We start from the raw sequence: 65485 nt of genomic DNA on the forward strand, positions 1-65485 counted from the left end.
GCTGCTGAACTTGCTGACGGAAAGGTTGGTGGTTCGAATCCGGGGAGCTAGGTGAGCTTCTGCTGTTAGGACCAGCTTCTGCCAACCTAGCAGTTTGAAAACATGCAAATGTGAGTAGATCAATAGGTGCCACATCTGCGAGAAGTTAATGTGTAGTCATGCTGGCCACATGACCTTGGAAGTGTCTGTGGACAATGTCAGCTCTTCGGCTTAGAAATGGAGATGAGCACCACTTCCCAGAGTCAGATATGACTAGACTTAATGTCAAGGGTAAACCTTTACCTTTGACTGTTATAAATATACAAAGACAAAAAATACTGTAATGTAGTGCCAAGAATAAAAATGAAATTCAACACTAATTACTAATTTATGTTACTACCCCTTGACAAAAAAAAATACATAAAAGTCAATTTTCCAACCACAAGAACTAAATTTATAAAATTCTTAAACTTCTCCTTCATATCAAACTAAAACATCTTGTCTTTTAAGACAAAAAATCTTTCCATGTAAATCAATTTTCAAAATTCTTCTTGAGAGTTCATGAGATAACTCACCACTAAAACTCATGCCAAAGTCTTTGGATGGCAGTGTCTTCTTGGCTAGTCATGAGTGCATCAGTGTCACCCAGGGTTCAGAATAACATGCAAAGAGTTTAGATGTGGGCTGGAGTTCAGCCAGGAAAAAAACATTTAGATAAAGGAGAAAAGAAAGAAAGAAAGAAAGAAAGAAAGAACATTTGAAAAGCATGGGGAGGGGAGATGCCATAGATTTTAATTCAGTTGAACCTGATACTAAAGTTGTGGCTGTTCGTTCTGCCATCAGTAAGGCAGTGGATCTGCTTGACTTTTGAGTCTGAGCATTACAGGAGCTATCTAAGGTGCTGAGTCTATCTAGGACCACCTTATTCAACCTTCCCAAACCCAGATATTTAATGCCGATGCTTTTCTCAAAATGCCACCATCAACATCAGGGACCATACAGGTGGGAGTAAAAGGAGAAGGCTTCTTTTCTTGCATGATGAAGAAAATTGGCTTACATGGAGGACCATCTGTGTGGGTTTTTTGAAGGCATTAGTTGAAGACATTTTTATTCTCTCAGGCATTTTGATGGCTTGAGTTTTAAATGCTAGCATGCTGCTGTGTTTAGAGCTCCGCTGTTTTTAATGGATATTTAATTGATGTTTGCTTATTAGTTTTAATTGCACTGTTAGTCATTCCCTGATTGTATAGGATTTCTGTTTGTTTCTTTTGGAAAACTCCTCTGGGACAGATATTGTGAAGGGAGGTAGATGAATGCCTTAAATGACATGAAATAAAAATATTTTTGATTGAAAAGAAAATAAACTTTGTACCAAAAGAATGTTATAAAGGGAAGTAAACCTCTCTCTGAGTGTTTTTAGAAAAGCTTTTCATTATACAAAAATGGCCTAATCCCTGGGAAAATTCAGGACCAGGTTCCAGAAGTCATTTTTGGCACCTCCAGCTTTGATCAGGCTTGTTCCACAAACACTGTTTTCTTGCTGGGTAAATGAATTATGCAACTGCATGCTTCAAATTAATGTAATTCTAACCTTTCAGAGGAAGAGATCAGACACTCCCTCGTGATGGGCAAATGTTGATCTTAAATGAGGGACCTGTTGAAATAATTACTCCACTTTTGTATTTGAGAGTAGTACTAGTGTTTCACTCACACATTGTTGAAAGATGTTTCTCTCATAGGCACCTCCTGAGCTTAATTATAAAAATCACAATGGACATATGAAGGAAATTTCCAGTACAGATACTAAAGCCAAAATAAAGAGCATATTTCATATGGCTAACATGCCTACCAAAAAGCAAGAAAGCAAGCAACAGTGTGATGGTTTGTAAGTTATGTTGTTGTTAGGCGATCCCTCATAGCCCAAGGATGATGGTCCTCCAAGTGTAATGTCTTGGCAGTGGGTCCGTAGGTGGCTGTGGAGCTCTATTCTTAATCCGCATGTTCTCTGGCAGTGAGGACATTGGTTTCCAGATGGAAGGCAGTCCTGGTCAGGGTTGGCTTGACACGCCTTCCTCTTGGCTCGTTTCTCCCTTTTGCCCTCCATTCATGCCTCTTTGAATTCTGCAGCACTGCTGTCACAGCTGACCACCAGGTAGAGTGCTCAAGGGCCAGGGCTTCCCAGTTCTCAGTGTCTATGCCACAGTTTTTAAGGTTAGCTTTAAGCCCATCTTTAAATCTCTTTTCCTGTCCACCAACATTATGTTTCCTGTTCTTGAGTTGGTGGGTATAAAAGAATAAGGATGATCTGGGACTAATATTTCTATCCTGCTGCCACCAATTTGATAAGAATATGCCCACACACGGTCACTATAAATCTTAAGAGGATCCTGAAATAATATTTCTCTAACAGATCCCCTCAGACATACACACATCCACACACGTTCCTTCAGCTGTTATACATCTCACAGCTGACCACCACTTTGAAAGATCAGGGTACAGGATTTTACTTATTTAGGTTCTGGCTGAACACTAACACAATCCTGTCACGAAGCACTTCATTGTGTGTTGCGGAAATGTGAGTGTGCAATGGTAGGGTTGCTGCCACCACTCAAACTTTAATTTGAGAAATTGTTTTGATGTTATTCTTGAGGTAAATCTTCTTATACACCAGCTCCTTCTATCTGGCTCCTTTCAAGTGACTGAATTGTAAAGATGTTGGGAGATTACTGGAACTTATATGATGACTTAGGGCTGAGGCAGTTTAACAGTGAATTAGAGAATAAGTTTATTAAGATCTTTGAAACATACAACTGACTTCTATGAGGTACACAAGCGTATTTTGTTACTGAGTTTCCTTTCTTTAACATGAGCTATTTCCCTCACTCTACTCTATACCTTGTAGCAGTGAGTCTCTTTGACAAGCCTCTCTTGGCTGTCTCCCAAAGTATCTAAGTTTCCCTAGACTACTCTGTTCCTAAGAGAATAAAACAACTTGTGTCCTAACTCAACACAAGAACACAGGTCTTCACTTTGACTCTCCTAGTCAAACTCTGTAGAAGCACCTGCCTTAAACTATTCTCTAACAGGCAAACTATTAGCTCACTAAGAAAATCTACCCTCTTCTCCCTGTCAGAAATCCTTCTTCTTCTCTGTCTGAACTTCTCTGTCTCTTCTCTGTCAGAAACCCTTCTTCCTCTGTGTCAAAACTCTTCTCTCTTCTCTGTCACAAACCCTTCTCTCTCTGTCAGAAACCCTTCTTCCTTTGTGTCAGAACTGACAGCCTTTTTACACTCTCTGCTCCAGCTCCTCCCACCAGGTTTTAACCAATCAGGAGATAGCTGGGCTCCTCCCCTCTGCTTAGCTGCCCTCCTAAGATGTCTGCTACACTGAGCTGCCTTATCAACATAAAGGCCGGCTTACTGACTTCTAGGCTGCGGCCTACCAAAGGTATGAATCATTACAGAGGGTATAGTGACTGCTTTGGGAAACGGTGATCGGGCATTTGGACAATGTGGCCAGTCTAGTGGAATTGATGGCATAGGCGCATTGCTTCAAGGCTGGTGGTTTTTGCTTCTTCCAGCACGCTGACGTTTGTCCGCCTGTCTTCCCAAGCAATATTGTAAGCTATATTGACTCTTGAGACTGCAAACACCAAGCAATGCATGGCTGATAGGGCAGGGCCTGCATACTTTCACCAGTAAACATCCTGGTGAAAATGAAATCTGCATCTAATAGGAATATATGTGCCCCCTAAATTTGATGCACATGGAGTGGTCTTAGATGTAACTTGATTGTGCGGTGCCAATGAATTGTTTCCCAACTATATTAAAAGCAGCTCTCCTAGAGGCCATTTGTATCATGGAGAATACATTCAGAACTAGATCTACAACATACGCTATGATCCAAAATGCTTCTATATTTCAACCACTTGTTGTAATATTTTTTTCTAAAAAACTAAAACAAAATTATAAACAAAACAACTGAGACAAAAATGCACTGGCAAGTCTATTAAATATTGTTATCCCAATCATTTAATTTTCTTTATTTTGCTTTCCCCCTCTTACTGTCAAAGCACGATACTGTAAAAGAATAGCAATGTAAAATGGTTGTCCCCATTTGAGCAAAACAGAAATTACATCCATTGGGAAGACACTAGCATACGTCATATATAATTCAAATCAAGTCATTTTTCACAATATGAAAAACTTTTATATGACTTGAATTTTATTCTGTGTTATGTTTCCTATCTCAGGGCGTTTGACTGGAATACAGGTAATTAATAATAATAATAATAATAATAATAATAATACTTTATTTGTACCCCGCTACCATCTCCCCAAGGGACTTGGTGCGGCTTACATGAGGCCAAGCCCACAATACATCAATAGACAAAAGCAATAACAATAATTAATACAAAAACAATATCAAACATACAGCATTTAAAAACCTATGGCCGGGCCAAATGTAATAATTCAAATTTAAAATAAAAAAGTGCTGGGCATGAACAAGGTAATTCTGCATACTTAAACACTCCTCTGAATATTTTTTTTATACTCTATAACACTTTGGAATAGTCCTTGAGAGTTTTATTTGCTTGAACCTGGCATAATATGTCTTTTCCAGTCATTTCCTAGATCCTCTATGGTATGCTTCCATCAGAAGTTATTTGTTCAATAAGATTCATTATTGTTTGTGATTTTTGCTATCAAAAGTAAGTCCAGGAATATGGGGCTATATTGAACTGAAATAAATATATAATGCAATGCATTTATGTGGGAAAGAAGGAAAGAAGAAATAGATATCTGAGGACAAGATTGGGATCAAGGTACAAAGAGTTTGGGGAAATGACTGGCACGAAGATCATCGTTAACATTAATAGAAATCTGGGAGTGGGTATTACTTAGACTTTCCCTTCCATCTGGCAAATGAAATGGCTGAAATGTATCTCCTCCAAACATGCAGATTTTCATAACCTTCTAAAAGCCAGACTTGATACATGATAAACAGAACTTGAGCTGACAAGCCATCCTAGCCACCTGGGAGTCCCAAAGGCAGCCCCCAAGCCAACAACATGATTGCCAGTGGAAGTGCCAATGAATCCAGATGGTTGTGTTGAAAAGAAGAGCTCAGTGTTGACAAGCTTCAAAACAAAAGAGTTATTTGGGGCCAGCTCTGACAATTCTGCCTGAGACAAAGCTATAGAAATGAAGATGAACAATGCAGAGTTTCTTACTCATGGCAGACTTTATTCATTCCACTGTGTAAATGCCATACACAGGCTTGATTTGTGTGTATATGCAAGAAGCTTTGAGCACTCCTGAGGAATTGCTCAGGAAAGTTACTTTTTAAACTACAACCCACAGAATTCTCTTATTGTTCTGGGGGTTAGACTAAAAAAAAAAGAGTATGCTTCTCAGATTGTCCCGTTTATCAAGTCAGATAGCTGGCTTTAATACCCAAAAGGCACCAGATCTCATCTGATCATGGTTCAGCTCTGATTATTTATTTATATTTATTTACTATGCTTCTATACCGCCATTCTCAGCCCGAGGGCGACTCATGGCGGTTTACAAAAGGGCACAATTCGATGCTGTAACGTCTTAGGAGAGAGGAGGGACGATTTATTATTTATTACTCTTAATGGTGCCACCAATGTGTGATGTGAGGTATTATTGGGAGATATGGCACACTGGACGCAGAATTAATGGAGGTGAGGCAGTCTTCAAACAAAAGTTAACAAGTTTATTGAGCACAAAGCGTGTGGTTGCAAGTGGTAACTTTTCTTATGGAACTCAGAATAATGCTTGGTTAGATGAATGTTACACTCTTTCAGGTTATACAGTATCTTCTTGACATAGAGCACTTGCTTCGGACAAAGTATCAATACAGGGATATTTCCCTTATTTGATCCTTCCTAGATCAAATTCTAAATAAGCTATTCTTTAGCCTCTCCTTGGACTAAAGAATTCCGGCTATGTTTCCCCCTTTCGGCTACCCTAGCCAGAGAAACTTTCAATAGCCAGACCCGGCTTTCCAAAGCCTCGAAACTTTGCTTCAGAAGTCACTCAGCCACCTTTTCCTCTCCTTCTCTCTCAACTCCTCACTCTAACTCCTCACTGCTAAACCCTAACTCCTCACTCCTCGGAACCTAAAACCTAACTGAACATAAACTGTCGTTTTTCAAACTCTGCCCTCTAAGCTCCTCCCACTTCTCTACAGCATCGTCTCCATGGCAACGCACTCCTCTCAGTTAGGCCGCTCCAGCATTAGTGCAGCCAATCTAAACACAAATACAGTTAAAGTCATACAATTTATAATCAACTTCTTTACAAATGCCCACAGCAGTACAAAAATAATTTAAACATTAAAAATATTTAACACACGTAAAATTAGCACTTGGATGGATGGCCAGCAATGAATATGAGGTACTGTAGACTGTTTTTCGGTATGCCATTGGAAGATGGGACTCCCAGGTCGGAAGATGGCCAAAATGCTACTGGGGAGGAGCAGAGGATAAGTTCAACTAGCCCCAGATGTGATGACGCAGCTAGCTCAAAGCCGAAAGGAAGGCTAGCGGCCGAAGGTACTGGAGGTGAACGACGAATCCGATGCTCTAAAGATCAACACACCATAGGAACCTGGAATGTAAGATCTATGAGCCAGGGCAAATTGGATGTTGTTATTGGTGAGATGTCAAGACTAAAGATAGACATTCTGGGGGTCAGCGAACTGAAATGGACTGGAATGGGCCACTTCACATCAGATGACCACCAGATCTACTACTGCGGACAAGAGGAACATCGAAGAAATGGAGTAGCCTTCATAATTAATAAGAAATTCGCTAAAGCGGTGCTTGGATACAACCCAAAAATGACAGAATGATCTCAATTCGAGTGCAAGGAAAGCCTTTCAACATTACAGTGATCCAAATATATGCCCCAACCACAGCTGCTGAAGAAGCAGAAGTAGATCAGTTCTATGAGGATCTGCAGGAACTACTGGATAATACACCAAAAAGAGACATTATTTTCATTACAGGAGACTGGAATGCCAAGGTGGGAAGTCAAATGACAACAGGGATCACAGGCAAGCATGGTCTGGGAGAACAAAATGAAGCGGGACGCAGGCTGATAGAATTTTGCCAGGAAAACTCGCTGTGTATAACGAATACTCTCTTCCAACAACCTAAAAGACGGCTTTACACATGGACCTCTCCAGACGGTCAACACCGAAATCAGATTGACTACATCCTTTGCAGCCAAAGGTGGCGGACATCCATCCAGTCGGTGAAAACAAGACCTGGGGCTGACTGTAGCTCAGATCACGAACTTCTTATTGCCCAATTTAGAATAAAACTAAAGAGATCAGGGAAAATACACAGACCAGTTAGATATGATCTCACTAACATTCCTAGCGAATATACAGTGGAAGTGAAGAACAGATTTGAAGGACTAGATTTAGTAAACAGAGTCCCAGAAGAACTATGGACAGAAGTCCGAGACATTGTTCAAGAGGCAGCAACAAAGTACGTCCCAAAGAAAAAGAAAACCAAGAAGGCAAAATGGTTGTCTGCTGAGACACTGGAAGTAGCCCAAGAAAGGAGGAAAGCAAAAGGAAACAGGGATAAGGGGAGATATGCCCAGTTAAATGCGCAATTCCAGAGGTTAGCCAGAAGAGATAAGGAACTATTTTTAAATAAGCAATGCATGGAAGTGGAAGAAGACAACAGAATAGGAAGGACAAGAGACCTATTCCAGAAAATTAGAAACATTGGAGGTAAATTTCAGGCAAAAATTGGCATGATAAGAAACAAAGATCGCAGGGACCTAACAGAAGCTGAAGAGATCAAGAGAAGGTGGCGAGACTATACAGAAGATCTGTATAGGAAGGATAATAATATTGAGGATAGTTTTGACGGTGTGGTGAATGAATTAGAACCAGACATCCTGAGGAGTGAGGTTGAATGGGCCTTAAGAAGCATTGCTAACAACAAGGCAGCAGGAGACGACGGGATCCCAGCTGAACTGTTTAAAATCTTAAAAGATGATGCTGTCAAGGTGATGCATTCCATTTGCCAGCAAATATGGAAAACACAAGAATGGCCATCAGACTGGAAAAAATCAACTTATATCCCCATACCAAAAAAGGGAAATGCGAAAGATTGCTCAAACTTCCGTACAGTGGCCCTTATTTCTCATGCCAGTAAGGTAATGCTCAAGATCCTGCAAGGAAGACTCCAGCAATACATGGAGCGAGAGTTGCCAGATGTTCAAGCTGGGTTTAGAAAAGGTAGAGGAACGAGAGACCAAATTGCCAATATCCGCTGGATAATGGAGAAAGGCAGGGAGTTTCAGAAAAACATCTACTTCTGCTTCATTGACTATTCTAAAGCCTTTGACTGTGTGGATCATAATAAATTGTGGCAAGTTCTTAGTGGGATGGGCATACCAAGCCACCTTGTCTCTCTCCTGAGGAATCTGTACAAGGACCAAGTAGCAACAGTCAGAACTGACCACGGAACAACAGACTGGTTCAAGATTGGGGAAGGCGTCCGGCAAGGCTGCATCCTCTCACCCAACCTTTTTAACTTGTATGCAGAACACATCATGCGATGTGCGGGGCTTGATGAATGCAAAGCTGGGGTGAAAATTGCTGGAAGAAACATTAACAACCTCAGATATGCAGATGACACCACTCTGATGGCCGAAAGCGAGGAGGAGCTGAGGAGCCTTCTAATCAAGGTGAAAGAAGAAAGCGCAAAAGCTGGGTTGCAGCTAAACGTCAAAAAAACCAAGATTATGGCAACAAGAATGATTGACAACTGGAAAATAGAGGGAGAAACCGTGGAGGCCGTGACAGACTTTGTATTTCTAGGTGCAAAGATTACTGCAGATGCAGACTGTGGCCAGGAAATCAGAAGATGCTTACTTCTTGGGAGGAGAGCAATGTCCAGTCTCGATAAAATAGTGAAGAGTAGAGACATCAGACTTGCAACAAAGATCCGCCTAGTCAAAGCCATGGTATTCCCTGTAGTCACCTACGGATGTGAGAGCTGGACCTTAGGGAAGGCTGAGCGAAGGAAGATCGATGCTTTTGAGCTGTGGTGCTGGAGGAAAGTGCTGAGAGTGCCTTGGACTGCGAGAAGATCCAACCAGTCCATCCTCCAGGGAATAAAGCCCGACTGCTCACTGGAGGGAAAGATACTAGAGACAAAGTTGAAGTACTTTGGCCACATCATGAGGAGACAGGAAAGCCTAGAGAAGACAATTATGCTGGGGAAAGTGGAAGGCAAAAGGAAGAGGGGCCGACCAAGGGCAAGATGGATGGATGGCATCCTTGAAGTGACTGGACTGACCTTGAAGGAGCTGGGGGTGGTGACGGCCGACAGGGAGCTCTGGCGTGGGCTGGTCCATGAGGTCACGAAGAGTCGGAGACGACTGAACGAATGAACAACAAAAGACTGTTTTTCAAAAGAAGGAGCTGGAAAGACCATTTCAGAATATTTCTTATCTAAGGAAACCCCATGAAAGGCAACTTGAAGGCAGAACCACATATACACTGGGTCAGATGTATCAGATTGATTTTGACTTGCAAGACCTGCCTCACACCTGACTGGGCAAAATCTTAGCTTGATCTCCCTCACTACTTCTAACAAATATATTGTGGCAAGTGCTTTTAGAAGTCAGAAGCTATTTCATCAGTTACAAGGATTGCCTGTAATTTAGAGGTATAATGCACACCCTGTATGCAAGCAGTTCTCTGTGATTGCTCCCAATATTTTCTTTAAGGAGGATGCCATTAGAGCTGGAAAGACCCCACCTGAATCTTCACAGAGATGCTGTAGAACCAGAGAGAAAAAAACTAGATGGACCACTGAGTTGACTAAGCACAAGGCAGCTTCATGTCATTCTATAAAACATTTATTAAACTTTGCAGTCCCATAAAAGTCTTTCCCCCTGGTTATGGAGAAATGTTTTTGTCCTGTGCCTTTATCTCATTTCCAACTAATGGGGTTTTCTAGACAAAAATTGTACTGTAAGTGTTTTTCTTTGCCCAAGGTTACCTAATGTGTTCCTATGGATAAGCATGGATAGAACTATGGATAAGCATGGATAGTGCCTTGGACTGCGAGAAGATCCAAACAGTCCATCCTCCAAGAAATAAAGTCCGGCTGCTCACTGGAGGGAAGGATACTAGAGACAAAGTTGAAGTACTTCGGCCACATCATGAGGAGACAGCAAAGCCTGGAGAAGACAATTATGCTGGGGAAAGTAGAAGGTAAAAGGAAGAGGGGCCGACCAAGGGCAAGATGGATGGATGGCATCCTTGAAGTGATTGGACTGACCTTGAAGGAGCTGGGGGTGGTGACAGCCGACAGGGAGCTCTGGCATGGGCTGGTCCATGAGGTCACGAAGAGTCGGAGATGACTGAACGAATGAACAACAACAAAGCATGGATAGATATTAATGAAATATCTTGCATTTTAGATAACTTCCATGAAAAGTTAACATAGTGTTTTCAGAAGAGGTTCAAATACAAAGAAATAAACATATTAAGAAAATTTCTCACTCTTTATGTATCTATAAATCTATTTATCAATTATCTATAAATTTCATGTCCTGTCTTTTTCCTTGCCCAGGACTCAATATTTCCAAGCCAAGAAAGGGAATTTTTTTTTTTTTTTTGCAAAATGTAATGTTTCCTCTTCTCTCATGTTTTCTACATGGAAACCACTGTGTATTACTGCAAAAATAAATTGTTCAAGAAATGTCTTGAAGTACAAATACACATAGAAATGTTGCAAGAATTAAATGAGCAAAGATGTACACCCCCTAGAGCTTTTCTCCACATCTGAGTTAAGCAATTGATGGGTGATAGGGTGAAGAGGCATCACATTACAGAATACATAAAGTCCAGTACTTGCTTGCATATCAGTATGGAAAGGTGTTTTACTGTCTGACTTCTCAGACAGAGTACAGCTGTGAAAAAAGAGGAAACAGCAACAGAAGACATTACCTCATTTCCCTTTCTCAGCTATAGACTACCAGGAGCTATTTCAGCAAGCTTTTTCAATCATATCAATCTAATATAAGCAATGAATTTAATTTTCTTCTCCTCAACTTCCTTTCCCCCTTATATGCCATGTGTTGTTTTAAAATGGAAGTCTGGAGCAGCAACTGTTGAATTACTGATTTGTAACTCACTCTGGGAGTCTTTTTGATTTTGGGGGGTGGGGGGTGGGGAGGCATAAGCATTTCAAGGAAGGAAGGGCATTGTAAAAAGAAAAGAAAGAAAAGAAAGAAAAGAAGGAAGGGCATTGTAAAAGGTTTTGAATCAGCCAGTTCAATGTGGAATTGGTTGTGAGGGTGATGATCTGTAATACTGGTGCTCCATTATGTTTTACTCTAAATGACACAATGAGTCCAAGCACAGGTACCCACTGTTGCTCTCCTTAGCCCCCTCCCCTTACTCCTGTCTTTTTGATGCACGGATGTTTCATATGAGTAGCACTCATACAAGTAGCTAGAAATGGGTGGGAGACAGCTGTCTAGCCTTAAAGGTCACCTCACACTGGAAATGCAGACATGCTTCTCCTGTTCTGCACATCTTGAGATCCATCTTCCCACCTAGACATCTGGTGAAATCCAGTAATGCCTGGCAACCCTAGATATATACTAAATGATAATAAACATGTCTGTGTCTGATAGCCCTTGGCTATCTGAATTTAGCAGGTAGGGCTTTCAGCCTTGGAAAATATTTAGTGGAATTGATTCATACTTTTTGTTATCTACCTGAGTAAACAATTGTATTAAAGTACAAATGTCAAACTGAAAGTAATGTCTGACAACTCACAACTTTCTTATTATCAACCTGAGATCTATACAGATACATATATGTACAAAGTAACTCTTTGTCTACAGTGTGGTACTATTCAAAATGGTCTCCACCAATGCATTAATGGTGATGCATTTATACCAACTTTGAACCCACTCATCTAATCCACTTTGGAAAACTTCTTTCAGGCACTCCCTTATCCAGTGTCTGCTAACATCTTCTATTTCACCTACATCATTAGAGCATTGTGTTTATGGGTTTTTCTTTGTCTAATTGAACAAATGTAAGTATGAGGGTGCCAAATTGAGCTGTAAGTTGGATGTAGCACCAGTGACCATGCCATTAGTGATGTTGTCAAAAAAGTGTGAGGTTGTGCATTGTCTTGGGGAGACTAGATTATATTCAGCTATATTCTGTGATCTTTAAAAAAATGGCTTCTTGAAATTTCTGGTCATGCAAGCTGCACTTGCAAGAAGTCCACAATTGTGTTTGGAAATAGTACTTTTTGGACTAAATTTGAGAGAATTAAGCATGCCGACAAGGGAAGTCTAGAAGCTGCTGTCCAGAAAACAACTTTCCCAAGCTCTGAGGCCTAAAACTCCTTCATATGCAGCCATAAATCTATTTGAAACAATCCTCTACTGCAAGGTGATTTCCCTAACCTTAAAGAATTTAATACACTTGTATATGTGGCCATTCTAGTTGAATTTTTAATGGCCTACTTAGTCACTACCCACAGGCTTCACATCAAACGATCAATCCTGTTTGAATCTAGGAACATAACAGAGAATCAGGAGACCTTAGCCTAAGCCTCAAGGACTGGCACACACACAGTGTATTTCAAGACATAATGCAAATAGCAGTGTTAAAATAAACATGAATCTGAAATCTCATTAAATAACACTGACACTGTGTTGCATCAGAAAAGGTTAAGACCACTCAACTATAAATATTTTTAAGGGAAGAAAAAAATAGCAAAAATGTTAAGATACGATATTTTCTGAATTCTGAACCACGCTCTAGCCCAAAGTTTGATAGGTAAGGTTTAAAAAAATTCTAAAGATATTGGGAAAGTAATTTTCACTTATTCCAGTGAGACTGGACATCTTCACATGGGCTTCTTGTGGTGACAGGGTTTTTAAAGTTTGGCCATGGAACCTGATGGCTCTCATCACACCCAGTACAACTACTTCCATGGTGGCTCCATGGCTGAACTGGAAAAACACCCTCTGCTGCCGCCAAAAATAAGCCAGCAGTGGATGTCGGGAGGCTCCCCATCTTTCCATTAGGAAAGATGGGTCAAGTCAGATTTAGGAACCTCCCCCCCCCCCCCCCATGTGATGAGGCAGTAGAGAAGCTGTGACAGTGCTGGGCATGAGGTGACAGGTCCCCATGCTCCCTGTGTGGGTGCTGCTGGGATGCAGCAAGACTAGCTGATTCTGGTGGTATGTGAGAAAGGGTGGTATCTCACAGTAAGTATACATAGGGTTGCAGTCATAGTTGAATAAGACATATGGCCTATAATTTCCTCTCAAAATTGTAAGGGTTTGGGAATTGAGGCTATATAATTTGAAATGGATTGAATAAAAAAGTAAGTTATTTCAATATCTTTTAGCATTGAGTACTGCAGTCGGTTTATTAGAGAGACTAAATATTTTAGCTCTTGCCATGGTAATTTTTCTACATCTGATTACCTGCTGTTAGTAGAGTGATAATAATAGGATGATTGATTAATATTGAACATGTTAAAATAGAGGCCACGGTTAGTACAGTGGGTTAAACAGCCAGCTACAGAAAATTTTGCTGACCAGAAGTTTGGCAGTTCAAGGGGCGAGTCTGGGCACGCTCCTGCTGTCAGTTCTAGCTTCTGCTTACCTAGCAGTTCAAAAACAGCAATGTGAGTAAATAAATAGGTACCGCCTTGGCGGGGAGGTAAAAGGTGCCCCAGAAAACATGCTGGCAATGTGATCAGGAAGGCCTTCATAAACAACAGGCTCCTTGGCAAGGAAAGATAGAATAACAACACCTCCCCATGGCCGAGTTGAGTACGGCCTCCAGATTCGAGAGATGAAAAAGAGGGAAGCCTTGCCTCTGTCTTTGTACTGTCTGTCTTTGTTGTTAATTGTATAATGGCATTGCATGTTTGCCATATATGTATTCTGTAATTTGCTCAGAGTCCCTTCAGGGTGATAGAACGGAACATAAATAAAGTATATTTTATTATTGTTGTTATTGAATGTGAAAACTGAAAACAAGTCTTTCAGATTTGACGGCATTTGGGTGTCATGATAAGCTAGAGGTCTGCAAGAACTCTGATACTGTTAAGGTTGAGCTGTATGCTGAACTATGCAGTCCCAATGCCCCTGCTTTTCAATTCAAGAAAGGTATTAACAAGCTAGATCATGCCCAGAGAACAGCAACCCAAATGGTCAAAGGTTTGGAAGCCAAGCAGCTTAGGGAGCTGGGTACGTTTAGTTTGGAGAAAAGAAGCCTGAGAGGGAACGTGATAGCCGTGTTTAAATATTGGAAAAGCTGTCCCATTCAGCGGGAGACAAGTGTGTTTTCTGGAGATTAGGACAAAGAATAATGGAATCAAATTGCAGGAAAAAAAACTTTCTGATAGTAAGGGATGTTTAGCAATGGAATATGCTGCCTTAGAACATGGTGGATTCTCCTTCTCTGGAGGTTTTAAAGTAAAGTTTGGATGGTCATCTGTTGGGGGAGGGGTGCTTTGTGTTTTCTTGCATTGCAGGGGGTGGACTGGATGACCCTTGTGGTTTCATCCACTTCTTCCACTTCTATAGTTCTGTGGAACAGCTAAACAAACCAGGGACCTTCAGTCTGTGGCTTGTTTACTGTGTGATTTGAATCTGGCTGGAAGTGAGCTCTCTGGCATGCTTCTCTCCAGCCAAGCTGAAAAAATCGCCATACAATAAACATTGACTCAGTTCTCTAGGTTGCCTTGGGATGGGGACAAGTCAGAGACTCAACTCCCTGCTGGATTTGTGCCTCACAATAAATAAACCACCTGTTATATTGTTTAGCTGCTTCTGCTAAAAACAAGAGAAATTGGCCAGCACACACAGGCACCCTTTGTTGCTATGTGTCTTCAAGTCATTTCCAGTTTATATCAACCTGAATTGAAATTTAATGTGGAGACTTGTTCAGAGGGGATTTGCCATTGCATCCCTCTAAGGCTGGAAGTGACTTGTCCTACTTCATCCAGTGGGTTTCCATAACCAAGTAAGAGTTTTAGCCTGGTCCAGCACTCAAGCCACTACTACACTACTTGCAAAATACATATTTGTCCAAAAGGGACAACATTTCATCTTGTATGGTCATTGTTTATCTAAGGACCTCATTATATTGTCTTCTGGCTTCGTCCTAGCACACTTCCAGGACGGAGGCCACCAGAACTCTTCACACAATGCAAGGCTACTTCTGGCAGGGCTCTGCCCTGAAAGTATCATAGGATGGAGCCCAGAGAACACAGGAGGCTTCTGATGTTCTTATTGCTTAGAATGGAACCAGTGCAGGGGAAAGTCGGCAGCATCTTCCCCCATCTTATGGGGAAAGTTATGATGCAGGGCACAGGGCAACTGCCAGATGAATCCTCTCACTGCCTGGCAAATCACCCCACTGTCACCCGCATTTAGGACCTCCATGTGATGAGGTCCTAAGATAGTTGATAAGCACTGCCTTTCCTATGTTCATCTGATGTTCTCTGTACAGGTAGTCCCCAAGTTATGAACAAGATAGGTTCTATAGGTTTGTTCTTCAGTTGAATTTGTATGTGAGTTGGGATTAAAGTGTAACTCCAGATATATATGTATATATATAAAAACACCAAACCCAAGGATTCCCTAGAACAAAACTATGGCAATTAAAGTAGAATCATAGCTATGCTGTTGTTGTTCATTCATTCAGTCGTCTCCGACTCTTCGTGGCCTCATGGACCAGCCCACGCCAGAGCTCCCTGTCAGCCGTCACCACCCCCAGCTCCTTCAAGGTCAGTCCAGTCACTTCAAGGATGCCATCCATCCATCTTGCCCTGGGTCGGTGGCCCCTTTTCCTTTTACCTTCCACTTTCCCCAGCATAATTCTCTTCTCTAGGCTCTGCTGTTTCCTCATGATGTGGCCAAAGTACTTCAACTTTGTCTCTAGTATCCTTCCCTCCAATGAGCAGTCGGGCTTTATTTCCTGGAGGATGGATCTTCTCGCAGTCCAAGGCACTCTCAGAACTTTCCTCCAGCACCACAGTTCAAAAGCATCTATCCTCCTTCGCTCAGCCTTCCCTAAGGTTCAGCTCTCACATCTGTAGGTTACTACAGGGAATACCATGGCTTTGACTATGCGGATCTATGTTGCCAGTGTGATGTCATAGCTATGCTACTGTATGGTTAAATGGTTCCTTCCATGTGGAAACCTTCTGCAGACCTTGTAATGCTAGCACTTGTGTTATGAAAAAACTCGTGATTTGTGATGCTAGAATTATTTGCTCCAAATGCCACAATAGGTCACATATCCACTGTCCCAGTTTTCAAACTCCTCCTCTAAACCGGGCTTTTTGCTGCCCTAATGTCATCTAAATACAGCATACATGCAAATATATTTGATCTTAACTTGTGAATTTTGGCATCAGTGGGAATGGATATACTCTAAATAAGTGCCCAGATTTTCATGCTATCAGTAAAGCTAGCATTTGGTGTTGTTATTAACTGCAGTCTAGGCAACATCAACTTATACTGTCCCTAAGAATGAGAGCTCTTTAAGTCACCCTGCAGTCAACAGTCCTGCTCAGATCACGCAGACTCAGAGCTATGACTTCTTTCATGGTTTTTTTCCATCTGTAATGTAGTCTTCCCTTTTCCTACTGCCTTCTACCTCCCCAAGGATTGTTGTCTTTTCTGGTGAATTATGACTTCTCATAATATGTCCAAAACACAACAGTTTTCATTTAGTCACCTTGGCTTCCAGGAAGGGTTCAAACTTGATTTGCTGCATGACTCATTTATACTGGAACAAAACCTGGGTTGTTGCAAGTTTTTCGGGCTGTATGGCCATGTTCCAGAAGCATTCTCTCCTGATGTTTTGCCTGCATCTACAGCAGGCATTTCTCAGAGGTTGTGAAGTTTCACAAACCCTGAGAGTGCCTGCCATAGATGCAGGTGAAACATCAGGCGAGAATGCGTCTGAAACATGGCCATACAGTCCAAAAAAATACATGATAGATGGAACAAAAACTGTAGATAACTGACTTGATGTATCCAGTACCTTGGTGATATCAGGGAAATTTTGGAGTGGTTGACTATTCACCCAAAAAGAGCAGAAATTGCTACAGAGCCAATTGACATTGTTCTCATGATTCAGGGAAATGATCTTATGTTGATGTTTCATCTGAGCAGCTCAATGATAACTTTGAAACATATATACATACATATATACATACACAGTGTCTTAGGGCTTTGTCCTATTTTTGCTTCTTCATCCACAGCTGCAATGTAAACATGAAAACCTATGGCAAATTCATAATTTATCTTGCAGCTATACAGTACAACCTCACTAACCACTGAATTGACATCCATGGTTTAATTTAACTGTGTTCCCAAGAGAAATCTCCCAAGAATTGTGTTTGATACCCTCTAGGTCCTTTTGTGCTATTCATTGGTATGTTTCCCATTCAAGTACAATCAAAATCTAGAGTTTGCTATTATCTGTGGTTTCAGGTATCTACAGAGGGTCTTGGAACATATCATCCACAGATACAAGGATCATACTGCATGTGTCAGGAATCAGGTTGGTTAACTCAGAAGCCAAGTTGTTTTTCCATTGTATGATGCATGAAATCTGTCTGCAGTTTGTTTATTTCTTTACTTCAGACTTTATTTGTGGCATTCATTGGACTAGGGAGAATTGCAAGTTACAGAGATGATTTTCCCTCATTATAGCACTTCTCAATCATCACACAATTGGGACAATTTGTCAATCCATGATCCTGTAGTCATATATCCAGTTACAACCACCCTCTATAGTTCTGCTGATTTTATTTTGTAAATATTCCTTGTATATCTTCACAATTCCAGTGAAGATTTGGTGATCCCCCCACCAAAGTAAATACAGTAGAGTCTTGCTTATACAACCTTTGTTCATCCAATATTCTGTATTACAAAACGCAGTCTGGATCCACTGCAGTTTCAATAGATTGTGATGTTTTGGTGCTAAATTCGTAAATACGGTAATTACTACATAATGTTACCATGTATTGAGCTGCTTTTTCTGTCGGTTTGTTGTAAAACACAATGTTTTGGTGCTTTATGTATAACATAATTTGATTTTTAATAGGCTTTTCCTTAATCCCTCCTTATTATTCAACATTTCGCTTATCTGACTTCTGCCTGCCCATTTATGTTGGATAAGCGAGACTCTACTTGTAATTGAATGACTGTGAAGGGTGGGTGAAGGTGGGGTAGAATGCAGGAGAGGACCAATATTCAAACACAGGGCATCTTTGGATGACCTGCCCCAAATTGTGTGATAGCTACCAAAGGAAGAGTCTTCACTGTAGTATCCCCTTCTAAACAGAGATACCTGGAATTCTTATTAATTCCTTATCCAGCAAGGCATTCAGCCCTTGATGCATGTTTCTCTTTGTTTTACTTATTCAGTTCTGTTGCTGACTCTCAAATACTCTTCTTTAGTTGACCTATTTATTTATGTGGTAAAATGTACAGTTTTCTTTATTGATTGCATTTTTAAGCCTGCAAACTGCCCTAAAGACATTTTCAAGTAAATGGTACTAAAACAATAAAAAAAAGAAAATTATTTTAAATAAAGAAATAATAAACAATCCAGCCAAACTTATGTCCTTCCAGATGCTGTTGAACTGCATCTCCCAGTTGTTCTTACTACTAGCTAGGGCTGATGGGAATTGCTGTACGCCATATGGAGAATCCACAGGAACTGCCATCCCTGTTTTTAGCAATTTCATTTCAGTTAAGTGTGCACTCATTTTAACTCTTCTTTTGAACCCCAAAGAAGTTCATTATTGCTGGCTTGTGCTCACTGTAATTAGGAAAAATACAACTTGTTGCATAATTTATATGCCACGTTTCTGTTCATGAGCAGGAACAAAATTCTCCTTCACGAAATGTTTGACTTAGATGTGAGGACTTGATCTATGGAACTTATAAACATTTTAAATCTAGATCCTGGAGGAAAAGGAGAGGAAGGAAAAGATGAAAGAAATCATTTTGCATTTTTATCAGTATTCAAAACAAGCTTTTGCAGGCATGATGGTGATTGTGGTGGTGATAGTGGTGATGATAGTGGTGATGATGGCAAAAGATTATGATGTGTGTTCAGCTCAGCACCATCCATGCCATCTCTTCACATTACTGAGGCATGCTGAGCTTGATTCATGTTCACAAAACCACTGACATTAAAAATGCAAACACTGATTTAGTATAAAAATTGTATTTTCATAGCAATGTGTTAATCCAGTAGTATATGCCTATTAACTGGGGAGAGGGGAGGACTGAAACATTAGATATGCATCTCAGGGCTAATCCAAAAAGGTGTGTGGGGGGGGGGGGGAGGCGGAGACCCTTGGAGAATCTACAAAAAAAATCATAGTTTTGTATCTGAGTTCTTTCTTGAAATATTTTGGGCATTATTTACATATTCGTCTATGATTTTCAACATGTACATCCACCTGCAGGAAGAGTTCAGATAGAGCTTTGGGGTTGGATGTCCTTGGTATGTTGATGTGCTGATGAAACCCAGCTCTCTCCTTTACAACTGAATCACTAGGTTGCAATAGCATTGCATTGTTGTCTGGATGCAGTGAAGGGTTGAATGCAGGTGAATAAACTGATGCTTAATCCAGATAAGGCAGAAGTGCTAGTCAAGAGGAAAACCAACTCGAGATTGGAATCTTGGGGCCCTTCTAGACAGGCCCTATATCCTAGGATCTGATCCCAGGTTTTCTGCTTTGAACTGCATTATATGAGTCCGCACTGCCAGATAATCTGGGATAATCAGAAAACCTAGTATCAGATCCTGGGATACAGGGCCTGTCTGGAAGGACCCTCACCCTGCTTGGGATGGGATTGTACTTCCTCTGAAAGATCAGGTTTGTTTCTTAAACTGTTCCTGACACTTCAAACTGTTTCAGTAACCAGAAGACCTTTGATCAGCTTCAGCTGGTATACTAGCTGTGCTTTTTATATTTTTGGTGGTGGTGGTGGGGGGGGGGGGGGGAGGCAGATATGGCCACAATGGTTCAAGCCTAAGTTCCCTCCCGATTAGACTACTGTAATGTGATGTATATGGGAGCTGTCCTTGAAAAGTGATTGAAGGATACAACTTGGGCAAAATACAGCATTTAGACTGATGTCAGGTGTGCATTTTAGAGACCATATAACATTAGCCCTGCAAGAACTGCACTGGCTTCCACTGCTTCTGAGCTCATTTCAAGGTGACCTACAAAAATCTAAATAACTGGAGATATTTAAAATACTGAAATACCATCTCCTCCCACATGAACATTCCATACATTTGAGCCCTGTTGTGACTCCCAACATCTCATGAAGGTTGGTGGGTACATGCAACAGGGCATGTACCTGCCTTCCACAGCTGAGTTGCTAGTTGCAACTTAGCAGTGGAAGTCCCTACACAAAGCAGTAAGCCTGACCTCATCTCTTTTAAGCACCACCAGTACTGTTTTGCATAGAATTCAGAGTTTGCAATTGTTGTTTAACTGTTTAGAATTGGATAATAGGATTATTTTCAGGCTGTTTTAAAGAGGTTTTCAAATGTTTTTATCTTTGTATTGATTTAATTTGTGTTTATTCATTTACAAACCAGGCCTACCTGGAGATAAGCAAGTGCCGATAGCAATATCCCAATATCCATAAGGGGCAGCAATCAGTTTCTCTCTATTGCTGCTGCCCTGCTGTCCAGCTACACACACACACACACACACACACACACACACACCTTGTGCCCCATTTCCACCAACCTTTATCCTCACTTACAGGTGTCCCTTGCATATTTCAACATTTTTTTTTCTTTTTGACACTGAACAAATTCCTAACTTGTCAAATAAGTGGATGCTCATATATTGTATTCTTAGGCTAGTCTGGTTTCAGGTCAAAGAATATTTATGCTCCATGCATTACACTTTCTGCCCTTTTTGCAAGGCATTTCTGAATCTGAGCCTTTTCTGAATGAACTGAACAGTGAGCAAGAATGACATTGTCAAAGGCATCCACTTGTGCCCCGAGGGGCTGATCATGAATCATACGTCTACATATTCCCAATTTCTTTAAAAATTGAATGCTCTGATTTTAGCAGGGATGTTTTGAGTGAGTCACACTGTAGGTGCTAGCAGCACTTGTGAAGAACAAATTTTATTCTCTTCTCAGCATTTGATTTGAGAGTAAGATTTTCAATCTCTAAGTGCAAAGTTAATACTGCAAACATCTCCAGTAATGTCACGTTTCTTCTAATTCCCCTTCTGCTTTGGGAAAATAAGGGATTCCAATCCCTTTTGGCTGTCAGGATATGAGAGATATTAAATATAAATAGAAAAAGTACCTTCAAGTGATCTCTCTTAGTTGGCAAGTAATACAGTAAAATTTAATATGCATATTCAATGAAAAAGGTAAGCAAATGAATTGGGTACTTTGGAAGCTCTTTGCTATAAATAATAGGAATATACAGCCATATTTTTGTGTTACATACACTGTTTGGTTTTTCAACATGCATTGGTTTAAGAAATACCAAAGGCAATATTTTAATGGAAGTCTAGAATGAAAGATAGTACTTTATACTTTAAAAAGAATATTATATGACTACTTCTGTGAGCTGCCTTAAGCTCAAAAGAGCCTTCCAACACTGACATAAATTATTCTCATTGTGAGGCCGCAAGGAAAGTGTGTACATGTTGTGCTGTCTTGTTAAGAGCCTATGCAGCAGTTAGAGATCTTGAAGATTCAAGGAACAAACATGTTAATGGCTTGAAGAAAGAAACTATATTGTACATACCCAGGGTGTTGATCCAACCTAGCTATATCTTGAAAGGTCGAGAGGGGACAGATGGAGAAACATCCCTAAGAGTATCAGTTTATATCAAACTGATATCAGAAAGATATAGATCAGTGGGTCCCCAGATGCTTTGGCCTTCAACTTCTTGAAATCCTAACAGCTGCTAGACTGACTGGGATTTCTGGGAGTTCTACACCAAAACACCTGGGGACCCACATGTTGAGAACCACTGATATAGAGGGAGGGCACTTCAGGACAATCAATTTATCTAATAATACTACTACTTCCCACTGTGAGCATTCTTCACTCTTCATTGCTAGGTTTTGTTGCATTTACAACAATAGTAATAAGACAGCATAATATCATAATACAATCCTTTAAAGGTTCATTAATCATTTAATGTCATCTGTCCTCTTCATTTCTATAAACACTTGTTGTGAGGACATAATGAGTGAAGTGGAGGGCCACGTATCCCACACAAGGTGTAATAAAAGTGTAATATGGAAGTGTAAATGGAAGAAGCCTAACAGCAGATTTCACAGGAAGCCATTTTCTCCCCTGCATGGCCAAAATGAGACATTCTCCTGTTCTCAATCTGCTGGTCCTTACCCCATCCCCCAAAATGTGCCCCTCAGAAAAGATATTGAGGGCACAAACAAATAAACATAGGAGTTTTGGGCAAAAAGAATATGCCTCCCCCAAGATCTACTGATAAGTTTTTTTTCTTCTTATATAAAGATCCAAGTAGATCCTGACCAAAGTGTGAAAGTTAAGCACTTCTCAATTCTATGCCCTTCAGATCAATTGGGCTCAGTCTTAACTTTGCTGAGGCAGGGTTTTAATCTTTTTGTTGCACACATAACAATAAGTAATTGAAAAATCTAGCATGGGGATACCTGTAACTCATGTTCATGACCTTGTTATGTTATCATGTTGTTATGTGCCTTCTAGTTGGCGCCGACTTATGGCATTCATGTCATAGGACATTTTTTGCAAAATTCACTCAAAGGGGTTTTTCAGCAGACGCCGCTTTAACTGCCATGGTTCAATGCTATAGAATCATGGGAACAGTAGTGTTACCATGTCTAGCCTTCTCTTCCAGAGTGCTGGTTCCTCCCTAAACTATATCTCCCATGAATCCAGAGTATTGAGCCATGGCAGTTAAAGTGGTGTCAAACTGCATTAATTCTGCAATGTAGATGTACCCAAAGACAAAGTGATTTGCCCAAGATCCCCTGATAGATTCTATGGCTGAATGAGAATCCAAATCCTTGTCACCTGGAGTCCTCAACTCTATACTATGCTGCTCCATGTAACGGATCCAATTTCTAACTGTGAATATTTTCCATCACGATTGCCAGTCTGAACTCAACAGAGAGCTGAAAGATTTCATATTCCAGAAGCTGAGCCTTTCTCCAAAATTAAGTTTATCCTATTAACTTGCCTTGACAACCAAAGAAATGAGTTGTCTCATTTTAGTAAGCCAAACATTTAGTCAGCCAAACTAGCAGGCTATTTTCAAAAGTGTAATAATGCCCGTGTGATCCTGCTTACAGCAGAAGGAGATCTGAAATGTCATTACTGGGAAGTATTTGTCCTCTCTATCCAAGAGCAGAACTGTGTGAAATGAATCATTTTCACCTTCTTCAAAACAAGAAGCAATTTTTTTCTGTTTCATTTTGGCACTTTAAGGAAATAAACAAAGTATGTTCTGGAACTGTAAAAATATCTCTCAATTTGGACTGAATGAAAAAAAAAACCCTATGGGAAATAGGTACTACATTCAAGCATGCCAGTTTGTTCTGTGGTCTTTCTAACTAATTCCAGCTATTTTGTGTTCTTTAATATGACAGGTGGTGGTGAACTGTTACAGTTCTACAATCTGTTCAGAATGTCCTACCTTCTTGACCCACTCTGGACTGATCCTGGGATCTTTCCTACTCTACTACATTAATGACTGGGGGGTGCATCGACCTGTTTGACACCACTTAATTTCCATGGCTCAATGCAATGGGAGTATAGAAGTTGTAGTTTGGTGAACACCAGAACTCTTGGGCAAAGAACACTAAAGATCTTGCAAAACTTCATCTCCCATAAATCAATAACACTTAAAGTGGTTTCAAACTGCATTCATTCTACGCTGTTGATGCACCCTGAGAACATGCTGATCATTTTTTAACAGTTTGAAACACTTTTAAATGGCAAAATGTCGATTTTTGCTGTCATGAATGAAACACATTTTATGGAAGCTTTGAAAAGGCAGTAATAGCTCTATAGTGCCTTTTCCCCATCTGAATTGGTATTTAGGGCTATTTGACATCTGGATTCCATTTTATACTAGATTTCTAATTCTAATGCACATTATTAAGTTACAGTAGGAATGAATTCCTAGGTTTTGTGGATGTCACTTGTATCTGTATCTATGAGACCAGGAGTCTGCAACTTACAGTTCAAGTTTTCCATTGGAAAATATTCCCAGTATCACTGTTCCCTTTCCAGTTATCCCTTTTCCATTGTACTGTGGAAGAACAAGTCGGTCACACACCAGCTTTCCTAACTAGTTTCTGGAGTCAGCTCAAATTTTCAGTCAGTAATAGAATTGCAATGCACTCATAGATGAACCAGCTTTAAGCAGACCTTGGCCTAAATCCAATTGTTAGTTCCAACCAAAGTAGTGCTATTGAAATCAATAGGGTTGACATAATTGTTGACTTTATATAACTATTGGCTTACCATTCAGTAAATTATTAAATGGGCCTACTCTAGATAATTAATAATTACATTTAGACAATTCAACTATGAAGACACAGATCTACAGCCACCAGCCTTCACAGTCAAGAGAGTACTGAAGATGTTATTGACCTATACTCCAACCTTGTATTTAGCTTCCTTTGCCCCTCTCCTTAATTGTGTGTGTGTGTGTGTGTGTGTGTGTGTGTGTTGTATCTCAGCAAAGGGAAAATCGTGGTCTGCATGTTTGCTACATCAACTGTGCCAGACAAGTTTTTGCAAGTACAGTCTACAATTTCCACTGACACACAGCATTACTTTTTTCCTAGGGGAAACAAATATACCCGGCATTAAAAATTATCTTTTTAGAACACATGGACCAGATGTAGCTCCCTCTGAGCCAATCATTGCTAGAAATATCCCATCATCCTTAGAACAGCAGGAAGTGAATTGCAGATAAAGCAAGCCGGTGGGAAGAAAGCATGATAAAATAGGAGCAGCTTATATATTGGCAAGTGTGTCAACTGTGATTTATGCCTAATTTTCTCTCTTTGCTTGACTGTGGAGGCTGGGAGCTGTTTGTCTATACACCACAGCTGCTGTGACAACACTTATAAAGTCTTAAACATTAGGAGTTTTTCTTCTTTTTGTTTTATATGAAGGATTATTGTTAGCTGTTCAGACTTCAAACCAGTCACACATGGTACAAAATAAGCCCAGCCCCTGGTGATCTATGAAAGTGGAACTTCTTATCTAATAATGTTCTAAAGGTCACCATGAAAAACCAGAAAAGAAAACCAGCTAGAATGATAGAGTAAAATCTCACTTATCCAACATAAACAGGCCGGCAGAACATTGGATAAGCAAAAATGTTGGGTAATAAGGAGGGATTAAGGAAAAGCCTATTAAACGTCAAATTACACTTTGATTTTACAAATTTAGCACCAAAGTATCATGTTTTACAACAAGTCAACAGAAAAAGCAGTTCAATACATGGTAATGTTATATATATATTACTGTATTTACTAATTTAGCACCAAAACATTGCAATGTGTTGACAGCAGTGGATCTGGGCGGAAGGCAGATTGCTTTGGATAATGCAGAACATTGGATGAGCAAAGGTTAGATAAGCGATACTCGACTGTGCTTGTATTCCTGGTGAACACATCATTGCTTGCATAGTGAGAGTAGGTCAGAGGTTTGCTCTGTAGTTCTTTGGAAGTAAAGAGTCTAGCCATTTTTGCATTAAAATATTCAAAACAACTACAGTACTTGAGAATTTTTAGCAGAAAATGACCAGAATTGCCTGTAGAAATCTGCACGGCTTTCTCATCATAGGCAGAATATTGCTTGAATTACTCATTACTATATTTTAAAAGAAACTGAATGAAGAATTACATTTATAATGCTAGACTTAAGGCTCACTTATAGATGATTCTCCATCCTCTGCCTTCCATTGAGGAAAGTCTTTCCTCACCTTCTCCTTGTACCTCCACCAAGTATGCTGATGGCAAAGGGAGAGAAGAAAAAAATGGATGTTTTAATGCAGTTGGGAAATAGGAAGACAGATAATTAATTGGGACAGGTAGAGGTTTATTCTCTTCCCAAATATATTATAAACAACAATTGCTTTGTGGGAGGGGAATGAAAATAGAAATGTGCATTTATTAATAAGACCATATGAAACACTACAAATAGGAGCCCCCAGTGGCACAGCAAGTTAAACTGCTTAGCTGCTGAACTTGCTAGCTGAAAGGTCGGCGGTTCGAATCTGGGGAGCGGGGTGAGTTCCTCCTGTTACCCCCAGCTTCTGCCAACCTAGCAGTTCGAAAACATGCAAATGTGAGTAGATCAATGGGTACTGCTTCAGCAGGAAGGTAACAACACTCCATGCAGTCATGCTGGCCACATGACCTTGGACGTGTCTATAGACAATGGTGGCTCTTCAGCTTAGAAATTGGGATGAGCACCACCCCCCAGAGTCAGATATGACTAGACTTAATGTCAGGGGAAACCTTTACCTTCTGCCTTGATTCAGCTTTGGGCTGAGAAAGGCAGTATATAAACACAGTAAATAATTAAATTAAATAAAAACAGTAAACTATTATTATTATTATTATTATTATTATTATTTACCTATACATTCCAAATAGAGTTGAACCTAGGACTGCGTTGAATGAAACATGTGTCTACTCCATGTTGTAGCTGTTTAAATGACTGGTACTACAGTTAGAAGTATGAATGCCACCCAATGTCCTTTAATTAATCCTATAACAACCTTTTTGAGCCAAAGAATATTTGGCAGGACATTGGAATACATGCCAAATATAATGTAATTTAAATTAAATGTTCTAATTTGATTTTGCACATGGATTTCTTTCTCATTTCCTGAATAATGTTTTGTAATAATGCAAGATGGCAATACTAATAAATGTGTTTCATTCCAGATACTAATATAATATTGATTAAGACATCACATTTCATAGGAGAGTACAAAAAAATCCTTATTTTTAGGAACTATTTAGCAAATTCTCAAGGGAAAGGTAACAAGTCATACTGAAAATTGTTTGGAAAATACAGTTTATATTTGTCCATGAATTATTCTGACACATAATATGTGTTATGTCATACTATAAATTGCACATGATAAAACCTGTGCTAGGGATGACAGGTATATCTGTGATCTGTATGACACCACTTTAAGTAGTATGAGGACTTCATCCCATGAAATAAGTAAAGCCTTGGGGCAGGCCTGTAGCCTGTAGCAACAAAAGGAATTATCTGATCACTCTCCAAAAGCACAATGGAAAAGCCGGGTTTTGAGATCTTTCTTGAAGGCTGCTAAGTTGGGGGCTTTCCTAATTACACAATTGGAACTATGAGTTCCATAGTTGGGGGAGCCACAGCAGAGAAGGCTTTCTCCCTCGTTCCCACAAGTTGGGCCTGTAATAAGGGAAGGGGTGAAAGGAGGGCCTCCACCGATGATCGAAGAGATCAGGCAAGTTTGTGGAAGGAGTGGATTCATGCTCCACTGAGATGGAAGCCACCAGCTACCACTGGATATTGAATTTGTCCTTAACAGAACATGATTTGAAAGAGACCATTGGTGGGAAAGTGGTTCATGCAGGTAAGGATAGAGTGTGGGGTGAGTGCACTTAGCAGCCCACCATTGTTTAATTTCTACAATGTTCTACAACGGGGAGGGGGGGCTGAATTTTTTTCAGGGGGGGGGCTTCAGGGGGGGCTGAGTTTCAGGGGGGGCTGAGTCTGAGTGAAAGAGGGTCTAGCCTAGCAAACCTTTTGTATCGTTACCCCAATACCCCCATGCATATGGGATATATTGAGTATGGTGATCAGATCATGATATGAATAAACACAACAGTTTAAATAATGCACCAGTAAGGCCTTTTCGCGAACCACCATGAGAATTTCGGGGGGGTGGGGGTGGCTGAATCCCCTCAAGCCCCCCCCCCCCCCGGGCTACATGCCTGGGGGACTGCTGTTTTCCCTTAATCTTCGCAATGCCCCATTTGGAAATGAAACGAATAATTTTCCTACCCCAATCACACATTTTCCTTCGTTCAGCTTTCTTTTCAAATTTTCTGTTTGCCTCCCTATCACATGGGAGACATAGTTCTCCTCCCACTGTCTCCTCGCCCATTTTCTTTCACTTGAAAAAAATCATGTTTGTTCTCGCAGAAGTATTTTTTAATGCGAGATTATTAAATGGGATTTCTTCTATTCTATTTTATCCTATATTATAATTTCTCTTTATTAGTACAGATACCTCTCAATTCAAAAGGTAACTATTGAATTTACATGTATAACAAAAAGATATAAATTACCGTTCCTTCCTCCCCGTCCCCAAAAGAGTATGGCGGAAGAAAGAAATCTATACTGCTCATATTGGCTACTCCCTTCAGAATGACATCATTGTTGTGGTTACAAGTGGCAAAGGGGGAATTCCCATCACATGTTAAATTTGATATTTTTACCTGTCTCTGTCCTGGGAATTCCCCATCAATTTAGGAATTGCTTGGGGGGGGGGGGGGAGAGGAACACTTTAGTAATGGCGAAATACCTGAAACCCAGGTATTTGCGTCGTGTGAAGGGCTCCCTCGGTAGTCATTTCTTTAATGTGTAGAAATGCTGATTTTACTGAATGTGAATAAGTTCTGGGTGAATACTATAGAATCATGAGTGTTGTAATTTTACAGTCTTTCGGCTTCTTTGCCAGAGAGTGCTGGTGCCTCACCAACTACTAATCCCAGGATTCGATAGCATTGTTCCATGGCATTTGAAAAGGTGTCAACCTGCATCCATTCCACAATGTAGATGTATAGCAAGTCAACATGGAGCACTGTACAGATTTGGGAATGTATCTAATGAAGTATAATAGAGTTTATGCAGAGAGGAGAGTACGGTACATATTTACTACCACCTCTCTGCTAAACAGGGCTGCTGAGGCAATATTCAACTTTTAAAAAGAAACTCTAAATACAGCTATAAAACATTTAAAAACAAATTAAAAGAACTCTTTAAAAATAATTTATAAAACAAGGTCTTTACATTGCCCCAAGACTTTGTTGTTTATGCAGCAACGGATTGACATGTCTACCACCCTCAGGACTTATGTAGCAAGTGTCTAATTGAACTGTAACAGGAATGACTTCTAAAAACCAACAACAAAGTCAAAAGCTTTTGTATATACTAAGTCAGTAGATAATATATCCTATAGTTTAAAAAAAGTTGTTGAAGGCTTTTTTCCACATCCCAACACTGTACATAATGTCAATCTTTCAATGAACCTTCCCATCTGCTGTTCATTGTTTTATCACTTTTGACACAATTGCAATGTTCTGTGTTCAGCAATACCATTTTAGATTTGCTTAGGTTTTGATAATACTGAGCAACAATCATTTCACTAAGTAGATTCATAATATTAGTCAAAGGGGGCTGTATGACTGAAGAATTCCAAAATCCATGCAGAAATCCATGTGAGGAATGACTTCATTTTAATACTCTTCTTATGATCACAGAAGCTTTTCTTCTTATAGGATTTGGTTAAGCAGCTGCCTGGATGTTGTTCCCTTTCAGCCCATGTGATTTAGCTAGGTGAGATTGGGCTGTAGTTGTTATGGAAAGAGTTTGGCTGGGATAGAGAGACAAGCAAACAAAGGAGTACAACAAAACAGCTTCCTCCAACTCAACTCAGTGGCCTCACTAGGTAAATATGAACAATCAGCCCCAAACCCAAGGAAACTGTCAATAGAGCTCTTCTCCCATTACATTCATGATTCTGTCCTATTATCCTTAAGAGAATCATCAGAAGAACTGGTTGGGAGCCAAACCAGACAATACTGACTAGTTCAGCAAGAACTACCACCCCCTACCCACAGCCCAATAGCCACCCATCCACCACCCCCAATTCAATGGGCCCGTTCTACCTACCCCCCAGACAAATATCCCCTTATCACATGCCCTTCTGTCTAACAGTTCCCTATGCCTTAATTTCCCAAACCCATAGTTCCCTACCCTTTGCACCTCAACCAAATAGCTCCCTCACCCCATTCCTCAATACAACAGCCCTCTTCTCCCTATCCCCCAGACCAATAGCTTCTTATCCCCTATCATCTAGTGCAATAGTTTATTATCTCCTATTTTCCAATCCAATCCAATGTCAGGAGCAGCTCAGGATTTCATGGTAACCATGACAACCATGGGGCTGTCCCAAGTGGTTTCTGGCCCTACTCACAGAGCTGGACATACATTGGATTTGGTGTTCTGTCAGGGATGGGAGGAAGGTGGTGGCATGGAGGAACTCTTGTTAATCCCAATGCCATCGACCAACCACCACTTGGTCAAGTTTAGATTCACTGCACTCCCTAATTTCCGCAGAGGTGGATGATCCATTAAGATGGTCCAACCCAGGAGGCTTATGGATCCAGAAGGATTCCTGATGGCTCTTAGGGAATTTTCCGCCTTGGTCTGCATGATGCCCTGGTCACTCTCTATAATGGGGAGATGACTAGGGCAAAAGATACAATTGCTCTGGAGCGATCCCTCTCAAGTAACAGAGCTAAACCAGCCCCTGGTTTCAATGAGGAGCTGGCAGCAATGAAGCAAATGAAGAGGAGTCTAGAGGGTGTGTGGCGGACATCTCACAGTGAGTCAGATTGAACACAGATGTGCGCCTATGGAAGGGTGTACTTCGCAGCAGTTAAAGCTGCAAGCAAATCTCACATTGCAGCCAACATTGTGTCCACAAGGAACCATCCAACTAAGCTGTTTTGAACAGCAAGAGGTTTGTTGAATCCCATCACTTGTGACCGTGGTCCCTGACCCTTCGACAGCTCACTGTGAGTAATTTGCATGGTTCTTTGTGGATAAAAGGCAAACCCGATTTGCTCCAATTCTTTTCAATTTGTGCAACCTGAGGAGGACGTTGAGTAGATTCTTGGAAAGGCAAGAGCAATCACATGCATCCTGGACCCTTGCCCATCCTGGCTGATAAAGGAAGCCAGAGAGGGTTTGGCAGGGTGGGTAATCCAATGAGTTTAAAAGAAGCTGTGATAAAACCACTGTTGAAAAAACCATCACTAAACCCCACTGATTTGAACAACTTTCAGCCAGTTTCCAATTTCCCCTTTTGGGGCAAAGTCTTGGAAAGTGTGGTTGCCTCGCAGCTCCAGGGTTCTTGGATGAAACTGGATCTGGATCCGTTGCAGTATGATTTCAGACCAGGTTGCAGAACTGAGCCAGCCATGGTCACCTTAGTGGATGATCTCCGCAGAGGGTTTGACAGGCGGAGTGTGTCCCTGTTGTTTCTCCTGGACCTCTCAGCAGCTTCTCATTCTGTGTAGACCATGGTATCCTTCTGGATCTCCACGCAGGAATGGGTCTTGGAGGTAATGTTTTGCAGTGGCTCCAGTAATTCCTGGAGGGTTATTCCCAGAAGGTGCTGCTGGGGGACTCCTTCTCGGCTCTACAGCCATTGTTCTGCGGGAACCTGCAGGGCTCAGCATTGTCCCCCATGTTGTTTAACATCTACATGAAGCCATTGGGTGAGAGATGACATCCAACTCTATTGCTCCTTTCCACTAGATGCCAAGGAGGTGGTTCAAGATCTGAACTGGTGCCTGGCCACTGTGATGGTCTGGATGAGGGTGAGCAAATTGAAGTTGAATCCAGATAAGACAGAGATCCTCTTGGTCAGTTGCAAGGCCAAACAGGGTATAGGGTTACAACCTATGCTGGATGAGATTTACACGCCCCTTGAAGGCACAGGTTCACAGCTTGGGAGTCCTCCTGGACTCATTGCTGAGTCTGGAATCTCAGGTTTCTGTGGTAGTTAGCGGGGCTTTTGCACAATTAAAACTTCTGCACTAGTTGTGCCCCTACCTTGGGAAGTCAGACTTGGCCACAATGGTCCATGCTCTCGTTACATGTAGATTAGATTACTGCAACATGCTCTACATGGGTTTGCCTTTGAAGAGTGCTCAGAAGCTTCAATTAGTCCAGCAAGAGGCAGCCAGGTTAATAACTAGAGCGGCATAGAGGGAGCATACAACTCCTATGTTATGCCAGCTCCACTGGCTGCCAGTTTGCTACTGAGCACAATTCAAAGTGCTGGCTTTGGCCTATAAAGCCCTAAATGACCCTGGCCCAATTTACCTGTCCGAACGCATCTCCCTCTATGAACCATCATGGAGATTAAGATCTTACAGGGAGGCCCTGAAGAAGAAGAAGAAGAAGAACTTTATTTTTCTACCCGGCCTCCATCTCCTCGAAGGGACTCGAGGTGGCTTACATGGGGCCCAAACCCAGGAAGAATACAATTAAAATAAAGCAATAACAATTACAACAGCGTAAAAACGGTGTAAAACAACATAACAAAATTAGCTAGCAACATAACAAAAATAGCTGCTCTCTGTCCAACCATTTTCTCAGGTACAATTGGCAGGGATAAGAGAAAGGGCCTTCTCAATGATTGCCCTTCGGCTATGGAACTGCCTTCCTAATGAGATTAGATCAGCTCTCTCCCACCTATCCTTTAGAAGGATGATAAAAACTTGGCTGTGGGATAGAGCCTTTGGGACTGTGCAAAGAGGCAGTGATAGGAACTCTTATTATTATGCCAATCAGATTAGATATAGATGTTTGAGACAGTTTTAAACAGAGGATTTTAACATCAAGATAAGTTATTTTAATGTTTTTGTATGTGTATAGTCTAGTATGTTTCAGCATTGAATGTTTGCCATTTGTATGTTGTGCTCCATCCTGAGTCCCCTTCGGGCAGAATAGAAATGCTTTAAATAAATAATAATTACATAAATAATCTCAACAGCCTATGGGTCATAATTGCAAGTGAAGAGAGGGTTATGGAATTCTACAATTCATCTGTCTTTTCCCAAAAAAGATACACTTTTTTGTGTCTCAATGTTTTTTAAAGTTCACTTTCTCCAAAAACAACCCCATAATTTTATAGGCATTAGAATAGATTTGCTGATTACCTTGGTATCATACAAAACTCTATGGTAGTGTCCTCGCTATAAGATTTTAGAAGATTATTTCGATCCATTTTATTCTGGTTTCAGGCCTGGTTGTGGGGCACGGGCAGATTTTGCCTTCCTTGGTGGACAATCTACTCCAGGAACTAGGCAGCTGGAGCGTACCCCTGATGGTTCTGTAAAATAACTTAGTAATTCAGTACCATGGACAGCAGCATCCATTGGGATTTGGACAGACATTCTTATGGTTATGTATCTTCTTGGAGGAGTGAGGTGAGAAAGTGGTGCTAGGGAGGGTCTGTTCATCGCTTTGGCCACTCGCCTGTGGAGTCCCTTGGAGTTCAATTCTATCCACCATCCTATTTAAATAGCTGGGGAAAACTGTTTGGCGCTTTGAGGTTCAGAGTCATCTTTATACTCATGAAATGCAACTTCCTTTATTCCTTCCATATACATCCAAGTAACTGGTCTTAATGTATTGTCGAAGGCTTTCATGGCCGGAATCACTGGGTTGTTGTAGGTTTTATCGGGCTTTATGGCCATGGTCTAGAGGCATTCTCTCTTGATGTTTCGCCTGCATCTATGGCAAGCATCCTCAGAGGTAGTGAGGTCACTACCTCTGAGGATGCTTGCCATAGATGCAGGCAAAACGTCAGGAGAGAATGCCTCTAGACCATGGCCATATAGCCCAAAAAAACCTACAAAAACCCTAAGTGGACTTACTTACAAACCTGCTATCAATAATGGATACAAGAAAACAAATTGAAGCTTAATCCAGACAAGACAGAGATGCCCCCAATCACTTAAAAAAACAGATCAAGATATAAGGTTCTAGCTCATGGGATCACATTTCTTGGAGCACACAGATTCACAGTATGATTCTGTTCCTGGATTCAGTCCTGACTATCGATACATAGTTTTGATGGTCGCCAGGAGCGCATTTGCAGAATTAAAGCCAGTGAGCCAGCTACACCTGCTCCAGGAGATGTTTGATCAGGTCATGGTGACATATGTTTTAGTTATATCTTATTTGGATTACATCTTTGATGAACCTCAGCTGATCTAAACAGTGCTACCCAGATTGTTAACTGAGTTTGATTACAGGGTGGCTTAAAAAACAACAACAGTCTTTGACAGTATTAAAGAACTGACTATTTATCAGAAATAAGTGTTATTTTGCCCTGGCACAAAATCCCTGCGAGGTATGCCAGTCTAAGTGGCCAGCCAGTGAATAGGGATTTGTACTTAGCTCTCTCTGAATCAGGTCCAACTGGTTTAAATCTATTGTCACTGTTGTTGTTTTTATAGTTATATCCTGCTTTCACACATAATAGGTGGTTGGCAAAAATTTAAACAGAAGCCGATAAGAATGCATATACGCAAAAATGTATACAAACTATAGCTATATATTATTTAACTATCTATAGAATTACAAATATTTGAAAACCTATCCATTAAAAAGTGAAGATATAAATACAGCACAACACACTGTTACAGAGCCAGGTACAAATCCCTACTTATTGATTGACCTCTTAGGCCAACAGTGGTCTAATTGAGCAAATTGAGCAAGTGGTCTAATTGAGCAAATTGGACTCATGGATTTTGTGAGGATAAAGTTTATCTGATGGAAAATAAATCCTACACCTCTTGGAGATTTTAATTTTGAAGTCTGTTTGCAATGAAGAATACATTATAATTTTTCCTCAGTTTTTTTTTTTGGTGGTGACATTTGTTATACCTGATTTCTCTTGTTGCTTTGAAACAAAATGACCTTTCAAGCAGAAGAGTCCTTTTTAAAAGTCATGCTGAAGGTTAGAACCGGGCTTTCAATACATTTGTCATTGAAATACCTGTCTCATTTCCATATAATGTGTGTGTATGTAGTGTAAGGGAGGTACATTAACATTAAAAGAATTACACAGGAGTGAGGTGTATTTCCCACTGTCCGCTGCACCACATTCTCCTTGGTTTGTTACTCCAGATAGTTTTCTTCCTTTCTGATTCATTTCATATAGAGTATTACAGTCCCCAGAAGACTGCCCTGCTCCTTTTCCACTGAGGAAACATGAACCAGTGTGGGGCTTTTTAAAGTCATTACTCTCTTCGCCTACCCTTCTGTTTGACTTTTGTTTAGTGAGTTGTCTATGGCTGGATCTACACTGCCCTATATCCCAGAATCTGATACCAGATTATCTGCTTATCCCAGATTATCTGGCAGTGTAGACTCACATAATCCAGTTCAAAGCAGATCTGACTTTCTCCTTCCAGACAGCCTGGATGGGGCAGGCTATTTGCCCACCCCAATGAATTTGAGACCAATAAAATAGTCCCAACTGGGACTAAATTCTGGAAGCGGAGAACAGCATTTAAGTCAGCTGCCTTCTCCAGCTCTAATATTGGAGCAGTTCAACATTCACATTTAGTTGGTTGTAGTTCGTGAAGAAAGTTTTAATAAGTAACAATTTAATAAAAGTTTCCCATATTTATCCCAATACCGTTGACTGGTCTCTTTATTTTGTTGATGGGTGGGTAATTGGGATCAGATCCTGGGATACAGGGGTGTGTAATTCCAGCCTTACATTTGATAATCTTGCCCTTAACTCTATACTTCCAATGTCTCCAATCCAGGACCTCTCAGCCTTTGGTCTTCCAGATGGTATGGCCTTCAACTGCAAGAAGATATAGCTAATATGGCTAGTATTCCGGAATACTGAGGGAATAAAGCCTCAAATATATGGTTGGAACCAAAGGTTGAGAATCCCTGCTTTAAACAGTCTCACAAATTTGTTGTACTTTGTGTGTGAGTAAACTTTTAAGCTAAACTAAGTCGATAAATCCACTTCCTTTACCGAAATTAGACTGTGAACTTTTTCTGGCTTAGCTGCCCTAAGCATTTGGATCATTTTTAAGCATTCTGTGCTATCAGCTGTTCAGCCAATTGGTGCCCAGGGCTTCATCACCATGAATATAATGCAGGATAAATTACTGAAAACTTTCCCTGGACTTGTTTACATGTAATGGATTGTGTAGTATTTGGTGAACAAGGAAGATTTCTACTGCATATTGTTGCAATTGCATAGGTGGCTATAAAATACGATATCATCTGAAAGAAAACGGAGCCTTGGGTTACATATACTTGCATTTTCCTTGTTCTCTTCAGCAGTTGATCTGAAAACCCAGTCTCAAAAGGAGTAATTGTTGAGCATGTGTAAGTGATGAAAGCATGTGTAAGTGATGAACACTGAAAGTTATATTTATTTATTTATCATCTCAGGAGTGAACCAAAACAGTTGTATTGCATTAAAAACAAACAAACAAAACACAAAGTTTGCAGACTTGGTACTCTAGTAAATGTCCTTTGACCAGTAGCTGGCCACTTGAAGTACCTCTCGTGTTGCTGCAAGAAGGTCTTCTATTGTGCATGTGGCAGGGCTCAGGTTGCATTGCAGTAGGTAGTCTGTGGTTTGCTCTTTTCCACACTCACACGTCTTGGATTCCACTTTGTAGCCCCATTTCTTAAGGTTGGCTCTACCCGTTGGGTTGCTCTCCCTACACTATCCTATAAAACCCTCCTGCTTAGATACATCCTACCTCTGTTCACGCCTAGTGTTTATTTTAAAATGTTAATCTATTACATCTGGCCCAACCATAAGGTTTTAATTTTTTTGTGTTACTGCTTATATGTGAGATATATTAATTTTATTGTTTTACTTGCTTACTGCTTTGTTGTTTTACTGATGTGTTGTTGGGCTTGGCCTCATGTAAGCCGCCCCAAGTCCCCTTGGGGAGATGGTGGCGGGGTATAAATAAAGTATTATTATTATTATTATTATTATTATTATTATTATTACTCCCCAGCAGATGTCAGGTGGTGCAATACCGGCTAAACAATATAATTTCTCCAGTGGTGTAGGGCGCAGACATCCTGTGATAATGTGGCATGTCTCATTAAGAGCCACATCCACTGTTTTAGTGTGTTCCCCACTGGGCATGCGTACTCATCAGCAGAGTAGCATAGCACAAGGGCAGATGTCTTCACTGTACCTGGTTGAGATCCCCAGGTTGTGCCAATCAGCTTTTGTATGATATTGTTTCTAGCGCCCACTTTTTGCTTGATATTCAGGCAGTGCTTCTTGTAGGTCAGAGAATGGTCCAGGGTAGCCCCCAGGTATTTGGGTGTGTTACAATGCTCCATTGGGATTGCTTCCCAGGTAATCCTCAGAGCTTGGGATGCTTGTCTGTTCTTAAGATGAAAAGCACATGTATGTTTTTAGATGGATTAGGAATCAGCTGGTTTTCCCTGTAATAGACAGTAAGAGCACCTAGAGCTTTGGGGAGCTTCTGTTCAACCATCTCAAAGATCTCTGCTTGAGCCGTAATGGCACGATCATCAGCAGATGAAACTCTCTGTCCCTTCTGGCAATGGCTGGTCATTTGTGTAAATGTTGAACATTGATGGAGTGAGCACGCTCCCCTGAGGCAGGCCGTTCTTCTGTTTCTGCCATCTGCTTCTTTGGTCCTGGAGCTCAACAAAAAAGCTCCTGTTTTGTAGCAGATTTCCTATGAGGCGGGTGAGGTGGTAATCCTTTGTGATATTATACATTTTTCTCAGGAGGAGGCAGTGGTTTACAGTATCATAAGCTGCTTATAGGTCTATGAAGACAGCTCCTGTGATCTGCTGCCTTTCAAAGCCATCTTCTTTGTGCTGAGTCAGGTTCAGCACTTATGATGTGCAGCTTTTGTCTTTCCTGAAGCCAGCTTGCTGTGGAATCAGACATGGGTCTATTTTTTCCATAATTCTATGCAAAATAAGTCTCTCCAGAACTTTGTAAAGATGGCATAACCAGGAGATTGGTCTATATCTTTTTGGATCATTACGGTCTTTGCCTGGTTTCAAGATGGCTATTACTCTTGCTTTCCTCCAGATTTTGGGGATCTGACAGGATGCAGTGCAGTTGTTCATCAGCTCCAGCAACCAGCACCTTGCTTTTGGACCAAAGTTCTTAATTTGTTCCACCTGCAGATCATCCAGGCTAGCTGCTTTGCCATTTTTACATTTATTGATAGCCATGTCCAATTCAGTAAATGCAAAAGGTTCGTGAAGGTTGTTATTCTCAATATCTGGTTGTCTGGCTATTGGTTTATTTCCTACTTTGGTAGCAAGGTTGGGTTTCCCATTCTTCAAGAACTGGTGTGCTATCTGATCTGCCTTTATGTTGTCATGGGTATTAGTTTGTGAGGGGTCATTGCTCAACCATCTTAGCAGCCTCCATGCCTTTTGGCTGCTCCTGCCCATGTTGACTTCTGTTATCAGCTTTATCCACTGTTCTTTCTTGGCTTCAGAGATGAAAGTTATATGATATACATGCAATAAATAGTATAGTCAGCCTTTGGTTCCTATGTTGTAACTGGAAAAGCACATCAGTATTAACAGTGCAACCATGTTAACATGATTCTCAGTTATTTCAAGGTCATAATCTGTAGGCAATTTTGTTAATATCATTTAACGCCTACTGAATTCTGAGGACAGGTACTGATGTATATAAAAAAAACCCCTACTGACAAGTCTGGGAACAAATACAAGGGTAGATGTACTGTCGGTTCTCTCCTTTTCTTTTTTCAGATGAACATTGCCACATTTAACACAGAACACAGGCTCACATTATTTCCAAAATGGTTGATCTAAGTAACCTGCCTGAACAGGCAGCTCACCCACTTATATATAAATTTCAAAACTGCCAGAAAGTTGCGGAGGTTTAACCATCTCATTTACAAATCTTTGACCATTTCTATTCACACTAAGCAAGTAATGATGGACATTTGCAGAGGTCTGAGATCTAACAGATATTTATGCTGGAGAAAAAAATCGAAACAAATCTATCCTTGTCAGTTTTGCTTTCGCAAATGTAATACAGGTTGAGCATGCCTTATCCAGAATCCCAAAATCTAAATTGATCACATATGTGGTTCATACACAATATGATTGCATTCTGATAATTCAATGTACACACACTTTGTTTCATGCATGAATTTATTTAAATATGTGTATATGAGGCTATGTGTGTATGAAACATAAATGAATTTTATGTTTAGATCTGGGTCCCATTTCCAAGATATTTCCTGATGTGCATATATGCAAATGCAAGTATTTGAAAAGCTGTTTAAAAAATCAAAATCCCAAACACCTCTGGTTTCAAGCATTTCAGATAAGAGATACTCAACCTGTAAGAAGCATGTATTCAGCTCTTTTTAATCAAAGCAGATTAAAACTCTTTCCAGTTATATCCTGAGGAGTGGATAAAGATCCTGAGAGCTGCCCGGCAGGCAGGATCTGTGGCTGAGGGTAGGAATGACTGGGTCACCAGCCACCCAGCACTTCTCCTTCTCCAGGTACCCAGAGGCTGCAGCCACCACCAGCAACAGCCTCTTTACATCCCTGTCCAGCCTCTAGGGTTCTGGGTTCCTCCAGGCCATTTCACACAGGAGGGCTTTATGTATGTGATTCTAATGCTCCCTCGAATCTAATGCACACATCCATTTTTGCAATGTAATTTAGTCCAAAAAGGTGAGAATTAGACTTGAGTAAATCTGGTAATATGGCTATATGTCTGTGCATTCTACCATAATGATTAGCCACTACAGATAGCATTGCTCTCCATGAATACTCCAAATACCCCTTTAAAACTGCCTATGCATGAAAATTGTTATAGTCATCAGATAATTTTGGTTGCCATTTGTGCAGTTTTTCGGGCTCAGTTATTGTTGGGCCTCTATCACAATCATTGCTTCACTTCCCACAAATCACTGACAGGATTTGTGATCTTCAAATCTGTGATCTTCAAATCCAGCCTTCTGCATTTACACTTTTGCCATTTCTTTTCCTCTAATGATGGCAGAATGTGATTTTCCAGTTGGTTTCTACAGCTGAATGGGAATTTGAACCCTGATCTGCTGTATTCCTAGTCCAGCAGTTAACCCACCATCCAACACTGACTCTCAGGAACCTCGGATTACATGAAAGCTTATGTGAAATTATTTTTATTTACACTGAAATCTTTGGGGCAACTTGCAATTCATAATATATCCCCCAGTTCTAGTAACAGCCTTAAATTTATTCTGGTGATCTTTTTTATTATTTACAATGGGGAATATATTTTTATTTCCCTTTGCATAAAAAAGAAAAGATGTGATAAGTGTATGGAGTTGGGGCATGGGTGGGTAGAGCTACTATTTGGTGACTGCATTTTATAAAGCTAACTTCCCATTAACTTGTTGGAGATTAAACCAAAGTTATTGAACATCATGTGTAGTTTTGTCCTTAGCAAGAGGAGAAAGTATAAAATACAAAAATAATGTTTTCCTTGTGAGTTAGAAAAACAATAGATGTGAATGGATTGATTGGAACATATATTTCAAGAAATGACAGATTGTATTTGAACATGTTTTGTGATGTTATTTGTTGTGTTCATTTTGGAGCACTTTGGAATTAATCTAGACATCAACTAGATTTATGGATGTCACTGCCAATGCCTTTGAGTCAATGGATGAAAACATTTGTTACAACTGAGATTCATTGTGTTATAGTGGCCCCATCTTAAGTAATGAGGGTTCTTATTTATCCGTTCAGCGATATAGAGCTTTGACTCTTCTTCCTGTCAAGTCGTTGCTAAAGATCGTAATTCAAAATGACTTTACCACTTGCGAGAAAATAAAATGGTATCAGGTGGCATTTTCACATTGTCTAATTTTACAGTTATGTCTGGATTTTATAGTACAGACAGTGTGCCCTTGGCTGCCTACACAAGTTAACATCTTCTTGCTGTCAGAACTGAGCAGTCAGCTCACTGATATTGCCATCCAACAGAAGGCCTTTCTGTAGCAGACCAGGAATACAAGGCAAGCAGCAGGATTAATGCTCACCTAGTTCCAGGTGCTCAGGGAGAGAGGCTGCATCTATCCCTGCTGAAATAATTTAGCACACTGTTTTGCAGAAATGAAATAGACAGAGCATGGGAGTGCCTTGGAGCCCTTTTTAAATCTGGATACCTGGAGGGGCCAGCAGCGTATTGGGGTGCCACTGCTATTTCACTAGCCAAAAGCACCTTCCTGGCAGAGCTATATTTACTGGAAAGCATATGATGAATTGAGAAAGTCTGCTTGTGACCTTTGATATGTTTGAAAATTAAATAACAAAATAAATTAACTACTTCTCAACAGATTTCTCTTGTTGAATATTGATCCCCTGTTTGTAATCTAGACATCAGGTGTTAAGTTATATTCCCCCCCTCCCCCAGCTTCAAAAGTTATACTTTGGAACCTTATTGCTTCATTTTTCTCTGCTTTTCTGGTGACATTATTCAAAGTTTTCCTGTACTTCTGAAGCTACCATTATTATTATTTTCTTTATTCCAATATAGTCTGCTGGCTCCTGCAGAGGTATTCATATGTTGTGGCACAAAAGAATAAAGCACAGACTACCTGCTGGCACCAATCACTGAATCACAGGGAGATGGTATATAGAGATTACTTGAAGAAGAGCTCTGATGCCGCTCTCCCTGGCAAACCTTTGTGCTGTAGAGAACACGAAGTTGGCTGGTAAGTGGATCTGTCACAGTTTGAGTAAATAATTAGCTTCTTTTGAATTGTGAGCAAAGCTTCCGATATTTACTGGAAGGCAGATACTCCAGATAACACCTGAAATTTTGGAATCCCCTGAGTTAGTGAACAAAAACACGGAGTTGCTCAAAGCTGGTTTCCTACAATACAACATTTGAAATACCTGGCATGATGGACAAAATCAGCAGGAATTCACTTGAATCTCACACAATTTTGTCATTGTATTTTAAAATCCTTAATTCATGCTATGAAAGAGTTTCTTAGTTCAGGTTTAGAAAGACAGCATTTCTTTAAAAGGCTAGGATATGTACAGGATGCCCAGATAATGATCCTTCAAACCAGGGGGAAGGCAATGTGTAGTCCGGAGATACATGTAGTCTCCTTGGAGACTAATTTTATAGACCATCAAGCCCCTGATGCCTTCGCAAATGCAAAATGCTTGTCTTAGAGGTCTCCAGAAATGGCAATTCCCCTTTTAAATGGGTCACAAGACAACCCTCCCCCCCCTTTTTTTTTTTACTTCTTCCCACATCTAGTTTAATTTTATTAAAAGAAATTTGATAATTTTCTCGGTGTAATGTTTTGCTGCTGTAGTGCTAATATATTTTATATCAATTTCTCTACTAGTTAAGCCTACTTCTGTGCTTCTACATGTTTTGGTATGTGCCACATTTTCATTCCCCCCTTTTTCCTGACTTTACTCAAATCAATAAACAATGTTCTGAGACTTAACATTTCTTTGGAGCAGTCTGGAAGTGACTCAAAATGCGGGCTGAGATCCTGTAACATCAGACATTGCTACAACAACAGAGCTCCATCAAGGCAGTGATTCCTGCTTATATTATGCTCCAAACCTAACTCTTAATGCAGACAGTGCCTCAAACAAACGGTTTCTGAGGCACTGGGAAACAGTGTAAAGTGGTTACAGTGCACAGTGAGATTGGCAGCTGGAGAGATCCTTGGGTTTTATTGCAAATTACTTGTATCAAGACACTCCATGACTGGGAGAGCACTGTTGTCATTCTTGCCCAAACTATTGATGTGCACATGCTCCACAGAACTTTATTTGCTTCAAGATCCGTGAGAATTTTTTAAAATTAAAGGTGAGACAGGAAATAGTTGCAACTCATGCTAAAACATATTTTTAAAATATCCAAAATAAGAGTAACATCATTTGGATATTTGGAGCCCGGCTTCAGCATAGCTGTTAAATCACCAGCAATGATAAGATCTACCAACTGAAAGGTTGCCTGTTTGAAGCCTTGGGTCAGCACCTGACTGTCAGCCTAGCTCACTGTTTACCTAACCAGTTCGAAAACAGCTTGAGCTATAAGTAAAGAAATTAGGTACTGCTTTATGACACCATAAAGAAAAAGATCATAAAATTCCTGGTGACCTAAAGGAAGTCCCAATGGCTCTTTGTCATAGACAATGGAACACCAGCACCCCTCTGTGGCTGGATTCGAGCACAACCTCCAAGGTGCAAAAAAAGCTGGATGTCGACACAATATACCTCCTTTCTGTTCTGTCTGTCTCTGTCCTGACTGTCCAAAATGGCATTAAATGTTTGCTGTGTATGTGTACTGTGATCCACCTGTCCACTTGGGGAGATAGGGCAAAATATAAATAAAGTATTATTATTATTATTATTATTATTATTATTATTATTATTATATTTTAAAACATCTCCTAAAATTATAATTACACCCTTTGGATACATTTGCCTCATAATGAAAAGTCCTTGGCTTCTTATTATGTGTTATTAGAAAGATGCAAAGGACAGGGATTGTGATAAACAGACATCCCGATAGGTTTAAAAGGTATTGCTTAAAACATTGGTTATATTTGTGAAGAGGAGGGGGAAAATCTAACACTTCACTGATATCCTGCACCCGGGAAGCCTGGAGAGGGTAACCTTCAGAACTGATGTTCCAGAACCATACTTCAAGGGTACCCCAATGTACTATTTTGGAATATCTTGATTTTAAATTACCACATGCCAACAGTAGCATAGCAGAAGTTTAATGGCAGCAGGAGTGGGGTGAGAAATCTGGAATAGATTTCAGAGGAATAGGTTCAACAATTGAAGGCACTGTTATTAAAAAATAGATTTTTTTTAAAGGCAAACTAGCACAGAAATGTGATAGTACTGCACATGAGGTATCTTCAGCTATTTCATAAACAAGCTGCTCTGTGCTTTTCAAAGGGTTTTGCATAGCCAATTCTAAATGTTGACTTTCCTTTTCCTTTTCTCTCCTGACATCTAGATAATTTCAGCCATGCAAATTTATGATTAGGGGAAGCAGTCAAGCTTCATCTTTTATAGCTACAAATCACAGAAGACAAAGCTTCATCATTTCTGAGGCAGTCTACCATTTCAGTTACTGAAAAGATGAAATGTGCTTTAGTTATAAATTGATGTGGCCTTTTCACTCACATAAAAGGTTGACCAGGTACAATAAGGACCTACTGATAGCTCATTAGGCATACTGATGGGAACCTGCGGTGTCTCTAAAAATATAAATGAAACAGTCACTCTTGACTGACTGCTGATATTTAGTCCTCTTTTTGCTGCATGTTTATATCAGAGACATGTTCATTGTGCAAAGAGCGATAACAGTGTTCAAAGACAGTTTAGGTATCAATGAACAGAGAAATCTATCTAATGTTTCACCATGCTTCCATTACCATAGCTAATAGAATGATTTGGTATACCAAGGACTCAAGCCTTCAGTTGTAGTTTACCATTCCCTCTGGAAATGGGACAGACCAAAAATTACACTAACAAAGCCCAGTGATTTGAACACAGAACAGAGGAACAGATAGAGATATAAGTAACACAACTAATTTACAATCAGACCTCTGTTTCTACTGATTCTTCTACCTGTCTCTGTCTCTCTCTGTGCCCTTCCACACAGCCATATAACCCAGAATATCATGGCAGAAAATCCCACAACATCTGCTTTCAAATGGGTTGAGTCCACACTTCCATACAGTCCTTTCAAAGCAGAAAATGTGGGATTTTATTCAGCTGTGTGGAAGGGGCCTCTGTCTGTCTGTCTTTCTTTCTTTCTTTCTCTTTCTTTTCTTTCTTCTTTCTAATAAGTCAGTGTTTTTATGTCTCCATCAGGAGAGGTATGAATAATAATAATAATAATAATAATAATAATAATAATAATGACACAAAACACAGTATGACAATGCAAAAGAGATATATATGCTGGATTTCATATCACAAAATCACAAGTTGAACACTTCCCAAGTATTTAGGACTGTGTGATATTATTATTATTATTGTTATTATTATTATTATTATTATTATTATTATTATTATTATTGTACATGTGTATTTCCCAAGAGCCCCCAACTTTTAGAGAGCACTGTAATTCCCAATCACAACTTATCTGGACCAAACTTGGCACATAGATCCCCTCCCCATGACCACAAAACGTACTGGAGGGGTTAGAGTGGATGGATCCTAGATTCTGGGAGTTATTGTTCACCAGCATCCAGAGATCACTCTGAACACAACCAACAATGAATGTGTCCAAAAGGTGGCACACATACCCTACACATGGCCAACACTGAATATTGGTGGGATTTGGGGAAGGGGGTTGACCTTGAATTCTGGAAACTGTTGTTCACCTGCAGTCAGAGAATGCTGTGAACCCAACCAATGATGGATCTAGACTAAACTTGGCACACATACACAACATGGACAACTTTGAAAACCAATGGGGATTTGGGGATAATTGACATTTGATTCCAGGAGTTGTAGTTCACCCACATCCAGAGAGCACAATGAACCCAGCTGATGACTAATCTGGACCAAATCTGGCACCCATAATCAACATGGAAAACTTTGAATCCTGGCAGGGTTTGCGAGGAATTGATTTATGATCTTGAGAGTTGTAGTTCACCCACATCCTTGTGCATTTTCTAATGGGAGCATTCATAAAAGACAACAGCAAACACTGACTTTTTCTAATAAATAGTGTTATAAATGCCCTAACCCAGGCATCACCAGGTATTTAAGCTAGTATATACTAAAAATCAAAGTTTGTATGTATGTATGTTTGTGGGTGACAGATTTCCAAGATAGCTCCAACTTCCAGAGAGTGCCGTGACTCCTACCTATGATGGATCATAAAATCCAAAAACAAAAACCTTTTCTAATACACAAATTACCAAATATCTAACCCAGGCATTGTCAAGTACCTATGATCGTTCAGAATAAGTTTTTTTAAAAAAATATGGAACAGTAGAAGGACGGGATTCTTCCAAACCAGCCAAGTTCTTTAGAGGAGGGCTAACAAACAGATGTATCGGTAATCTGATATAACAATGGCTAAGTTACCTGCAGCATTTGCCTCTATATTCAGTTCCTGTTATCTGTAATTTCATATGCTCGACAGCTATTGTTCTTCTTCCAAGCAATTCTTTTGTTTGAGAAAATACATACACTGTTTCTGACTCTTAGCTTGACCTTACAACTATGCTACAACCTTTAAAAATGGTATTTCATTTCAGAGTGGTCTAACAAAAGAAGCATTTTCCATCTCCCACATTTCTGTATGAAGCTTGTATGAATGTCGTGTCACAACTAGTCCCACTATGTAGCTTTCCCTTGTCCTGCTTTTATTTTGGCATATAAATAATCACAGAGAAAGAATCCCTGCAGCTCTGAAGGAAGGAATGGATATGGGATGAATGCAAATTACCCATACTTGCTTACAGCCAGTTTCCATTGGCAAGGGCATGGAGTACAGCTTTCCTTGCATTGTAAAATATTCATGGTTTGATGAATTGTGTCTGGTCTGCTCTGCTCTGAGACAGGGCAGGGAAGCATACAGTCCTCCAGATGTTGTCAGATTGCATGTTCCACCAGCTCCAGCCAGTGTTGAAGTATGATGGATTTTGCAAGAGGGTCATATGAGTCCTACTCTTTCCTCTACATGAGAATCATAATTCCAACTGACTTAACTTCAGGGTTTTACTTCATCTGAACAGAGAGTTTCTTGCCCTATCATTGCACAGAGGTGAACCACAAATACATTGGGGATTTGTATCAGGCTGTATAACAGGGGTCCTCAAACTAAGGCCCGGAGGCTGGATATGGCCCTCCAAGGTCATTTACCCGACCCTTACTCAGGGTCAACATAAGTCTGAAATGACTTGAAAGCATACAACAACAACAACAACAACAACTCTATCTCATCAGCCAAAAGCAGGCCCACACTTCCCATTGTAACACTAATAAGTTTATATTTGTTGAAATTGTTCTTCATTTTAATTATTGTATTGTTTTCAAGTGTTTTTTTTTTTTGCACTACAAATAAGATATGTGCAGTGTGCATATGAATCCGTTCATGTTTTTTTTCAAATTATAATCCGGCCCTCCAACAGTTTGAGGGACTTTGACCTGGCCCTCTGTTTAAAAAGTTTGAGGGCCCCTGCTGTATAACGTAATCCCCATTCTGCCCACACCAATGACAGAGAGAGTAGCTTTAGTTAGTAAGCAAGTCTGTATAAATTAAACATTCAGAATTTTTTTTGTAAAGTTGGAACAAAGACATTCTAATACACCCATAAGCACATTAGTAACTGAAGTGCCTTTAAAATACATTCAGTGAATGAATGCAGTTTTTAAAATATGTGCTTTGCAATAGTTATTCCAGATAAAACCAGTCTGATTAGAATAAAACATTCAAAAACACGTTTCCATTTATTTAATATGCTTTTTTTCTAATTAGGATTGCTGAGTAGGAATAAATCTACTCCCCACCACCAAAGATTCAAATTCATCATTTGATAATTGCTTCCTGCGCAGCTTAGTATTAATCATCATCTGTCAGACTTAACACCAATTCATAAATAAATGCTATTAGTTTATTTAAGGCAGTTTCTATACTGCTTAATTCAGAACAGTCTCAGAGCAGTATTCTCTGAATTGACCATGGTAACATCCATACGCACCAGGCCAAACCTGTTGGTATCCAGCTGGTCCAGCTAAGCAAAGATTGCATTGGCTCCAGAAGTCTGTCCCCTTGCCCTTGTGTCACCACCACAGCTACTTGTAGCCATGGAACTCCCCATGAAAACCTGATTGCTGTGCCTGCTGAGATCATAATACTGTACTTTTGATTCACGTTGATATGAAAACTGGCAAGGGATCTTGGTAATGTCATAGTAGTAGGCCTTTGTGATATCATATGGAATCTGAAATGTTCCAGTAGTAAGGCGGAAAGGTCAGAATTATTTTTGGTTCAATTGGTGAAAATGTGCATGAGTTACTGTCTGTGTAAATGGGTACAGAATTTCAGTAAAAACAAATAATCAGTAATATGGCAACTTAGAACAAGAGGTGGGTGGTGAAGGAAAAATTCTTTGGTACAGTAGAGTCTTGCTTACCCAATCAATGCTCATCCAATGTTCTGTATTATCCAACGCAGTCTGCTTCCTGCCTACATCCATGGCTGTTTCAATACATTGCAATGTTTTGGTACTAAATTAGTAAAAACAGTAATTTCTACATAACATTACCGTGTATAGAACTGATTTTTTTCTGTCAATTTGTTGCAAAACATTATGTTTTGGTGCTTAATTTATAAAATCATAATGTAATTTGACATTTAATAGACTTAGCCTTAATCTCTCCTAATTATCCAACATTTTCACTTATCCAATGTTCTGCCAGCCTGTTTATGTTCGGGATAAGCGAGACTCTACTGTATATGTATAGGCACTAATATGCACCTGGTAGATGCATTTGTGGTTGCCATTCCTGCTAGGTCTTAGATCCTGTGTGGATTGACTTACAGGACACATACCATGCAGGGCAGAGCTTTTCAAATATTTCATTTTGATGACACACTATTTTAGACATGCATAATTTCAAAACATGGTAATTTGGTTTTATGAGTAAACCAGAAGTTCAACCAACCCCTTATAAGTGACTATATTAACCAAATGTATAGAGACTTATGGATGGCACCAGTGAAAAACGTATATTGCACAATAAATTATGGTATCTCAACAGAACAGAGAATGGCTATAATGTCTATGACTAAATCTCAGCGTACCCACCATCTGGGATTGGTGATGGGAAGAAATATCTTATCTCCCCCACACACTCACAGAGTGAAGGGCTGAAATCACCTGTGTGTGTAATGGAGAATTCGATTGTTATGGAACTGAATCTGAAAAACAAGCAGGGAGCCAACGTTTCCTTCTGCAGGAAATCCTATGGCATTATAGTTTCCCTCAGTATGATGAGGAACATAAATCTGTTGGAGGCTTTATGCTATACACCCCCACCCTTATGCTCAGTAATCCTGTTACATCTGACCTTCTTCCAAAGAAACCCAAGTAAGAGTAAAAACATCTGCACTAATGTGAATCTTATCCACTCAAGAAAGTTCAGTGGAAAAGGTATGATAAATACCGTATATGTACTGTAGAGTCTCGCTTGTCCAACCTTTGCTTATCCGACATTCTGCCTTATCCAGCGCTCTTATCCGATGCTCCCATTTTCCTCCAGTATTTCCCCTTCAATTAAAGGAGTGCTCCCTGTAATGATGCCACCACTTTGTAAAGATGACACCAGAAGCAGTAAGGACGTCACTGATTTATCAGGGTCTCCTACTAGTTGTAATGGATTTACAAAATTGATAACACAGCTAATCGCTTGTAATACTTTGTTGGCCTTTCTTCAATGTGTAGTGCGGCTTGTATTGAAAGTATTTGAAACAGAGACTTGGCTTTAAGAGAAACTGTAACAAGTTTATTGAAGTATAGAAGCTTGATGGTTTCAATGGTTCCTAACTTCTAGAGGCACAATTCTTTAGAGGTTACATTTATAACATTTCATAAAACAACTCTTGAGAGGACTGTTCCTTCCACTAGACAGGTTTTAAACTTATTTTCCTTCAAAATGTGTTTCTTTCCTTAACAGATCACTTCAGGTACTAGCTTCCTTATGTTATTTCTGTTGCAGTAAAGATGCTTACTGGGTTTCTCTCCCCCCTTTTTGCTCATATACTAACTACTAATCTAAATAAGTCAACTTGACCTATCTAAACCTCACAGGCTAAAAGCCTAAACCTTACTGATTCTCAACACATTAGAATCAGCCTTTCCCTGTAGTTCTCTGACTACAGACTACCTTACAGGTTCTCAACACAGCAGAACCAGCCTTCCCTGCATTTCTCAGACTATAGACTGACTGTTTTAAAATGCCCTGCCAAGTGGCAGTTGGCTCCACCCCTTTTTCCATAGCAACCCAGCTCAGAGTGAGCTGAGCTGGCTACCATCCCCCCAGTTAAGTTATTTTAAATACTTACCCTTTTTAAACACCTTTCTATAATTATACATTACTGTAGGTTAAAATTCACACTTCACCACACTCCCCAACTCTCCCTCCATTCCCAATAAGTAAAAAAGACAAAGCAAGGAGGAGGAGGGGGGGGGGAGGAAAGGAGAGAAAGAGGCAGGACTGAAAGTGTCCTCCCTCCTTCCCTCTGTGATTTCCACACTCCTCTTCCACATCCAGGCACTTCCTGCTAGGCTGCTCTAGCCCTGAGGCGTTGCCTTGCCTTAACTCTGAGTCCCCATTGTTGGTATTCTTGATGTCTAGTGCCACGTTGGATGGGTAACAGTAGGAGACTCCGTATTATCTGATATTTTGGTTTGTCCGACATTTTGCCGATCCCTTTATGTCAGATAAGTGAGACTCTGTACCTGAAAATGCTTTCAGATTTGCAGAGGTGTAAATTGTCTAACTTTGTTAATATCTTATAGCCTTTTCAGAATAACTTTGTATGGATTTTCTCACACTACTCCTCTATTTGGGATGAGTCAGTTCATTTTTCTACAGACAATCTATTCAGTCTACCAGTAAATGTTCTATTAAACTGGCAATAATAGACATAAGATAGAATGGAAGCCATTCAAATGGGGGTGGGGGGAGAGATAACCTCACTAACATGCTTCTATCCTGTACTTTGTTGAAGCAACAAAATCAACAACATAGAAATCCTTACCAAACCAAAACATAACTTTATCATAGTTGGTTTCAGACAATTTTGTTAACTTTTGACACATGGCATATATTTTGTGCAAGTCAGCACTTTGTGTGCAGCAGGATGACACATGGATGAACAGAAGAGACTAGCTACTATTACAAATAACTGAAACTTCTGTGCCAGACAAAGAAGGAGTTGGGCAATATGGATTATAGAAAATATTATATTACTAATATTCACAAAAAAAGAATGTGTGGATATTTTCAAAGTTCTTATCCAGAGTTAAAGGGAGAGACTCATCAGATGCACTAGAAACTATAACTGAAGGGGAAGGGGGGGGTATATATATATTCTTATTCTAGCCCTTCAATTCAGCTCCCATTAGATTTCCAAACCTTCCCAGCAGATACTGAGGGGTAGAAACAGAATCAGGGAAAATACCTCCACTCTTTCATCAGTGGTATCTGAGCAGAACTCAATTCATAAGTATTTCAAATCCATACTAGTATATCCATCATAGAAGAAACACTGAGTGAATTCCATAGTCTCAATGGGAGGAGTGACTAGAGGAGGAAATGGAGCATGACTCTACTGCAGAACTACAGTTCTTCCTTGTGGCTTAATTCAATAGATTCTTAACTCTCTGTGACAGCGCATTCATGCATGGTTCTCTGATGATGAACTATTTACATTATGCATTCATATAGAAACCATGTACACAGCATCGCATAGCACTTCCATCCTTCATCTCTTTAACAGTAAAATAAGATGTGCTCTACATGTGGCACACTGGAGATATAAATGCTGCTTCTACTGAGCAGAGATGAGAAGAGAGGACCAAGTATGATAGAAAATGCAAGGTTGTGTGGCAATTGTCTGCTCTACATAAACAAATAAGGAAGATTATATCAACATGTACAACATAGGCCACTGACTAAACTTATACACAAGTTGTCACTGCATGCATATATACAGTCAACTATATAACTTTCCCTACAAATCACCCTATGATCTTTTCTTGAACATTCTTATCCTGATTTTACAGACAGGGATTTGTGCAATGCAGTGTGCAGAAGTTGTGATAAGTAGAACATGCAAGGATTCATTAGATAAGAATCAAAACAGAGATTACCAACATTATATCTGCATATATGTCCCAGGTATGACCATATTAGGAATACTGGGCATAATTGTTCATTAGGAAAAAAGGAATGCTGTAGACATGACAACTGTGTTTGGAGAATGGGGATAAAGCACAACCCTCCCTCTCTCTAATAATGTGAAAATTGAAATTCACCAAATGGCACTGAATGGTAAGATAGGACTTTATCCCACACTGACCCCCACCCCACCCCAGTCAACGTCCATCATGCTTCGTAAGGAAAGCAGTCCCAAAAAAAAAAAAAAGCCTGAAACAGCCCCCAAAAAAGGAGTGAGGAGAAGATGGTCATCCTATAGAGGATGTCCTCTATAATGCTATGGGACATAACACTATGTTCATATAATGCTTCCTCTCCCCCACCCCCCACTGTGGGGTAGAGTCTATAGTTGATATTCATTGTCAGAAGATATGATGATTATCACTAACTGAGATGGCCTTAAAGTGGGGTTAGGGCTAGCAATGAATACATGTCATGGTGCCTCTTTGTTCAGGGGAGGCATTAAATAGCTTTGAAAATGAGTTACCGGTACTGGAGAACAAGTGATGGAAAGAGCAAATACCTGGCACCTGATTGGACATTGTGAATTGTTGATATTGGATCTAGTCTTATGCTCTGGCTGGTGACAACAGAAGCTTCTGTCTCAAGACATGTTGGAGCTACAAGAATTGATATGGGGATTGGTGTCACAACCACAGCAAGAGAGAAAGCAATCTATCCATCATAGGCCCAGTGCACATAGGAAGTTCCTGCTGTTCCCAAGGGTTGTTTAAAACTACACTTATAACTATTGTAAGAGTTTTGCTTTTTGCTTCTTCTTACATCAGGGTAACCATGTGCAGGTCATTAGGCTATTGTGGCAGTCTCTTGGTCTCTCCTGGACCTATCCAATAAAAAGAAAAAAATCATTTGCTACCTGGAGTTGAACTTCATAGGGATTTTTTTTTTCAAGTCAAGAGTGATACAAGTGACTTCTGGTGTGAAAGACTGCTAGAACATTGCCTGTTTTACCATCCTGTGGGAGGCTTCTCTCATGTCCCCGCATGGGAAACTGAAGCTGTCAGATGGGAACTCACCCTGTTTCGCAGATTCGAACTGCTGACCTTCAGGTCAGCAGTTCAGCTGGCACAAGGATTTAACTCATTTTGCCATTGTGGCTGCTACTTCATAGAATGATAGACCTGGAATGGACAGCAAGAATTATCTAATCCAATCTTCTGCCATACTAGATTATACCTCTAAAGCATCCCTAGGAGGTGACCATCTAATGTCTGTTTAGAAATAAGTGCCAGTCCTGCACCTTCCATGAAATGCTACTTTAATTCTGAACAGTGATGTCATGAAGTTCATGGCAGTCAAAAAGAGGTTTTGGTCAAACCTGTATATAAAAGGTATGAGTAATGAAACACTGCCAAAATGACGGTGATGAGGAAATATAGAGCCCAAATATTAAAAGCAAAATTGAATATTGTGAGTTATTCTGTCTTGATATTCTGGGTTATATTGCTGTGTGAAAGGGCCTTAAGTCTTGTAAACAAAAAAGCTTTGGTAAGAAGCCAGGAAAAAAAAAACAGATCCTTTCCCTGATTTAGATTAAAATTAAAAAACCACTGCCAACAGATTAGGTATGTGAAATCAACGAGGACATGATGCAAGCTATGTGGACCACATAGGTGACACCCTCAGAAGGAGTGACATTAAAAAAGCCTTTATAAGAGGAAGAACAAATCGGCCCCACTGTAGTGGAAAAACTTTAATATGTAATGCTTCCATAGTCATTTTATTGTTATAGCAAAACCATGCTGTATTTGATTACAAAAATGGAATAAGGGAAATAATAATGAGAAAGAAAGGGGGGGGGGGGTTGAGAGAGAGAGAGAAGTAGTATATGAAGAGTCTAATTAAAAACAAAGAAATATCTGAAAGCCATAATAAAACCAAGCTTTTCCACACAGGACAGAATAGTTATGTATCTTAGAACTCAAAATGCGTCCCAAATTAGATTTGGAAAAATACAACAAATGTGGGGAACTCAATGCTTGGATATTCAATGAAAATTGCACGGATGTTCTATATAAAATAACATAAAGAGTGTAACAGGATGATGGTTGTTTTCAAATGTCTATTAAGTTTTCCCAATGATATTGTTTTGATTAGGAATGGCTTGTTGTTTGTTCTAGCTTTACTGGAGTTGTGCGGTATTCTAAGAGCCTCCTATTCCCTGCAGCAACTGTGTCCTCAAATGTACTGAGTCTTCAATGACTGCATATATTTCTTTTCCTCCTGAGCTGAAAGCATCTGTTTGGCCGAGTTGTTCTCTGAGTGAAAAAGAACATGCCTTTTTCAATACAGGAAACTGGAAGATTGTTTGCTCATTATAATCTTATCCATTGAGGAAGTGAGAGAAAGGAAACTGGCCAGATCAACATAACTTACAAGTGTGTATAAGACTCCTTCATGTCATGAATAGCTGCACTGAGTAGAGATACACAGAGCCTTGGAAGGAAGCAGGAAATCTGTGGGAGGACCTCCCTCTTAAGAGCACTTGCTAAGAGACAACTTGTGTCATCACACTTAGAACTGAATGAAAACCTTATCTTTAATCTAAAGTTTGCAAATGCTTTATGTTAATGATACGGTTATTACTTATCTCATGCAGCTCAGCTGAGAAGAGAGTGTAGCATAATGAATTCTGCTAGAATATTGAATATTTCTTTTAAAGCAGTGCAAGCAAATTGACACTGTGAGCAAATAGTGAAACTGTGGAAAGGCAATCATTTTGTGGCACTGTTCATTCCAGATGTGACTGTTGACTCGTTTCAACCTATTCAATTTTGCTTTTAATATTTGGGCTCTATATTTCCTCATCACCGTCATTTTGGCAGTGTTTCATTACTCATACCATTTTGGCAGTGTTTCATTACTCAGACAGTATCTTTATTGCTTTATCTATCACAACATTCTGGACAGTCCTGAATTAATTCACCACAAACCAGGAAAACCCTGGTTTATGGTTTTGTTTTGTTTTTTTCTCGTGTCAGGGCAGCCAGTCAATTATATTACATTTCTAACAGAACAAAGCAAACAAACAGAGAAAATACAAAATGTGTGAGTTGGGTAGTTGATTAAATGTCATTTGACCAGTATCTGGCCACTTGGAGTGCTTCTGGTTTTGCTGCAAGAAGGTCCCCCATGGTGCATGTGGCAGGGCTCAGGTTGCATTGCAGCAGGTGGTCAGTGGTTTGCTCCTCTCTGCACTCGCATGCCATGGATTCCACCCTGTAGCCCCATTTCTTAAGATTGGCTCTGCATCTCGTGGTGCCAGAGCGCAGTCTGTTCAGCGCCTTCCAAGTCGCCCAGTCTTCTGTGTGCCCAGGGGGGAGTCTCTCATCTGGTATCACCCACGGATTGAGGTGCTGGGTTTGGGCCTGCCACTTTTGGACTCTCGCTTGCTGAGGTGTTCCAGCGAGTGTCTCTGTAGATCTTAGAAAACTATGTCTAGATTTAAGTCGTTGACGTGCTGGCTGATACCCAAACAGGGGATGAGCTGGAGATGTCTCTGCCTTGGTCATTTCACTATTGGCTGCCACTTCCCGGTGGATGTCAGGTGGTGCAATACTGGCTAGACCAGGGGTCCTCAAACTTTTTAAACAGAGGGCCAGGTCACAGTCCCTCAAACTGTTGGAGGGCCAGATTATAATTTGAAAAAAAAATGAATTAATTCCTATGCACACTACACATATCTTATTTGTAGTGCAAAAAAAAAAAAACCACTTAAAAACAATTCAATAATTAAACTGAATTTATTTATTTATTTATAGCTTTTATAACCCAGTCTTCTCGACCTCCGAAGAGGGACTCGGGCCGGTTCACAGCAGGAAATTCATACACAAATAGAATAAAAACATAACAACATCGTAATACATTAATACAAATACATTAAAATACGGATCATACAATTACATAAGGCCAGATCATCAGAGTAAAATCACAAATTCATCACCATCCGCCAGTGTGGTCAGCAGTTATTGACTCAATCATCATTCTGCAAATGCTGTATTCCAAAGCCAAGATTTTACCAGCTTTATGAAAGTCAGGAGGGAATGAAGAACAATTTCAACAAATATAAAATTATTAGTATCTCAATGGGAAGTGTGAGCCTGCTTTTGGCTGATGAAATAGGATTGTTGTTGTGTGATTTCAAGTTGTTTCAGACTTAGGTTGACCCTGAGCTAGGTCCAGGTAAAAAACCTTGGAGGGCCGCATCCGGCCCCTGGGCCTTAGTTTGAGGACCCCTGGGCTAGACAGTGTAATTTCTCCAGTGGTGTAGGGCGCAGACACCCCGTGATAATGCGGCATGTCTCATTAAGAGCCACATCCACTGTTTTAGTGTGGTGAGAAGTGTTCCACACTGGGCATGCATACTCAGCAGCAGAGTAGCACAGCGCAAGGGCAGATGTCTTCACTGTATCTGGTTGTGATCCCCAGGTTGTGCCAGTCAGCTTTCGTATGATATTGTTTCTATCACCCACTTTTTGCTTGATGTTCAGGCAATGCTTCTTGTAGGTAAGAGCACGGTCCAGAGTGACTCCCAGGTATTTGGGGGACATGAGAGAAGCCTCCTCGCAGGATTGCAAGACATCCGGGCGATCCCCGTGGCAATGTCTTCGTAGACAGCTGATTCTCTCAATCCAGAAGCAACCAGCATGCAAGCAAGTAAGCAATGGTTTATGGTGAAGTAATTAGATAGTGGATTTATTCCATGCCTTCTTGGAAGGCATGGGATAAACCCACTATTTCCGGAGTTTGAACTACAGTCCAGACACCATTCCCACAGTTTACCAGGATAAATAAGACCAGTAAACATTGGGAATACCCAACCCCTCCCCTGAAGCCCCCAGACCCCTTTGAAAAGTAATGAAAACTTACCCGGTCTCCATTACAGGCTTCAAGCAGCTCTCCCAGTGCATGGAAATGATGTGCCAGGAGAGCGGGGGAGAGGGGGAAGAAGGAGGAACATCGCTCCCCCCCCCCTCCCCGGCTTTCCTGGTGTATCATTTCTATGCACTGCTCTAAGCCTGTAATGGAGACTGGGTAAGTTTTCATTACTCCCACTCTGAAATGCAGAGAAAGAAAAATATGACATTCTTGTGGTGAAATGTAATATTCCCTGTAGCTAGCACACCTGTGGCTATAGCAGTTGTGGGATGACCCATCAACTGAGCATTTCTGAATACTGCTTGTAATGTAAAGCGTGTAGAAGTGATACCTACATATGTTAATGTGCCATTTATATTCTTATTGTCTATGTAGAGGTACATTTCTATTGGCATTTTAAAAAAGACAAACTGTTTCAGGACCATTTCCCCACTACGCCTCACAGCAGGATTGTGACTACTCGTCTATGATATATAGAAAAAGTAGTACAAAATTCTTCCAGAGAAGTTACTGGGAACATCACTTAGTGGCTAAATGTACTTGTGACATATTATCAGTGATTGTGTTGAAAAACTGTTGGGTGCCAAGCATCTGAGTCATGTTCTGTATATGAAGAAGCAAAAGATGCAACTGAGGCAAGTTTTTAAAAAGTAGAATATCTTGGAAACCAGATCCAGACAGATTTCAAGTTTGTTATGGGATTCATCTTATGGTTTTCACTGATATCTTAGAGACTGAGGCAAAAGGTCCAGAATTAAAATGAAACGATCCTGATTCCAGAATTCATTCTCATGGTCAGAAATAAACAAAGCTTACAATCCATTCAAAATGAAAATTTACTCCTGCTCACCCCAAGCTGTCTTCATTGTATTGTTCCTCTTTTTAAAAAAAAAAAATGGGGGAAAACCCTTGGCCAATTGCTGTCAATTACCCAGAAAACTGGCCGTAGAGCCAAATTTATCCTTCCTGTAGAACAGTGGTTCTCAACCTTCCTAATGCTGTGACCCCTTGAGACAGTTCCTCATGTTGTGGTGACTCTCAACCATACAATTATTTTTGTTGATACTTCGTAACTGTAATTTTGCGACTGTTATGAATCATAATGTCAATATCTGATATGCAGGATGTATTTTCATTCACTGGACCAAATTTGGCACAAATTTGAATACTGGTGGGGTTGGGGGGGATTGATTTTGTCATTTGGGAGTTGTAGCTGCTGGGATTTATAGTTAACCTATAAACAAAGAGCATTCTGCACCACCAGCAATGGAATTGAACCAAACTTGGCACACAGAACTCCCTTAACCAACACAACATACTGGAAGGGTTTGGTGGGCATTGACCATGAGTTTAGGAGTTGTAGTTCACCTACATCCAGAAAGCACTGTTGATTCAAACAATGAGGGATCTGGATCAAACTTGGTACGAGTACTCAATATGTGTGAACACTGGTGGAGTTTCGGGAAAATAGACTTGGGAGTTGTAGTTGCTGGGATTTATAGTTCACCTACAATCAAAGAGCATTCTGAACCTCACCAATGATAGAATTGGGCCAAACTTCCCACACAGAACCCACATGTCCAACAGAAAATACTGTGTTTTCTGATGGTCTTTGGCGACCCCTCTGACAGCCCTCATGACCCCCGCCCTAGAAGTATCATGGCTTTGTTCCTAGTGGAATTTTAGGAACTGCCTTGTGAAATGTAGAAAAAGATCTTTCATTGTAAGCCTGAGGGTTTTAAATATTTGAAGGAACTAAATCAATACAGATTTACTGGGACTAGCATGCTTCTCTTCAGAGTTGGTCCAGTGCTTCAGTCCCCCATTCAAGAGCCTAAAGGAGGTGTTACTATCAAATGACAAGCTGAATGGCTAGAACAACTGATTTGAAATGTTGGTCCACTTGACAATTTTCTGTTTTTAAAACTATCAGGAAACAAGAAGTGATGACTTTCGAGTGTCCTCAGAAGAAACCGGGGAATCAGCTATGCTTATGTGCCCAGACTTCAGAAATGGTGTTCCTAAGATATACAACTCAAAATTCAGAGTATTTTCGGGTAAGTTGTTCATTTAGAGCAACATTCTCAACCCGGGGGTCAGGACCCCGAGGGGAGGGATTGGGGGGGGGGGTTCAGAGGAGTCTCCAAAGACCATCAGAAAACACATTTTTCTGATGGTCTTAAGAACCCTTTTGGCAGAGAAAGCTGAAGATCTCTCTGCTTGTCCTTCTCTTCCTTTTTGGAAACAGATGGTTAATCCTCTCACCAAAAGCCCTCCTCCCACTGTGATTGGCCAGTCTCTCAACTTATTTCTCATCCAAGGGGAGGCCTGTTTCTGAGACTCCAGCAGGGAGGTGAGAGCAGGTGTGCTCTCTCCTAAATCACTGTCAATTCCTCCCAAATCCCTCCAGTATTTTCTGTTAGTCATGAGGGTTCTGTGTGGGAAGTTTGGCCCAATTCTATCATTGGTGGGGTTCAGAATGCTCTTTGATTGTAGGTGAATTATAAATCCCAGCAACTCCAATTCCCAAATGACAAAATCAATCCCCGCCAACCCCACCAGTATTCAAAATTGGGTGTATGAGGTATTTGTGCCAAATTTGGTCCAGTGAATAAAAATACATCCTGCACATTAGATATTTACATTATGATTCATAACAGTAGCAAAATTACAGTTATGAAGTAGCAACAAAAATAATGTTATGGTTGGGGGTCACTACAACATGAGGAACTGTATTAAAGGGTTGAGAACCACAGATTTAGAACTTCAATTGCCTATCAGTATATTGCATAGGTTTGTTATGAAATAAAAGAGAAGGACTAGCACTTTGCACTGTTAAGTAAATGGAATATAAATAACATTTCTAGTCATTTGTTCTGATATCCTATAGAGAAACCTGTACAGGCAGTGTGGGGGCAAGATACCAAACTATATGGCCAATTGTCATCCTACCATGCGTGAATTAGAAATAAAAAGTGTTAAATGTAGTGTTGAGAGGGAGACATAATGCCCTTTCCTCTGTTATCTTTCACTTTCTTTGTCCACCTGAATTCTGTGTCAGCCCCCCCAACCTGAATTGTACCAAAATATAAAGCTAGTCATAAAGAGTATGGAAGGATAATTGTGAGCAGCTGAAGGCTGCACTCTTAGTGACAGACTTGGCAAAGCTGACAAAATGAAACCCCAATGAGCAATAATTTTGTCCTCAGGCTTGTTTGACAGACTGTCACTGTAGTTCTTTATGGACAGCATAAAGGAAATCACAGGGTAGTTGTACAAATTGTCAGCCATCTGTATCTACAGATTCTGTATCCACAAATTCAACCATCCACAGTTTGAAAATATTCATCCCCTCCCAAGATATTCTAAAATACAAACCTTGAAACCCTGATTTTGCCATTTTTTATATGGGAGACCATTTTACTATGCCACTGTATATAATGGGACATGAGGATCCATACAGTTCAATATGCAGGGTGAGTCCTTGAACACCATGGGATGCCAAAGATCCACTGCATACAAGTTAGATAATATATAAAATGGATGTACTTTATCAATACACTACTCTGGAAGTGTTATTCTAGGTAAATTGGGCAGTTAATGAATAATGGATGTAAAACAGATGTTTGTGCTTCCTAGCTGAGAGTGTCATACTGTAAATATTTTAAAAATTTATTAGCTGCTGGAGTGTTGACATTAGTCATAACAGTCAGGTGTCTCTGAGTAGAGGCAGAAGTTGCTCAAAAACAAATGTCACAGGACTCTATAGCCTAGGCTCACCTGGAGAGCTCTGCTGTTAGAGAGAAAATAATCAATAGCTAAGGAATGTTACAGTCCTAAGGAGGTGCTAAGGAAAGTGCAGGTAGCATGCAATTTCCAACTTCTTTTGTATCCTCAAAGTCTTTCAAAGCTTATAGATCATCTCATTAAAAAAACAGGCCAAAATGTCTTGCCATAGGGATAAGCAGAGAGCTACTGGGTTTAAAACTAATCCTCCGTCTAGAGGACTTCTGGTTCCATAGTGACAGAGAGAAGGTGAAACTCCATGGAGCTCTGGAGAGATTTCATTTCAATCAAGGTTTGGAGAATCTCTGGCAACCTCCTGGAAAAAGGAAGTTTGAATATTGGGTCTTAGAGACTCTCCTTCAGTAGTGAGAATTTACATCTTTTGCCAACCGTGGGAGAAGGAGAGTCGATGGCAGCCATCAGTCTTGTTATGCAGCTGGCTAAACTCAAGCAATTTTTCTATCGCAGAGTTTTAAATGACTAGATCAGACTCTGGTTTGTTACCAAAAGATTTATTGACAACTGGGCAAAACATCACCCCATATACGATCAGGATATCCAAAGTTTATTAGGTAGAATACTAAAGGAATCCCCTCAGAACCCCTAGTTTCATGGGTTGATGGAGTTCTGAGCAATCATTCATGTGTTCAGATTTTCTTGCCCCATTAAATCTTATTTTAGCAACTGGGAACAAGTTAATGCAACATGACCAGTGTCATCCTGAGGTTCAAATGCTGCCAGTAGTTAACTGTTTATGGAGGGATTCTGGGTTCCAGAAAAAATATATATTATATTCTACATACAAGGCCTTTAATAAATATATGTATTTATTATCATTTAAAATATAGCTAAATATTTGCCACGCTCACTGAGATCATGCAAATAAAAAAGAGATTCAGTACAATGCTCTCCTATTACATATATGTTGCCAAATATGCAGTTTAGCAAGGTTTTGTAGAGTGCTACCACTCACAGACTTTAGTCTTGTAAAACTTAGTTTTGTGTTTTGAAGATTCTTCATAAATTATACTTTCATTGACCCAGTCTTCATACAAACATGTTTTTCCATGGGACTTCCCTTTTTGTGGTATGATCCTACAGAGCTGTAGTATGCACAGGAAAGTCAAAATCGCTTGAATGAGGCCAGTTATTGGAATCATTACCCACATTTAGTGGAAATATCTACACAGTTGGCACTGTTAGTTACATTCACATGTCAGAGCTATTTTATTTGACAGTATGTGAAACCAGTCCTTAACAAGAACAACTCTTATTCTTTGTGGTTAATCTCCCTCACACCAACCAAACATTATGCTAGAAGGATTTCAGTATTACTATTCTATAATAAGACTTTTGATCCTCTAAAATTGGGAGTACATTCTTCACAAGACAGATGTGTTATATAACTATGAATTAGTACCAGTAATATGGTTCTGTCTATGATAGCTAGCTTGCATTTAATTCCTCAGTTGGTATTCATTTCTTTCAAAATTGGGAAATGTGGCAAATTCTAATAGTATGTAATTTATCTCTAATTCCCCTTTCTTATTGTTTTAAAGCTGTTGAATTACAGTTTTCTGCGGTCTGGAATGTCATAGCAGAAAAAGCATAGCTTCATCTAAACCAGAGAACATGTGTTGGCAAGGTCACATCTTGACACACAGCACTACATGGGCCCATTTAAACAGTTGTTCTGGTACAGAGACAGAATCAGCCAATTGTTTCCACTGCCATCCTCTGTTTTCTATCCTGGGGGCACAAGATGACTTTTACTGTTCCCCCTCTCCATGTTGTACCAGCCTCCAGCTGTAACATGGATACAGTCATTTAGCCATCACCTGCAGTGATGTTGGTTCGGGTGATGAGGCAATTGGGTGGGGGGTGAAAGGGGGTGATTTCTCTTGGGATGGGTTACTTGAAAGGCTGTTTTTAAAGAACAGAAGAGGAGGAAGCATGGTGCAATTGTTCTTTTTTATTCACCTTTCTGTATGAAGCTTTGCGGTTTGCTCACTCCATGTAGCATATTGTGACATGGTCATATAGACCACTGCTTCTTAAACTGTGGATCCCAACTCCAAATGGAGTAACCTTAGCTGAAAATTTTGGCAACATTTGGGGTCCTGAAAAATTTGGCAACATTAAACATTTACACAAATCTGTTGTGCAGTTTTTACCCTACAGAAGATGTTTCAGCTGTGCTTCATAAAAAGGAAAATCAGCATGTTTAGCAAGCCTTGCAAATGCTTATTTGTTATCAATAAATGCATGATTTTTATGCCTATTTTATATGCCTGGGTCACGTTAAAAAAGGTTTCTCATCAGAAAAGTACTGAATGGATCATGATATGAGAAAGGAAAGGAGTGTTTTTGGATTGCATTGTAACTTTCAACTTTGAACTTGTGTGATTTTAATTTATGTTGTATTGCTGGTTTTAATTGTATTTGTTAATTTTGGAATGTGTTAGTTGGGCATTGAATTGCTGCCAGTTGTGAGGCTGCCCTGAGTCCCCATTTGGGGAGAAAAGGGTGGGGAACAAGTATGGGAAATAAATAAATAAACTTTATAATAAACATGTTAAAAGAAATCCTGCCTTTTTGGCCTGGTAGGACCATTTCAGAGTGGTCTCCTTATTCTTCTAGAGTGGCAGATAAGAGGTTTAAAAGAATGAAAATTCTCTTGCCTGAATATAAAGGTGAAATATAATTTTGGTGGGATATTTTTTCCAATATGAAAAATGAGTTACATTGAGATTTAAAAAAAACACACAACCAAGAATATGGTCTTTCCCAATGGAGATGTATCAATTAATGTCAACTGATTGAGAACCAGGGTAGCCCATTATTCTACTTAGAATCTCATCCGATACAGAGAGAGAAGTGTCTTCTTCCTGCCTCTCTCTGCTGCAGGAATGGAGTCCCACAGAGTCCATCACATGATGCTGAGCAACTTCTAGTGGGATTCTGTGGGGCTCTGTTCCTGCAGTGGAGAAAAGCAAATCCCAGAGTGTCCCTGGAAGAGTTGGATGTTTACCCAACTCATCATTGAAGAACATGAGGAGGTAGCAGAAAAAGACAGAACTGAAGGGGGAAACAACATGGGAAGCCAGAGGATGAACCCCATCAGGAGTGTACAGAGCCTGACAGTTCCCTCTAATGTCCCATGTTTTCACAGGCTTTCCCCCAATGAGATCCTTAGTGCATGGACAAATTTGTGCTGTCAAAGAATCCAGCTGTTATTTTCACCTGGGAAGGGTTTTTCAATAGTTCTGGTACCTCTTTTGGGATCTTTAGAAATGTTGGGTTCTCTGCTGTTACTGTTCTTCGCTGCCTTAGAATAAAAGCTAGAAAACACATGCCAGGTTGGATAGAAATCTTGGGAAAGGAGTGGTTGTGAACATTTCTGTGTAATTTTCACCTTTCATATTTGATCTGTTTATCAAGGCATAATAAAATAGTTTGGATTTAAAATATTTTAAAAGTTGGAATAAAATATTTATAGTTGTAAAATTTCTTCTTTACTTTCATAGGTTAAGACAGAAATAATATATAATTAACAATTAAATTAATGTAGTTTGTGAATAATATGAATACTTCAATATAATCATTTCCTCTAGCAGTTACGGACAATTTCAAAGAGGAGAGGTGAAGCTTCCTGATAAGACAACTTCAAGTCTTTGAACTCTTAACTCATGAATCCTTAAATTTGTTGATAGGATAATACAACCAAAATGTTATTGTGACAAAAGCATGACTACTCAAGATGATTCAAGAATAATATTTTGGATGTATTTCATTTTTAAAAGGCTTCTAGCAGACTGTGGACTATTATAATTTAATAATTCAAATACGGTACATTGATAATATATGAGACCAGTCTGAATTTCCAAATCTCTGGTTACTTTTTCACACTTTTTACCCCAATTGAAACTCAAAGCACAGTTCAGTCTGACATTCCAAATGATTTCCATATCAGTGAGAATAGGAAAAAGAAGAGGGGAGTTAAATGGCCTAAATAGAAAAATAATTGTGCAAGCCCTCTAATCAGTAACAAAAAAGGTCGAGACCTTGGAGCAATATCAACTAAGGTGTATATGATGTTTATGTGGAAGTGGAATTCCCCATTGGTGTCTATTTTACAAACTTCAACTATTTAGAGTAAATGCAGGTCATGGGGTTGCTAATCTTTTGTCCCATGCTGCAGCTTTAAACCAACTCTCCACCTTCCTGACAATCTGCTATTAGCTGCACAGTGGAAAACAAGGGTGTAAAGTATGATTCTGTCCACGTTTACTCAGATTTAAGTTCCCCTGTGTTCAATGAGGGTGTTAGGTATTAGAATTTCCCAAAATGTCTTTTTTGGGAAAACTATGAAAGCTAAAACTGACTTGATTTAACAAAGTAGCAAATAAAGCATGCTTCAGAGTCACTTTCCTTCTCTGAACAGAAACTCACTCAAAAATAAATAAGAGATAACAGTTTCAGGTTACAACCTTATAAAAACTCTGCTAATTGATTTTACATTTATATATGCATGGGTAGTCTACATCATTCTCACTTATAATTAGGGATGTATCAACAGATTGCCTAGTAATTAGTTGTGCTTCTAGAAATTCCTTCTGCCAAAATTGTTTTCGAAACAGACATTCTTACCACATGTATAGAAGTCTCAGTTCCAGCCTGTTTCCACCATCAGTCTAAGATTATACAATCACATAAAAATTTTATGAGATAGATCAAAGTCCATTTCTATGAGTTTCTATAGCTAATTTATCTCATATAATTGTCAATTTGAGGTATCTGCCCTTGTATATGTTGCATGCCTATGCAACATTTTTATTTGCTTATTTAAATCTTATCTACA

General features: G+C 39.9%; 1 long non-coding RNA gene across 1 annotated transcript; it reads left to right on the forward strand.

Moving 5' to 3' along the window:
* Window positions 1–3353: 3353 nt before the first annotated feature.
* LOC132769991 (uncharacterized) lies at window positions 3354–41690 on the forward strand. The gene is made up of 3 exons (XR_009630965.2): window positions 3354–3426; window positions 17541–17610; window positions 41519–41690. It is a non-coding gene; the product is annotated as an uncharacterized lncRNA (long non-coding RNA).
* Window positions 41691–65485: the final 23795 nt, after the last annotated feature.

Source organism: Anolis sagrei, chromosome 3 (genome assembly GCF_037176765.1).
Source record: "Anolis sagrei isolate rAnoSag1 chromosome 3, rAnoSag1.mat, whole genome shotgun sequence".
NCBI lineage: Eukaryota > Metazoa > Chordata > Lepidosauria > Squamata > Dactyloidae > Anolis > Anolis sagrei.